We start from the raw sequence: 72089 nt of genomic DNA on the forward strand, positions 1-72089 counted from the left end.
CTGTGAGGGGGGATGATCACCAAGCTTTCCACAATATGACGCCGTCTTTATACTGAGTTCAGCAAATTTCTGGGCAAAAGGCCTGAGTGGTATCGAAAGGGCCTCCTCCTTCCCGTCACTCAACAGCATGAGGCGAAGCTTCTCAATCCCACGTCCGTTGTGTCCACACAGGCAGCAATCACCTCATCCACCACTGGTGGGGATGGGGCTCTCATGGCCAAATCAGACGGCTGAGGGCATCAGTGTGAGAAATTTGCGTTCATGGACGGTGCTGGAAGGAATATTCATACGTCGCGAGCAGGAGGGCTCAAAGTTGGATCCGAGCCGATGCGATCTGTGGGATTCCCTTATCTTCCATGAAGGGGCGAGCAGTGGCTTGTGGTCAGTTTTAATGACAAAATATCATCCATAAACGTACTGATGGAATTTCTTTATTCCAAAAATTACTGCTAAATTTTCTTTCACCGTCTGAGCATAATTATAGAATTTACAGTGCGGAAGGATGCCATTCGGCCCATCGAGTTGGCACTGGCCCATGGAAAGAGCACCCCACCTAAGCCACGCCTCCATCCTATCCCATAACCCAGTAACCCCATCTAACCTTTTGGACAATAAGGGGCAATTTAGCATGTCCAATCCACCTAACATGCACATCTTTGGACTGTGGGATGTCGCTCCACATCCACCAGAGTCCTCGAAGTGAACGCAATAGGTCGTCCCATGCAGCTGTCCCGTGCATGGGCCAATACCGGTCCTGTACCATAGGGGAAACATCGCAAGTTAATATTAGAGGCCTAGTCGGATCATAATGTGTAAAAAGCTGCGTGGTCCTGGTCCTTGCACCACAACCAACAGGAGTCGAACCGATTGCTGCTCCTGCTTCATCGGAGTTACAGTGGTCCCCGCTATTTTGAAAAGCTCCCCAGTGTAGGTCGCCATTCTTGCCTTGGTATCGCAAAGCGGCAGTGACAGGATCCCTGTACAAAACTGTTGAAACGTACGGAAGTCCACTATGGATACGGCTGCTCCAGTGTCCATCTCCATCGTCATCGGATGTCCATTGATCTGTATCATGGTTTGGATCGGGGCAATCTTTGGAGCCTGACACAGTTCAATTTTCCTCATCCAGGATGTCCACTTGCAAGGCCATGGTGCGCATGAACTGGGCAACTGGCATTGACAGCGGTCTCTGCATTGAACCTGGCAGTCCTGCCCATCACAGGTTCTCCACCCACTTAGTTGCCAATGCAGCCTCCTCTCTTCTTCATCCTCGGGGGAGGCATCTCACTGGTTATTGATAGCGCCCAGAACTGCCTCTAAGGCTGCCCCTTTGGAGGAAGTCTTGCCAGACTGGCACCGTCCCGTGATGTAGGAGTTCGAAAGAGGAGGGCGGGCTAAACTATGGTTGCCATAATCCAAGGACTTCTGCAGCTCCTGCATTCCTCTCTCCGTGTGCCCTTGAGATAATAACTCAATAGGCCATTTCAAATCGAGGGTGGGTTGTGCCAATAACTTGACTTGCGTGGCTGTACTGTTAATACGACACATTAGCCGATCCCACAACATCTCTGAGAGGGATGGCCCAAGCTCACAGTGTTCAGTGAGATGCCTTAAGTGGGTCAAGAAGTTCGTAATCGATTCAGCAGGGGACACCGGTACTGCTGTATTAAAACAATACCATTGCATAATTACAGGGGGCTTGGGGGTCAAGGTGCTCCAAAACCATAGTGCCCAGCTCATCAAAGGATTTGGAGTCTGGTGTGACTGGATAAGTCACACTCTTTATGATCCCAAACGTCTGGGCCCCACAGGCGGACAGGAGGAGGACTTTCTGCCGGTCTTCGGCCAAAATCCCGTTTGCCTGGAAAAAATACCTCATGAAATGAAAATCACTTATTGTCATGAGTAGGCTTCAATGAAGTTACTGGGAAAAGCCCCTAGTCGCCACATTCCGGCACCTGTTCGAGGAGGCTGGTATGGGAATCGAACCATGCTGCTGGCCTGCCTTGGTCTGCTTTAAAAGCCAGCGATTTAGCCCAGTGAGCTAAACCAGCCCCTGCATTCTGAGCTCTGCATTCTGGTTCCAATCTTCCATGCCTACGTTGAAGGCTTCCAATTTCCCAAATAATGGCATCGTAAAGCTGTACGGCATTACGTCCCAAATACCAACTTCCGGCAGTCAGGCAGTTCTATGAGTGAGTCCGAAGTTTCTTTTAATCCTCATCGCCAGTTCAGTAACTTGAAGAAGCAGACGAAAATTAAAACCATAAAACCATAAGACAAAGTAGCAGAATTAGGCCATTCGGCCCATCAAATCTGCTCCGCCTTTCAATCATGGCTGATATGTTCATCATCCCCATTCTCCTGCCTTCTCCCCATAACCCTGATCCATTGATTAATTGAACATTAATTTATTTTAACTGTATACAAGATCTGCGTTAAGCAGTATCTAGATCCAAGTACAATCCTTGCTGGGAGGACTAGTCTGTCTAGGCCCTGCTTTCAGCCAGCTTTTATATCAATTCATAACAAGCCCCAGGCGGGTGGCTTCTGCCTCCGATCCAAGAGGTTCATACTCCACGGGTCCCACAGGGAAATCAATGATGGTCTCCCCATTGTCCTTGTAGAGGTTATGACAGACGACAGTAACTTTCCAGCGCCTGCAGTTACAGCTGGAGGAGTCCAACCACCTTCAGGTGCAGGAAATGGTGCCAACACTGCATGTACCCAAGCCAACACTGAACGGATAGTGTCTGCAGTGGAAGCCTTGGGGCAGAAAGTCAGAGCTTTGGGTCAAGATGTCCAAGGCTTGGGGCAATCTATTTTAAAAAAAATTATTTTTATTCAGATTTTTATCGAAGCAAAAGTTTTTACATAACCATTAACAACAATTAACAAAACAAGGTGAACGTTAACCTTATATAAAGAAAAAAACAAGAATATGCAGTGAATGAACATTTCCCCCCCCCCCCCCCCCACCCCCCCCTTCCCGGATTGCTGCTGCTGACATTTTAATGCACTCCTAGAAAGTTGAGGAACGGCTGCCACCCCCGAGAGAACCCCATCATGGAGCCTCTCAAGGCAAACTTTACTTTCTCAAGTCTGAGGAACCCAGCCATGGCACCAACCCAGATCTCCGCACTCGGGAGGTTCGAGTCTCTCCACATTAAAAGGATCTGCCTCTGGGCTACCAGGGAGGCAAAGGCCAAAACCTCGGCCTCTTTCACTTCCTGAACATCCGGATCGTCCGACACACCAAAGATCGCTATCTCTGGACTCGGCACCACCCGCATGATCTTGGACACAAAGAACTTGCTCATTCTCGCTGACGTCATGTGTGCCCGATGGACCACCTTAAACTGAATTATGCTAAGCCTGGCACATGATGAGGAGGAATTAACCCTGCTTAGGGCATCCGCCCACAGGCCCGCATCCAGCTCCCCGCCTAGCTCCTACTCCCGCTTGCCCTTAAGTTCCACCACTGGGGCTTCCTCTGCCTCCTGTAGTTCTTGGTAGATGTCCGACACCTTCCCCTCCCCTACCCAGGTGCCAGAGACCACCCTATCCTGTATCCTATGTGGGGGTAGCAATGGAAATGTCGCCACCTGTTTTTTTAGAAAGGCTCGTACCTGAAAGTCTTTGAAGGCATTTCCAGGGGGCAGATTACATTTCTCCTCCAGCCCCTCCAAACTGAGAAAAGTCCCATCTATGAACAGGTCCCCCATCCTTTTAATACCTGCCCTATGCCAGCTTTGAAACCCTCCGTCAATCTTGCCTGGGACAAATCTGTGATTGTTGCGTATCGAGGTCCACACTGAGGCTCCTTCCGCCCCCCTGTGTCTTCTCCACTGACACCAGATCCTTAGTGCCGCCGCCACCACCGGACTTGAGGAGTAGCGCGCCGGCGAGAACGGCAGAGGTGCCGTTACGAGTGCCCCTAAGCTGGTCCCTTTGCATGAGGCCGCCTCTAACCACTCCCACGGCGACCCCTCCCCCAATACCCATTTCCTAATCATGGCTATATTAGCCGCCCAGTAGTAGCTGCAAAAATGCAGCAGCGCCAGCAGCCCCCCCCCCCCCCCCCCCCCCCCCCCCCCCCCCCACAACCCCCGACTGCGCTCTAGATACAGTCTCTTCACTCGCGGGATCTTATTTGCCCATACAAATCCCGAAATGATCTTGTTCACTGCTTAAAGAAGGACTTAGGGATGAAGAGGGGAAGGCACTGGAAGACAAACAAAAATCTGGGGAGGACCATCATCTTAACGGTCTGCACCCTCCCCTCTAGAGAAAGCGGGAGCATGTCCCACCTTTTAAAGTCCTCTTCCATCTGCTCTTCCAGCCGGGCTAGTTAAGCTTGTGGAGGGCATCCCAGTTTCGAGCCACCTGTATGCCTAGGTACCGAAAACTCTTCTCTACCATCTTAAGCGGAAGCTCTCCCAGTCTCTTCTCCTGCCCTTCAACTGCGATCTCGAACTTCTCGCTTTTCCTCCCGTTTAATTTGTACCCTGAAACGTTACCGAAGTCCCTCAGAATCTGCATGATCTCCCCCATCCCCTCTAGTGGGTCCGAAATATACAGGAGCTGATCATCCACTTAGAGCAAGACCGGATGCTCCTCCCCCCCACCCCCAGAACCAACCCCTACCAGTTCTTTGAAGCCCTCAGCGCTATGGCCAACGGCTCTATTGCAAGGGTAAATAGTAACGGGGAGAGGATGTGCAGACTCCGCACAGACAGTGACCCAAGCCGGAATCGAACCTGGGACCCTGGAGCTGTGAAGCAATTGTGCTATCCACAATGCTACCGTGCTGCCCCAAAATTACCCTGAAGCATCTGGGCACTGAGAGATTTGGATTTTCAAAGCTGGCAGCAAGTATACAAAATGAAATGGAAATCCCTTATTGTCACAAGTAGGCTTCAAATGAAGTTACTGTGAAAAGCCCCTAGTCGCCACATTCCGGCGCCTGTTCGGGAAGGCTGGTACGGGAATTGAACTGTGCTGCTGGCCTGCCTTGGTCTGCCTTTCAAAGCCAGCGATTTAGCCCAGTGCTAAACAGCCCCTGGACACCCTCCTCATCCTCCTCATCAGTTGAGGCCTGGCATTCTTCCTCCTACTCTCAAATGTTGCCACTTCTTTGCACGATGTTGTGCAGGATGGAGCAGACCAGCACATTGCTCAACACCCTCCTGGGACTATATTGGAGCTCCCCACCTGAGTGGAAACACTTCTTCAGTCAGCTGATGCACTGCTCAATGGCCCTCCTGACTGCTGAATGGGCATCATCATAACGGATCTCTGCATTGGTCTGGGGCTTCCGGACAGGTGTCGTTATCCATGACATCAGTGGGTAACCCTTGTTGCCCAAGAGCCAACCACATACTCGAGGGAGTGCCTTGAAGGTGCTGGGAACCTCAGAGTGTGCCTGGATGCAAGCACCAATTGGCTGCCTGGGCATCGGGCACAGATGTGCATGATGTGCAGCTGGTGATCACATACCAACTGCACATTCAGGGAGTGGAACCCTTTCCCTTTGATGAAAGGCATTCTCTAATGAGAGTAGGGGGACATGCGTGCGATTGATCGCGCCCTGCACCTGGGACATGCCAGTACTAGCGGCAAATCCTGCTGCCCAGGCATCCTGCGGACCTAGTCCAGACTGAAGGTTATATAGTCTGCTGCCCAGGCACATGGGTCATCCATCACAGCATGGATGCACCTGTGTACGGATGTCTGCTCGAGACTGGAAAAGATTCAGAGGCATAAATGTTCAGGGCAAATGTCACCTTTTTTTTTCTTTTTATAAATTTAGAATAACCAATTCATTTTTTCAAAATAAGGGGAATTTAGCGTGGCCAATCTACCTACTCTGCACATCTTTGGGTTGTGGGGGCGAAACCCACGCAAACGCGGGGAGAATGTGGAACTCCACACGGACAGTGACCCAGAGCCAGGATCGAGCCTGGGACCTCGGCGCCGTGAGGCAGCAATGCTAACCACTGCGCCACCATCTGCCCGGGCAAATGTCACCTTGACGGCCACTGTGAGCAGGTGTCCTCCCCCAAACCCCTGTGGTGCCAGGTATGCCACCATCTGGCATAGGTGGTGCACGGTCTCGCTGGTTGGCTGAAGTCTTCAGCGGCACAGACAATCCGGAAGCTCCTTGAAGGGCAGGCGCTGACTGTATATAGGTTCTCTCATGCGGCACCTCCTCCTCGGCCTGTTGAACAGCTGGCACTTAAGCCTCACCAGTTGGCCCCTGTTCTTCTGGGGCAGGCTCCTTTTGTTCAGGGTCCTCGCTGAGCTGGCCCTGCTCCTCCAGCCTCCATGCATCCGCAACAGCAGCTGCGGCCCGGTAGATAGCCAGCATAGATGGCTGTAATCTGAAATTCATTCTCCACATGGGGGAAAAGAGACAACATATTTGCAAGATGAGTATACTCATGCCCAACCAGGTTTAATGGTGACCCTGAGTTGGACTTCAGCACCACCCTCAACACATCCCTCCCAGCCCCACCTACACCCCTCAGCCCGTCCCTCAAAATGATGTTGCTGCCGCAGCCTGTGTTAGCGTTAGGCTCTGTGGCCTCTGTCCTGTTTCCCACAATGGGGTCTACTGTAGGTTCCTCATTGGGTGGGCTGTGCATTATCCCGCCAGCAGGGTGGCACCTGCTTGTGCAATTGAGAAGGTAACCTTGTGCCACCAATTGCCTCAATGCTATAGTGTGTGCAGGTCCTGCTGATGGGAGTGAGCGAGGGAAATGTGCCTCTGGTGGGAGCTTAGCTGGAGTGTGATGTGGGTCCTGGATGTGACACATATGTTGTGACAACCTGACTGGTGACTGGCTGGATGGGAGCAGGGACGCAGTGGAAAGGCAGGACTTGGAGACAGCTGGTGGGCTTGAGGGGTGGAATAGCTGAGAGCGTCACTGGTGAGGCCTCTGCCCTGAGAGGGGCAGTGTGCCAGGAAGGATGCGAAAGCCAAGGTATTTGTGCCCTTTATTTGGGGTGAGCTCTGCTATTCTCCAGCTTCCCCTGCAGTGGGACTGCGCTTCTGGTGAGTGCACTGAGGAGTGGCAGCACCTGGCGTGCCACTGATTGAACTTGGCCAGGCCCTCGCATTGATAATACCACTGGGATCTGATGATTTCCAGAGGGGCGGCCTGGGTGGGTTGCCAGATAACCTGTGGCTCTCTAAACATTTTCAGGACACAGTGAGCAGTCAGCAGAGTGAACAGCCAGGGGCCTGTAAGTAGCACATAAGGGGTGCATTTAAAACACAGACTGTGGCAATGGTGGTCTGAGTCAGGCCACCCCAATCTCAAGGGGGACACCCCGCGTCCACTGATTTGTCACCAAGTTGCTTCCCGCTACTCCCCCCAGCTACCCTCCTGTGGTGATATGCCTGTGCACAATTCTGTATGTAGTAAGCAATGTGGCCTCCAACCAGCTGGTGGCGATAGAGATCTATCACGTGACCCACCACACCTGGTAGTTGGTAGAAAGCCGTACAAGATAGTCGCACTTAGAGTAGCTCCAGGAGAATTCACTGAATTCATTTAGTAGCCATCGCCTGAATTATAGTTCACTAGTTATCTTTTCCACATGCTTGTTAATAAATCATTTTTATAGTTAAACAATATGTTCTCTGTACATCATTACAACAGTTATATCACAGAACACAACCCCCCACCCCCCAGAAAGGCTGACAATTTTGGAGAGTTTTACAAAGTTTCTTTACCTTTTCGCTCCCCCTCAGCAGCCATGGCACCAGGCCCCATTTGTAAATACTTGTACTAATTTGCACACGTGTGACTTCCACTTATGGGGGGCGGAGCATCACAGAAGGGTGGAGCATGACATTTCCAAGCTGCCAATGAGATTTAAATCCATGCAAATTACATTTTGCATGAGCCTGCCGGTGCGGGGTCCAAACTTCGATTTCGTCGCCAACGAGGGAATGGAGCATGGTGTTGGAATCGGTGCTAGGTGCATACCTCGATTTTTTAATTACGCGTGACTCTCTGCCCAATTGCAATTCCGACGTCTCGCAGCGGAGAATCCTACCCTCAGCCTCTCATCACAGGACAATTATTTAATCCCAGGAACCAATCCAGTGAAACTTTACTGTACTGACTCCATTCCAAGTATTTCATTCCTTAAATATGGAGACCAAAACTGTGCGCAGTCCTCTAGATGTAGTCTCACCGAAGCCCCATAGCAAAGATGTCCTTATTCCTGTACTCCAATCCCCTTGCAATTAAGGCCAATAATTTGCCTATCCAATTTGGGGCTGGTTTAGCACAGTGGGCTAAACAGCTGGCTTGTAATGCAGAGCAAGGCAAACAGCGCAGGTTCAATTCCTGTACCGGCCTCCCCGATTAGGCGCCGGAATGTGGCCACTAGGGGCTTTTCACAGTAACTTCATTGAAGCCTACTTGTGGCAATAAGTGATTATTATTAATTACTTCCTGAAGCTGCATGCCAACTATTCTGTGCTCCTTGCATAAGTAACACACAAGTTTCTCTGAAAATGAAAATGTAGAAGTTTCACACATTTTCAAAAGTACTCTGCTCTTCTGTTCTTAGGATCAAAGGGAGTAACCTCTCTCCTCCCCACACTATACTCAATCTGCCACCTTGTTACACAGTCACTTAAACTGTCTAATTCTTTTGTCCTTTTTTTGCCCTCCTCGCAGCTTATATTCCCACTTAACGTTGTATCATCAGTGAACTTAGACACGCTACTCTCAGTTTCTTTGTCTAAAACATTAATATAGTGTGCAAATAATAATCATTTATTGTCACAAGTAGGCTTCAATGAGGTTACTGTGAAAAGCCCCTATTCGCCACATTCCAGTACCTGTTTGGGGAGGCTGGAACAGGAATTGAACCCATGCTGCTGGTCTTGTTCTGCATTACAAGTCAGCTGTCTTAGCCCACTGTGCTAAACCAGCATAGTTGAAGTTGAAATAGTTGACGTTTCAGCAGTGATTCTTGCTACATTCCACTGACTTGAACTTGAAAATGCGCTGTTTCTCCCTCCTCTCTGCTTCCTGTCCGTTACCCAATTTCAATCTATGCTCGCATTCCTAAATCCATGAGCCCTTATCTTGCATGTTAGTCTTTTGTGTGTGATCTAATTGAATGGCTTTTGAAAATCCAAGAATGCTGCATCTTCCAATTCCCTTTATCTACCTGTAGAAGGGACTTTAGTTGGCGGATTAGCTGCCTTAATACTCTGTATTAATTTTAACAGGCTGCTTGACTATATTTCATGGAAATAGGCACTTGGCAAAACATGATGGATATTTAGCCTTATTTTTAGTCAAGAAGTTCTGTATGAAACAGTCAGAAGGTCATACAATGTAAACAAGCATATAGTTGCACGCTGTTTTGCTGACAGCAGACAATTATTATTTTTCTTAGGTGAGGAACTCAAGGCCTGCTCGTTTTTTCTGTCTTTTTGCTAATCTAAAGAATGCATTTTTTCCGAGATATTGCTTAGTGTAACATATAAATTGCTTGCCTTACCTCTGTAGAGGGGGACATTTGGAATGACTGCGGTCTATCTAATCCCCCCACGAACTTTGTGCTAAATAAAGGCCCTTTCGCGAAAACTCGAAGTGCTGACTATTATTTTCTTCAACACTACCCTTGTACTTACATCCTATAAAAACTCTAATAAATTTGTCAAGCATTACTTCTCTTTCACAAAACCATTTTGGCTTTGTCCGATCATACATACTATCCTTTTCTAAGTGCATTGTTAATAATAGGTTTCAGCATTTTCCTGATGACTGACGTCAGGCTAACTGGCCTTTAACTCTCTGTTTTCTCTCTCCCTCCTTTCCTGAATAGCAGTGTTACATTCGTTAACTTTCAATTAACCGGGATTGTTCTGAAATCTAGAGAATTTTGGAAAATCCTAACCAATGAATTGACTATCTCTGCAGCTACCTGTTTTAGAACTTAGAATGTAGGTCCTGGGGATTTGTCAACTTTTCTTCCCTTAGGTTTCCCCAATATGTGCTGATATTAATGACCTTAAATTCCTCACTCTCATCAGCCCCTTGGCTACCCTCTATTTCTGCAATGTAATTTGTGCCGTCCACTGTGAAGGTAAACAAAATATTTGGTCAATATCTCTTCTGTGGCCATGTGTCCCATAATGCTACACTTGTAAAAGCCCTTACAGCATGTTTTTTATATTCCAGGCTAGTTACTCCTGTATACTTTTTTTTCTCCCTTTTTATCAACTTTTTGGTGACTCTTTGCTGGTTACTTAAACACTCGCAATTCTCCAGCTTTCTATTATTCCTGGCATCATTATATCCCCTTTCTCCACAGTGGCACAGTGGTTAGCACTGCTGCTTCACCGTGCCAGGGATGCCGGGTTCAAATCCGGCCTTGGGTGACTGTGTGGAGTTTGCACATTCTTCCCGTGTCTCCGTGTGTTTCCTCCAGGTGCTCCGGTTTCTTCTCACAGTACAAAGATATGCAGGTCAGGTGGATTAACATGCTAAATTTCCCCTAAGTGTCCAAAGATGTGCAGGTTGGATGGAGTTACGGGGTTGCGAGGATGTGACAGAGGAGTGGGCCTAGGTAGGGTGCTCTTTCAGATGGTCGGTGCAGACTCGATGGGCCAAATGGCCCCCTTCTGTACTGTGGGGATTCTATGGTTCTAATGCTACCCTTAATTGCTTGTAAGGCACAGGGAGACCTGTCTTCCTGATTCTTTGATTTTAATGGAGTGTATTTTTGTTGAACATTTTACATTGTTTCTTCAACTGTTTCCCACTGTTTACTTACCATCACACCTTTTATTCTATTCACTCAATAAACCTTTGCCAACGTATCCTCACGCCTATGTAATTAGCTTTAAATTCAAGATTATTTTTTGGTGCTAGAGTACATCACTGATAATCTTAATATTGAATGATGTGGAGATGCCGGCGTTGGACTGGGGTGAGCACAGTACGAAGTCTTACAACACCAGGTTAAAGTCCAACAGGTTTGTTTCGATGTCACTAGCTTTCGGAGCGCTGCTCCTTCCTCAGGTGAATGAAGAGGTCTTCATTCACCTGAGGAAGGAGCAGCGCTCCGAAAGCTAGTGACATCGAAACAAACCTGTTGGACTTTAACCTGGTGTTGTAAGACTTCGTACTGTTAATATTGAATGCGATTGTATTATTAACACTTTGCCCCAGAGGATCTTTTACTTTGAAGAAAGATTATTCACCAATTCTGTTCCTGACAGAGCTGGCAACTGCTCTGAAAAATCAATCCTGTCATACTTATTGCCACTCCCATGATCACATAAGCCTTTGTAATTTGATTTATATTCTTGTGGTTAATTCATTCAAAAACAAAAGAAATGCACCAAGTATAGGAAACAAGATAATATTTTATTGCCAATTCTGTCACAATACTCTACTCAATAAACACCCAGTAATTAAATATGAGCAAAATTGGGACGTGAATAGTGGAAAAAGACAGATAAGTTAAACGCCTTTTCATAGGTTCTTAAGGAGCTTTGAAGATGCTGTACTTTATATCACCGCTTTAGGGAAGGGTTAGATCATAAGACCATAAGACATAGGAGCAGAAGTAGGCCATTCAGCCTATCGAATATGCTCCGTTATTCTATGAAATCATGACTAATCTGAGCCCAGTGGTTGGCACTCTGATCCTCTGTCGGTACCGGCACTCTGATCCACTGTCGGTACCGGCTTCACAGCGCCAGAGTCCCCGGGTTTGATTCCCGCTTGGGGTCACTGTCTGTGCGGAGTCTGCACGTTCTCCCCGTGTCTGTGTGGGTTTCCTCCAAAAGCTTCGGTTTCCTTCCACAAGCCCCGAAAGACGTGCTTGTCAGGTGAATTGGACATTCTGAATTCTCCTCTGTGAAGAGGCGCTGGAGTGTGGTGACTAGGGGATTTTCACAGTAACTTCATTGCAGTGTTAATGTAAGCCTACTCGTGACAATAATAATGATTATTATTATGTGATGATTCTCAACTTTGTTTTCCCGCCTTATCCCCATAACCCTTGATTCCCTTACTGATTAAAAATCAGTCTGTTCACATCATGCCATAATGTGAACCCAAACATCTAATTAGTCATTCGATTGAAAAGAAACATTGCTCTAAACTCCAGGATCTAAAACTTGCTGTTAGAGTAAATGTATACTCCTTGGAAAGACGCTAAAAAGGATATTCTAAAATATATTTTTCTCCACCTTGATCTATCAGTAGTTTAAATGAGGGGGAAAATCCACAAATAATTAAACATCACTGGACTTGGTCAAACACAAATCTCTTCATTTTCCTCCACACGCCATCCAATGGTATTGAATGAAGCCACGTATTAACTATCTCTATTGCTTCACCTGCTCCTCGTCCCTTACATAAACCATTAGATGAATAGCCAGTTCATGCAATTCATCAACTTGCTCATCATAGTCGCGATTTCATATTCATCTGTTCAGATCCATTCCACAAACAGGTGAAATACCAGTTAATGCAGAACTGTTAATCTGTCAGAAATGTTCACTGGGGAAATTAGACAGATGAAAGCAAGAGTAAGAAACAGTTCAAACTTATTTGGTTTGATGCCACATTTCAGGTTTTAACAGTGCCACACTTCAAACCAGGTCAGATGTTGAAATCACCGAGTTCAATGTTGGCTGGTGGAATATAAGAAGACAACTCGACCATTTGGGTAAAGTCTGGCAAACCAACCCATCCAGAAAGGACCAAAACTCAGGGGATATAGAAGCGCAGCGAGGCTCACCCAGCGCCCCCTCCCCTCGCTGCTCTCACGTGTTGTCAACTCGGGGATTTATAAAGAGACACGATTGCGAGCCGGGAGCATCAGTGTCCCGGTACCGACAGAGGATCAGAGACCCGGTACCGACAGGGGATCAGAGTCCCGGTACCGACAGGGGATCAGAGTCCCGGTACCGACAGGGGATCAGAGACCCGGTACCGACAGGGGATCAGAGACCCGGTACCGACAGGGGATCAGAGACCCGGTACCGACAGGGGATCAGAGACCCGGTACCGACAGAGGATCAGAGTCCCGGTACCGACAGGGGATCAGAGACCCGGTACCGACAGGGGATCAGAGACCCGGTACCGACAGAGGATCAGAGACCCGGTACCGACAGGGGATCAGAGACCCGGTACCGACAGGGGATCAGAGACCCGGTACCGACAGAGGATCAGAGACCCGGTACCGACAGGGGATCAGAGACCCGGTACCGACAGGGGATCAGAGACCCGGTACCGACAGGGGATCAGAGTCCCGGTACCGACAGGGGATTAGAGACCCGGTACCGACAGAGGAGGGTCAAGGTCCCGGTACCGACGGGGGGGGGGGGGGGGAGGGAGTCAGGGTCCCGGTACAGGCAGGGGGGGGGGCAGGGTCCCGGTACAGACAGGGGGGGGGGGGCAGGGTCCCGGTACAGACAGGGGGGGGGGGGGGCAGGGTCCCGGTACAGACAGGGGGGGGGGGGGGCAGGGTCCCGGTACCGACAGAGGCCCGGGGGGCGTGGGGGAGGCAGAGACCTGGTTCCCCGGTTCCCCCCGCCGGGCTGCCTGTCCACACATGGAGCCGGTTACCGGGAGCCAGGCCGCTCTCCTGGGCACCGGGACCGTGTCCGAGCTGAATGTTTCCCTGGTGAACGGCAGCGGGGACGGGGACGGAGAACCGCCTTTCCTGACGGACGCCTGGCTCGTTCCGCTCTTCTTCGCTCTCATCATGTTGCTGGGACTGGTCGGCAACGGGCTCGTTATTTATGTGGTCAGCAAACACCGGCAAATGAGGACGGCAACAAACTTCTACATCGGTAAGAACCGCGAGGGAATGGTCAGAGAGAGGAGAGAGGGAATGGAACAGAAAGTGGAGAGAGGGAATGACTAGAGAGAGGAGAGGAGAGAGGGAATGGTCAGAGAGAGAGGGGAGAGAGGGAATGGTACAAAGGGAGGAGAGGGGAGAGGGAATGACCAGAGAGAGGAGAGAGGGAATGGTTAGAGAGAGATAGGGAATGGTCAGAGAGAGGAGGGGAGAGAGGCAATGGTACAGAGGGAGGAGGGGAGAGAGGGAATGGTCAGAGAGAGGAGAGGAGAGAGGGAATGGTCAGAGAGAGGAGGGGAGAGAGGGAATGTTACAGAGGGAGGAGAGGAGAGAGGGAGGCAGAGAGAGAGGGAATGCTCAGTGAGAGGAGAGAGGGAATGATCAGAGAGAGGAGAGGAGAGAGGGAATGGTCAGAGAGAGGAGAGAGGGAATGATCAGAGAGAGGAGAGAGGGAATGGTCATAGAGAGGAGAGAGAGAATGGAACAGAAAGTGGAGAGAGGGAATGGTTAAAAGAGGAGCAGCGAGGGGGGAATATTCCAGGGAGGAGAGGAGCGGGGGAATGGCCCGAAGAGGAGAGGGAGAATGGTCCAGGGAGAGGAAGAATGGTCAAAGAGAGGAAAAGAGAGAGAGAATAGTCCAGTGAGGGGTGGGGAGGGGAAATGGTCAGAGAGAGAAACTGGAGAGGGGAAAAGGAGCAATTTGTTAATTATAGTTAACTACCCGTTGTATAAATAAACTCTCCTTGCTGTCTCAGTTTTTTCCCCCCAATCGTCTTAAATCTGTGTCCTCTGGCCCCTGGTCACTGTCCTTGTGGAGTTTGCACATTCTCCCCCTCGTGTCTGCGTGGGTTTCACCCCCACAACCCAAAGATGTGCAGGGTAGATGGATTGGCCACGCTAAATTGCCCCTTTATTGGAAAAAAAATAATTGGGTACTCTAAATTTGTATAAAAACATCTGTGTCCTCTGGTTATTAACCCTATTGAAGACAGTTTCTCTTTATTTACATTATCTAAACCCATCATGAATTTAAACACTGCTATCAAAATGTGTATTAAGCTTATATACACTGAGAATAACCTCCAACGTCTCTAGTCTTTCCAAGTAACCAATCCCTCACCTTTAGAACCATCCTAATAAATTTATTCGATACTCTCTCCAAAAACTGCATATTCTTCCAAAAGTATAGTGCCTAGTATTGGAAACAGTATGCCAGTTAGGGGTGAACTAGTGGTTTCTGTAGATTTACAATTTTCATTTTTATTAACCTGTGTTGTACCCTTGCTGATTTCTGTATCTGCACCCTTAGATGCATGTGGGGCGGGATTCTTCGTTGGCTGACGCCAAAATCACGAAATGTGATTGGGCGGAGAATAGGTTCCGATGTTAAAATCGCAGCGGGCGTCGATTTGACGCCAAATCGCAATTCTCCATCACCTCAACAGCAGCGTCAATGCAGTCCAGAATGCACGTATAGTAAACACCGTTTGCATGTCATTAGCCGGCCCGACCCAGTATTCTCCGGGCCTCCGTGATTCTCCTCCTCCGATGGGCCGAGTTCCTGATGGTGCAGTTCACTTGTGCTTTTAAAAATTGTGAAACCAGCATCGTGGCTGCTGAGGGAGAGAGGTGGGGTTACGGAAAATGTCCAACATCGCCATAGTTTGCTGACAGTTGTGCCGCTGGCTGGGGGGCTTCTGCCAGGGCTGTGGGTGGGGAGGGGGTGACCAGGAGGTGGGCCATGGGGTTGGGGTGGATGGGCACGGAACACCATTGCCGCAGCCGGAAAGGCAACCATGCAAATGCGCACGCTGCTAACAACCCACTGTGAACTTAGGACCATGGCTTGTATAGGTGTCCCCCCCCCAGACCACCCCCCGAAGTGCCCTCTGAACCCTGCTGACCCATCAGCTGTATGGTCGCGCTCCAGCACAACCAGTGCCCGTCTTGTTGGCTGGGATGAGTGTGTGTGCGGATTGTTACGTGTATATGTGGCTGCAGCTTGTCAGCCTGCCGCGTGTCAATCACGGACCCATTGAACCCCACACCGTTTTTCATTGGAATCGATTGTGTTCCACGTGGCTCCGATGCTAGCCCCTCCACATTTGCTGAATCGATCCAGGTTCGGCACCAGTTTTGCTGTCGTGAAAGTCAACAAATTCTGTGTCGGCGTCAACACTTAGTCTCAGGAGCTGAGAATCCGCCCATGATCTCTCTATCCCAATTAGACTTTTGACAAATAATAATTTGATTTTAATAATCAAAGAAATAGACGAGCCTCTTATTCTTCCTACTAAAATGTAACATGTCACACTTATCTATATTGAACTTCATTTACCAAAACATGCCCGTTCTACAAGTTTATTAATGTCTTCTTGTATTTTGTTGCTGTTTTCCACAGTCTTCACTATGTTTCCCAATTTGGTGTCGGCTGCAAATTAATTTGGTGTCGTCCAGAAATGAATTTAGTGTCTTCCAGAAATTAACCTGGTGTTGTAGCTTTCATTGGTTTGGTGCATTCTGCTGACTTTTTAATATAATCTGCCACTGTGCTACTTGCAGCAATCTATCTTTAATGCTCCAAGCACTGCTGTAAATGGAGTTAGATTTATCAGTGCGATAGATTGCAATAGTAGTGTTGGGCTTATCGTAGTGAATGCTAACAAATACAGTACTGTAATCGAGAGAGCACAGATTATCATAGAGAGTCAGGAAGCTGCCTTCCGTCTCACAGATAAGTCCCACTGTGAATGGTGCAGATACTTGTTCAATTCACACTGGCTCATGTTCCAGATAAATACAAAGGATACATCTTAGTCATCTCTCCATCTCTTATACAAAGGATGTACCTTACAGTCATCTCTCCATCTCTTATGCAAAGGATACATTTTAGTCACCTCTCCATGTCCTATCTTTCTGTCCTCTTATATTCTTTGTGCCTTTCTTCCAGAGTAGTTCAAGTTAAAAATATCATTGCATAAATGCCTGGCCTACTTTTTAGTTATGCTTTGGGATTGGCTAGGTTTCAGCACTCTGAACTTTGCTGACTAGTTAATTGCTGCCCTCTAGTGGGAATACAGAAAACACCGCATTTATAGTCAAAAAGCAAAAAATGAACTGGAGGCACTTGCAATTAGACAGACTAAAGAGTACATTTGTGAAGTACTGACAGTTATGTTGAGGGTGAGTGGGATCAATGAGCAACGGGACAGAGCTGGAAAACACTGTTCCCATGTTTGTAAATACTGACAGGACCACAACTGGTAAATACAGACGTGTTACCCTTACCGCAAAAATTAATGATTAAAGATATGAATAGTCAGAAAGAAAGTGGACGTGTTGGTATACGTAAGAAATATCATAAATGACAGCTATCAAAGTTTTGATAGCAGAGATCTCCGCTGGTGAGCTGTGGAAGTGATTCCTAAATATGTAGTGAAAAGTCATATAGGATGTAAAAGCTTTTGATCCTAATGATATTTTCCTTCTTGTTGAAAGCTAACTTGGCTGCTACAGACATCATATTCCTGGTCTGCTGTGTTCCATTCACTGCGACTCTGTACCCTCTGCCTGGCTGGATCTTTGGAGACTTCATGTGCAAGTTTGTCAACTACTTACAACAGGTGAGCAAGAGCATGTATGCTGGATTGGAACTGAAAGCGGACAGGAATGAATGTAACTATATTATTGATGTTTAGCACTGCACCATTAAAGGTATCCACAAATAAGGATGAGCCATTCTGAGCCTTTATTCCGAGGTTCGTTTTTGTGAATCAAGGGGTTTTCAATTCCTTTAATCGTGCCAGGTTAATATATTCATGCCAACTTTGTATACTCTTTTAACTCACTAACTCAATTCAAATAAGCAACAACAAAAATAACTAGCATTTATAAAAGTGAATGAAATGTTGATGCTTTGGACCTAGATATATTTGCTTTACTTTTTTCGTTGGGATGTAGGCATATTTGTTGCCCATCCCTAATTACGCTTGAGAATCTGTGCTTGGGCGCATTTACTAAATGTGTTGCAGACAGAACAATAGACTGACTACACTGCACAATGCATTTACACTGACTGATTGGAATTAACTGCAGTGTTTACACTTCCTGGGATCATAGTGTGTAATTAATTGCATTGAGAAATGAAAGCAGAGCAGAAGAGGCAGTGTGCCTCGAGGATATCACCCCCACTCTTTCAGTTAAGGATGGACGGATATGCAAACGATGGGAAAAGTATGTTTGTGTTAATGAGTAATGAATAAACAGTACATGGTTTTACCCTTGAGGGAATTGCTGAAAGGGTGGCTACTTTCTGTTGATCATTTAAGGGGTGTGATTAGAGGATTGAGGGATGTCAATGGGTGATATCATAATGGATTACAAATAGTTCAGTAATCATGGCAACATACTGCTGAAATGTACAAATGCAGAAACATGTTTTTTTATTTGGTCGAGCAAGTTATTTCAGTTCAGAATTCCCGCTGAGTCCCATTCAGCTCAGTAAACTCCTTCTAGCACCATAGAAAGTGCCTATTGGAAAGCATCCAATTTAGATTGCTACATGTTGTTTAATCTATAGTGAATTATTTGTTAAATGCGGTTTCCATTTGGTGAATGTCACTCAGGTTGATAAGTATCAAAGAGACAGGTAAAGGGGTGGGATGAGTTAACCAGTCAACATTGTGTAGCGGGAGGGGAGCTGGTCTTTACTTAAGAGGTGTAACCTCAACTGCAATTCCCAAGACTGACCTCACCAAAGGGTTACCATTGTACTCATTAAAGGAAGCACAATTTATGAATTACATCCTACTCATGGGTGTTAATTGTGAAGAGAGACTTCTACCCCAAATGGGTATATATTTGTGAAGCAGAAAACAAAGATGGGAGAATTCAATTTGTAAGAAGCTGTAAGAATCGGCAAATCCTTCATTTAACAACTGAGTGTTTTTGGTTAGCTTTTTTTGCGTCACTGGGTCAGAGTGTTTTTGATGAGCTTTTCTCTAAAGCAGTTTTATCACAAACTTAATTGCCATCTCTTGGACTGCTCTTCATTGGAATACTGACATGGATTGAAATCAATTTTATTTTCTATCTATACCTTTACCAGCTGGTCTTTGAAGGACTTAGTTTTACATTAAATCCCAGCACCTGGTTGTCAATTGCAGCCACCAGCAACCTGATTAAATTCTTTGCTCATTCCATTCATTGCCTCATTATGTACTAAAGATATTTATGTATTTGTTTTCTACAGGTTACCGTCCAGGCAACCTGTATTACTTTGACTGCGATGAGTGCTGACCGATGTTACGCAACAGTTTATCCGCTTAAGTCGTTGCGTCACCGTACTCCCAAGGTTGCCATGGTCGTCAGCATGTGCATATGGATAGGTATATTCTTACATAACACTGAGGATGTGAACGCATCGATGTTTATATTTGAGTTTACATGTATAACGTATGACTCCTTTGTGCAGCATGTATCTGCTGAACGCAGCCTTGAATATTCAATCACCCGGCCTCTCCCTGTGCAAGAGAACTCCAAAGACGAACAACTCTCTGAGAGTGGAAACTCCTCCTCAACTCCAACTTAAGTGAGAGACATCTTTGGCGGGATGCTCCGTTGGCTGACGCCAGAATCTGGAAACGCGATTGGGCGGAGAATCGTTATTGATGCCAAAAGCGTGGCAGGCGCCAGTTTCACGCCAAATCGCAATTCTCCGGTGCCCCAACAGCGGCGTCAATATGCTTCAGAACGCACATACAGTAAACGCGATTGGGATATCATTAGCAGACTTGACCCTGTATTCTCTGGGGCCGCCGCAATTCTCGGCCTCCACTGGGACGAATTCCTGACGGCGAGGTTCACTTGTGCTTTTAAAAATCGTGAAACTGGTGCCGTGACTGATGAGGGAGAGAGAGAAGGTAGGAAACAACCGTGGGCTGGTCCTGACACTGGCCAAGCTGGCTGGGATGGGGGGGCCCCTGCCAGGGCTGGGGGTGCGGTGACGAGGGAACAGGCCCCGGCGCTGGGGTAACCATCCACGGGACTGGGGCCGTGCCCAGCCATGGACCGACATTGCCGTGGCCTGCAAGGCAGTCATCTTGATGCACACCCCACTGACAACCCACACTGGCAGGTCCCTGGTTCTGAATGGCACCAGCCATATGGGTGCTCCCACTCCACTACCCCCACAACCCCCCCACCCACAACCGGCCGCCACCTGCCGGCGGGACATCATGCGGCCCACCCAGGCAACACCCACAGTAGCCCCTCCAGGGGTGCTGGACAGGGGCCGCGGAGTGTACTGCTGGCAAGGGCAGCGTCAGCCGATGGTACCCCTGGCAACAGCACCAGGGCCAGAGGACCCACGGTTTTGGGTTCCAATGGGGCCAGGGGTGTGGAGAGAAGAGGGGAGGGTGACATGGGGGGCAGGGTTTGCAGTGCCAACTGGGGCCACCATGTAGCCCGTTGGACTTGGTTGGGCATGGGGGTATGCACCATCTTAACATGTCAGCCTTTCACCCCCTTCAGACAATGGATATTGGAATACAGCCAGCAATGGTGGCCTGTCTCCTAACTGCCGCTGCCCTGGGGGATGACCTGTGGCTGTTCGAGCTGGAAATACTCAAGGAGGATGAAGCTGTAGCAGCAGAGCGTGCAGCTGCGGAGCTTGCCCCAGAGGAACAGGAAGCAGCCGCCCAGGGTGGAGAGCCCGCCGGCCAACAGGCCGAGGAGGAGGAGGTGCAAAGGAGGCGCTGCATGAGGCCTCGTGTGTACCGGCAGTGCCCGTCATTCGAAGACCTGCCGGACCGAGCATGCCGTCAAAGACGCTGGCTGACCAAGGGGCAGTGCGACATATCCACCAGATCACGGTGCACCTGGCAGCACGGGGGTATGGGGGAGAACACCCATTCCTGGTGGCCGCCAAGGTGAGGGGTAGCCCTGCACTTCTACGCAACGGGCGTCTTCCAGGAGCCGGGTGGGTAACTGTCCAGGATCGCAGACAGCTTGGTGCACAGGTCCACGCCATCACAGAGGCCCTATATGCCCACTCAACACAATACATCCATTTTAATGTGGACCGAGCCCACCAGGGTGCCCGGGCAGCGGGGTTCACTGTCATCTCTGAGATGCCTCAATCCAGGGGGTGATCGACGGGATGCATGTCCCCCTACAAGCACCGGCAGATGACAAGCTGCTCTACATAAATTGGAGGAACATGCAGCTGATAAGTCACCGTCAGATGCGTATCATGCATGACTGCGCCTGATATCCAGGAAGTGTGCACGACACCTTTATCCTGGCACACTCGACAGTTTCTGACCTCTTCGAGGTGCACCCCGAGCTGGGGGTTTGCTCCTTGGTGACAGGGGCTATCTGTTGCGATCGTGGTTGATGACACCTATCCGGAGGCCTCAGACGGAAGTGGAGACACCACGCAGTGGCCAGGGGCGTGATCGAGCAGTGCGTCGGTCTCCTGAAGATGTCGTTCAGGTGCCTGGACTGCTTTGGAGAGGCCCTCCAGTATGGCACTGGGAGGGCCGCCTACATCGTGGTGGTCTGCTGCGTCCTCCAAAACATTGGGCAGCAGAGGGGCGATGTGCTGGAGGAGGAGGTTGTGCATCAGTCCTTGTCCGATGAGGAGGATGCAGGAGAGGGCGAGAATGGGCAGGACATGGGGCCCAGGCAGGCACGGTAGGTCACACGACGTGTGCGCAAGGGTCAACGCGCACTGGATGTTCTGATCATCTTCAGGTTCACCGACTAGGGGGGGACTGGCCAGGGACATTGCATTCCCCCCCTCCCCTCCAGGCCAAATCCCCTGCCCACTCCCTGATACATACCTGCCACACTGCCGGAATGCAGGCCCTGGGTTGACAGTAACAGTGGGTGCTCCATGGGATGAAGTTCTGCGATGAGCTCTGGTGCTCCGCATCATTTGACAACCTCTGAATCCTGCCCACAGTAGCATTTCCCACTGTCCACCTGGGTGATCCCGGGGAGGCCCGTTGATGTGTCGACCAGAGTCCGCATGCTCGTCTGGGACTGCACTACATCATGCTGTGACTGTGCCACCACTTTCTGGTTTTCTGTCACATCAGCCAGTGACTGCGTCACTTCCCTCTGTGCTTGTGCCACGTTGGCCAGTGTCTGGGCAATGCTGCCAACGCTCTCAGCCGCGGCCAGTTTTGACTGGGCCATGCTCATTAGTGTCACTGCTCTGTCCAGGTGGCTCAAGCACATGGCTGCTTGTGATAGGGCAGCCCTGTCCTGAGTCTCAGCCGCCACTTGCACACAATGTCCTAGGCCTTGGACGTGCTGATCAATAACCAAAACCCTCGCCCCAAGGCCTCCACTGCGGATGCCACCAGTGCGGTGCTTGCATGGGTGGCACGCATGGCCGACACCACATCCTGCAGGCGGTTGGACTCCTACACCCGCGCCTGCAGGTGCTGGATACTTGTCGACAACCCCTCATGTAGTCCCTGGCTCTGCGACTGCATCTCTACCGTCGATGGGACTGTCCGTTCCAGAAGCCCAAAACCCGTCCAGTCCCTGGGGACGGCCCGCCCCAACTGTCTGCCCCCTTGGGTGTTCCTACCTCCACCTGCTGTACCGAAGCATGTGTGTGGTGAGTACCAGAGAGTGTCCCAGGAGTCTCTTCACTAAAGTGCCCAACCGAGGTGAGTGTCTCTGGGATGGTGGAGAGTGTTGGAGACAGCTGCGACGGGAAGTCAGTGTCAACATCGGACTTGAGCTCCAAGGTGTCCTGGGTTTCGGGTATATGGGTACCCTCTCTGTCGGTGTCATCGTCGCTGCTCAGCACACAGAGGGTGGGGGTGGGGTTCTCGCTCTGGCTGTGCCGGGGGGAGAGGACATCAGAAGGACCCGCCCCATCACCATCAGGTCCTCCAAGACACCAGACAAGATGCATGATTAGACCGTGGGCCGGTGGGGGTGGGGGTGGGGGGGTGGGGGGGTGGGGGGGGGGTGGGGAGGGGGGTGGTGAGACTGGTGTGGGGGTGAGGGTGGTGGGGTGGGGTGAGAGTGGTGTGGGGTGAGGGTGGTGGGGTGGTGTGAGAGTGGTGTGGGGATGAGGGTGGTGTGGGGGTGAGGGGGTGTGGGGTGACGGTATGGAGGCGAGGGTGGTGTGGGGGTGAGGATGGAGTTGGAATGGTGTGAGGGTGGTGTGGGGTGAGGGTGTGTGGGTGAGGGTGTGGGTGTGAGGGTGGTGTGGGGTGAGGGTGGAGTGGGGTTGAGGATGGAGTTGGAATGGTGTGAGGGTGGTGTGCGGTGAGGGTGTGTGGGTGTGGGTGTGAGGGTGGTGTGGGGTGAGGGTGGTGTGGGGTGTTGTGAGGATGCTGTGGCGATGAAGGTGGTGTGGGTGTGGTGTTGGGGTGGTGTGAGGGTGAGGATGGTGTTGGGGTGGTGTGAGGGTGGTGTTGGGGTGGTGTGAGGGTGGTGGAGGGTGGTGTGGGGGTGGTGTGAGGGTGGTGTGAGGGTGGTGTGAGGGTGAGGATGGTATTGGGGTGATGTGAGGGTGGTGTGGGGGTGAGGGTGTGTGGGTGAGGGTGTGGGTGGGAGGGTGGTGTGGGGTGAGGGTGGTGTAGGGGTGAGGATGGAGTTGGAATGGTGCGAGGGTGGTGTGGGGTGAGGGTGTGTGGCTGAGGGTGTGGGTGTGAGGGTGGTGTGGGGTGAGGGTGGTGTGGGGTGTTGTGAGGATGGTGTGGAGATGAAGGTGGTGTGGGTGTGGTGTTGGGGTGGTGTGAGGGTGAGGATGGTGTTGGGGTGGTGTGGGGGTGAGGAAGGTGTTGGGGTGATGAGAGGGTGGTGTGGGGGTGGTGTGGGGGTGAGGGTGGTGTGGGGGTGGTGTGAGGGTGGTGTTGGGGTGGTGTGAGGGTGGTGTGAGGGTGGTGTGGGGGTGGTGTGAGGGTGGTGTGAGGGTGAGGATGGTATTGGGGTGATGTGAGGGTGGTGTGAGGGTGGTATGGTGGTGATGTGAGGGTGGTGTGAGGGTGGTGTGAGGGTGGTGTGAGGGTGGTGTGGGGGTGATGTGGGGGTGAGGATGGTGTTGGGGTGATGTGAGGGTGGTGTGGGGGTGGTGTGAGGGTGCTGTGGGGGTGGTGTGAGGGTGGTGTGGGGGTGGTGTGAGGGTGGTGTGGAGTGGTGTGGGGTGAGGATGGTGTTGGGGTGGTGTGGGGGTGAGGAAGGTGTTGGGGTGATGTGAGGGTGGTGTGGGGGTGGTGTGGGGGTGAGGATGGTGTGGGGGTGGTGTGAGGGTGGTGTGGGGGTGGTGTGAGGGTGGTGTGTGGGTGGTGTGGGGGTGGTGTGAGGGTGGTGTGGGGGTGGGGTGGGGTAGTGTGGGGTGAAGATGGTGTTGGGGTGGTGTGAGGGCGGTGTGGGGGTGGTGTGAGGGTGGTGTGGGGTGGTGTGGGGGTGGTGTGGGGGTGGTGTGAGGGTGGTGTGAGGGTGGTGTGAGGGTGGTGTGGGGGGTGTGGGGGTGGTGTGGGGGTGAGGATGGTGTGGGGGTGGTATTAGGGTGGTGTGGAGGTGGTGTGGGGGTGGTGTGAGGGTGGTGTGGGGGTGGTGTGAGGGTGGTGGGGTGGTGTGGGGGTGGTGTGAGGGTGGTGTGGGGGTGAGGATGGTGTGTGGGTGGTGTGAGGGTGGTGTGGGGGTTGTGTGAGGGTGGTGGGGTGGTGTGAGGGTGGTGTGGGTGTTGTGTGGGGGTGGTGTGGGGGTGGTGTGAGGGTGGTGTGGGGGTGGTGTGGGGGTGGTGTGAGGGTGGTGTGGGGGTGGTGTGAGGATGGTGTGGAGGTGGTGTGAGGGTGGTGTGGAGGTGGTGTGAGGGTTGTGTGGGGGTGGTGTGGGGGTGGTGTGAGGGTGGTGTGGGGGTGGTGTGAGGATGGTGTGGAGGTGGTGTGGGGGTGGTGTGGGGGTAATGTGGGTGTGAGGATGGTGTTGGGGTGATGTGAGGGTGGTGTGGGGGTGGTGTGAGGGTGGTGTTGGGGTGGTGTGAGGGTGGTGTGGGGGTGGTGTGAGGGTGTTGTGGGGGTGGTGTGAGGGTGGTGTGGGGGTGGTGTGAGGCTGGTGTTGGGGCGGTGTGGGTGAGGAAGGTGTTGGGGTGGTGTGAGGGTGGTGTTGGGGTGAGGGTGGTGTTGGGGTGGTGTGAGGGTGAGGGTAGTGTTGGAGTGGTGTGAGGGTGGTGTGAGGGTGAGGGTGGTGTTGGAGTGGTGTGAGGGTGATGTGAGGGTGAGGGTGGTGTTGGGGTGGTGTGAGGGTGAGGGTGGTGTTGGGGTGGTGTGAGGGTGAGGGTGGTGTGGGGGTGGTGTGAGGATGGTGTGAGGGTGAGGGTGGTGTTGGGGTGGTGTGAGGGTGAAGGTGGTGTTGGAGTGGTGTGAGGGTGGTGTGAGGGTGAGGGTGGTGTTGGGGTGGTGTGAGGGTGAGGGTGGTGTTGGGGTGGTGTGAGGGTGAGGGTGGTGTGGGGGTGGTGTGAGGATGGTGTGGAGATGGTGTGGGGGTGGTGTGGGGGTGGTGTGGGGGTGAGGATGGTGTTGGGGTGATGTGAGGGTGGTGTGGGGTTGGTGTGAGGGTGGTGTTGGGGTGGTGTGAGGGTGGTGTGGGGGTGGTGTGGAGGTGGTGTGAGGGTGGTGTGGAGGTGGTGTGAGGGTTGTGTGGGGGTGGTGTGGGGGTGGTGTGAGGGTGGTGTGGGGGTGGTGTGAGGATGGTGTGGAGGTGGTGTGGGGGTGGTGTGGGGGTGGTGTGGCTGTGAGGATGGTGTTGGGGTGATGTGAGGGTGGTGTGGGGGTGGTGTGAGGGTGGTGTTGGGGTGGTGTGAGGGTGGTGTGGGGGTGGTGTGAGGGTGTTGTGGGGGTGGTGTGAGGGTGGTGTGGGGGTGGTGTGAGGGTGGTGTTGGGGCGGTGTGGGTGAGGAAGGTGTTGGGGTGGTGTGAGGGTGGTGTTGGGGTGAGGGTGGTGTTGGGGTGGTGTGAGGGTGAGGGTGGTGTTGGAGTGGTGTGAGGGTGGTGTGAGGGTGAGGGTGGTGTTGGAGTGGTGTGAGGGTGATGTGAGGGTGAGGGTGGTGTTGGGGTGGTGTGAGGGTGGTGTTGGGGTGGTGTGAGGGTGAGGGTGGTGTGGGGGTGGTGTGAGGGTGGTGTGGAGATGGTGTGGGGGTGGTGTGGGGGTGAGGATGGTGTTGGAGTGGTGTGAGGGTGAGGGTGGTGTTGGAGTGGTGTGAGGGTGGTGTGAGGGTGAGGGTGGTGTTGGAGTGGTGTGAGGGTGAGGGTGGTGTTGGGGTGGTGTGAGGGTGAGGGTGGTGTTGGGGTGGTGTGAGGGTGAGGGTGGTGTTGGAGTGGTGTGAGGGTGAGGGTGGTGTTGGGGTGGTGTGAGGGTGAGGGTGGTGTTGGAGTGGTGTGAGGGTGGTGTGAGGGTGAGGGTGGTGTTGGAGTGGTGTGAGGGTGAGGGTGGTGTTGGGGTGGTGTGAGGGTGAGGGTGGTGTGGGGGTGGTGTGAGGGTGAGGGTGGTGTGGGGGTGGTGTGAGGATGGTGTGGAGATGGTGTGGGGGTGGTGTGGGGGTGAGGGTGGTGTTGGGGTGGTGTGAGGGTGAGGGTGGTGTTGGAGTGGTGTGAGGGTGGTGTGAGGGTGAGGGTGGTGTTGGAGTGGTGTGAGGGTGAGGGTGGTGTTGGGGTGGTGTGAGGGTGAGGGTGGTGTTGGGGTGGTGTGAGGGTGAGGGTGGTGTGGGGGTGGTGTGAGGATGGTGTGGAGATGGTGTGGGGGTGGTGTGGGGGTGAGGATGGTGTTGGGGTGATGTGAGGGTGGTGTGGGGTTGGTGTGAGGGTGGTGTTGGGGTGGTGTGAGGGTGGTGTGGGGGTGGTGTGAGCGTGGTGTGAGGGTGAGGGTGGTGTTGGGGTTGTGTGGGGTGAGGATGGTGTTGGGGTGGTGCGAGGGTGGTGTGAGGGTGGTGTGGGGGTGAGGATGGTGTTGGGGTGGTGTGAGGGTGGTGTGAGGGTGGTGTGGGGTGAGGATGGTGTTGGGGTGGTGTGAGGGTGGTGTGAGGGTGGTGTGGGATGAGGATGGTGTAGGGGTGGTGTGAGGGTGGTGTGAGGGTGAGAGTGGTGTTGGGGTTGTGTGGGGTGAGGATGGTGTTGGGGTGGTGTGAGGGTGGTGTGAGGGTGGTGTGAGGGTGGTGTGGGGTGAGGATGGTGTTGGGGTGGTGGGAGGGTGGTGTGAGGGTGGTGTGAGGGCGAGGCTGGTGTTCGGGGGGGGGGGCGTGCGTTGACACACAAGTCACGGGGAACCGCAACTCAGCGGGATCTCACTTCCTCGCCTGAGGCCAATCTCCAACCCGGTGACCATGCCCAGGGCCCGCTGCTCTGCTGTGGCGAGGAGCCGCAGGTCCGGCGGTCCCCCTCAAGTCTTCTCCCAATCCCTGCGGTTATCAGCGGCCTTCTCCTGGGGCGGGGAAACAGAAAACGGACAGTTAGACAGTCCGATGCATGAAGCCCAGGGTCTGTGTAGCTGGTGGATTCAGTGGCCAGGGCACCCGGCCATGGCGGCCGGTATGGGTGCCGGAATGTGGTTCAGGATCGGGTACGGACGCCCTCCGGATGGTGGTGGGGATGGGGGTTGGGGGGGGGGGGTGGTTGGGGGGGGGAACGGTTGTGTGGAATGGGAGTTAGTGCCAGAAGCACAGTGCTGCCTACTGACCCTCGCCGCCCTGAGGGGTTTGTGCGTTTTGTATGGCATTGTAGCCCTGTCTGGATGGTGTTGCTCATGGCGCTTACCACCTCTGCCACCTGCGACCAGCCACGGTAAACAGCGGCATCTGGCAGCCTCCTTTTATGGCCGGTGTACAGGATGACCTGCCTCTCCTCCACGGAGCCCAGGAGGGTCTCAAGCTAGGCATCCGTGAATCCGTTGGCCGCTCTCCTTGCTGCCATCGTGTTGGCTCGGATGGTGTGTGTGGGAAGTGAAGTATGTGTATGCAGTTGCAGCTTGTCAGCCTCCTGAGTGCCAATTGCCAATCTGGCGAATCCGGCAAAGTTTCACATTGGAATCGATTATGTTCCACGTTGCGCCGGTACGAGCACCTTAACATTCACTGAATCGGTCCAGGTGCGGCGCCAATTTTGCTGTTGTGGACGTCCACGAATCCTGCCCAGGCGTCAACACTTAGGGCTGGATTCTTTGATTCTGCAGCTCTGTCCGCAGGATCCGTCTGGTCTTATGACCAGAAAGTCGGTGCCGTCCCCGCACCTATCCTCCACCCGGTGTGGGCTAGCACTCGCGTAGCGCCTGGCTTTACCTATGGATACGGCCAGAGAATTGGTGGGTACATGCCCGCCCATGCGCACGGTGGTGGCTTGCAGCAGTCGCGTCGTGCAGCATGGCACCAGCCGCACGCGGACCTGGTCTGCCAAAAACTGCCTCCTGTAACCAGCCTCGCCACCCCTGGACCACCCTCCACCAGTCCCCCCAGCCCCGCCGAAGCCCCCCCTGCCAGCGGAATAGCTCCCCCCCGACTGTGGCGGTGCTGGACACAGTCTGCAGCCGCCACGCGAGGTTCCCGAACGGTGTGAGCATACGCGAGCGACGCTGTTGGGGCACTCGGCCCATTGGGGGCGGAGAATCGGGGGAGGGCCTCGGGTGACATCCTGAGGCCGTCCATACGGTGTACATAAGAACATAAGAACATAAGAACTAGGCGCAGGAGTAGGCCATCTGGCCCCTTGAGCCTGCTCCGCCATTCAATGAGATCATGGCTGATCTTTTGTGGACTCAGCTCCACTTTCCGGCCCGAACACCATAACCCTTAATCCCTTTATTCTTCAAAAAACTATCTATCTTTATCTTAAAAACATTTAATGATTGAGCCTCTACTGCTTCACTGGGCAAGGAATTCCATAGATTCACAACCCTTTGGGTGAAGAAGTTCCTCCTAAACTCAGTCCTAAATCTACTTCCCCTTATTTTGAGGCTATGCCCCCTAGTACTGCTTTCACCCGCCAGTGGAAACAACCTGCCCGCATCTATCCTATCTATTCCCTTCATAATTTTATATGTTTCCATAAGATCCCCCTCATCCTTCTAAATTCTAACGAGTACAGTCCCAGTCTACTCAACCTCTCCTCGTAATCCAACCCCTTCAACTCTGGGATTAACCTAGTGAATCTCCCCAGCACACCCTCCAGTGCCAGTACGTCCTTTCTCAAGTAAGGAGACCAAAACTGAACACAATACTCCAGGTGTGGCCTCACTAACACCTTATATAATTGCAGCATAACCTCCCTTTTTTGCGACTCATGCACTAGCACACCCAAGACTCTCTGCACAGCAGCATGTTTTAATATTTTATCATTTAAATAAGAATCCCTTTTGCTGTTATTCCTACCAAAATGGATAACCTCACATTTGTCAACATTGTATTCCATCTGCCAGACCCTAGCCCATTCACTTAGCCTATCCAAATCCCTCATCAGACTTCCAGTATCCTCTGCACTTTTTGCTTTACCACTCATCTTAGTGTCGTCTGCAAACTTGGACACATTGTCCTTGGTCCCCAACTCCAAATCATCTATGTAAATTGTGAACAATTGTGGGCCCAACACTGATCCCTGAGGGACACCACTAGCTACTGATTGCCAACCAGAGAAACACCCATGAATCCCCACTCTTTGCTTTCTATTAATTAACCAATCATCTATCCATGCTACTACTTTCCCCTTAATGCCATGCACCTTTATCTTATGCAGCAACCTTTTGTGTGGCACCTTGTCAAAGGCTTTCTGGAAATCCAGATATACCAGATCCATTGTTTCCCCGTTACCTACCGCACTGGTAATGTCCTCAAAAAATTCCACTAAATTAGTTAGGCACGGCCTGCCCTTTAAGAACCCATGCTGTGTCTGCCCAATGGGACAATTTCCATCCAGATGCCTCGCTATTTCTTCCTTGATGATAGATTCCAGCATCTTCCCTACTACCGAAGTTAAGCTCACTGGCCTATAATTACCCGCTTTCTGCCTACCTCCTTTTTAAAAAAAAATAATTTTTATTAAAGGTTTTCATAAAATATCAATAACAAAATGTGAAAGAAAAAAGAACCCAACAGGGTTAAGTACAAAACACAATCTAAAAAAGCAACCCCCCCAAACCCCTCCCCCCCCGTGCCTAAATAATAATTTAACATTAACACCCCGACTTAAGACAACAGGTGTATACACCCCCTCAGACCCTTCCAGTGTAAATAACATAAACAAAAATAAAGTAACCCCCCCACCCCCCCCACCCCCCGAGCTGCTGCTGCCATTGACCAATGTCTATCGTTCTGCCAGGAAGTCTAAGAACGGTTGCCATCACCTAAAGAACCCTTGTGCCGACCCTCTCAAGGCGAATTTCACCCTCTCCAATTTAATGAAACCTGCCATATCTCTGATCCAGGATTCCACGCTTGGGGGCCTCGTATCTTTCCACTGAAGGAGAATCCTTCGCCAGGCTACCAGGGACGCAAAGGCCAGAATTCCAGCCTCTTTCGCCTCCTGCACTCCTGGCTCCTCTGCCACCCCAAATATTGCGAGCCCCCAGCCCGGTTTGACCCTGGATCCTGCCATCCTCGACACCGTCCTCACTACGCCCTTCCAAAATTCCTCCAGCGCTGGGCATGCCCAGAACATATGGGTGTGATTTGCTGGGCTCCCTGAGCACCTAACACACCTGTCCTCACCCCCAAAGAACCTGCTCATCCTTGTGCCTACCTCCTTTTTTAAACAGTGGTGTCGCGTTTGCTAATTTTCAATCCGCCGGGACCACCCCAGAGTCTGTTGCCCCCTAAAGATTTCCCAGTCCTCTAGTCTTCCACTGATCTTTGCTACTTTGTTTGCTTTTTCCTTCAATTTGATACTCTCCCTTATTTCCTTAGATATCCACGGTCGATTTTCCCTCTTTCTACCGTCCTTCCTTTTTCTTGGTATAAACCTTTGTTGAGCACTGTGAAAAATCGTTTGGAAGGTTCTCCACTGTTCCTCAACTGTTTCACCATAATGTCTTTACTCCCAGTCTACCTTAGCTAGTTCTTCTCTCATCCCATTGTAATCTCCTTTGCTTAAGCACAAAACACTAGTGTTTGATTTTACCTTCTCATCCTCCGTCTGTATTTTAAATTCCACCATATTGTGATTGCTCCTTCCGAGAGGATCCCTAACTATGAGATCCTGAATCAATCCTGTCTCATTACACAGGACCAGATCTAGGACCGCTTGTTCCCTCGTAGGTTCCATTACATACTGTCTAGGAAACTATCGCGGATACCTTCTATAAACTCCTCCTCAAGGCTGCCTTGACCGACCTGATTAAACCAATTGACATGTAGATTAAAATCCCCCATGATAACTGTTGTACCATTTCTACATGCATCAGTTATTTCTTTGTTTATTGCCTGCCCCACCATAATGTTACTATTTGGTGGCCTATAGACTATTCCTATCAGTGACTTTTTTGCCTTACTATTCCTGATTTCCACCCAAATGGATTCAACCTTATCCTCCATAGCACCGATGTCATCCCTTACTATTGCCCGGATGTCATCCTTAAATAACAGAGCTACACCACCTCTCTTACCATCCACTCTGTCCTTCCGAATAGTTTGATACCCTCGGATATTTAACTCCCAGTCGTGACCATCCTTTAACCATGTTTCAGAAATGGCCACTAAATCATAGTCATTCACGATGATTTGCGCCATCAACTCATTTACCTTATTCCGAATACTACGAGCACTCAGGTAAAATACACTTATGTTGGATTTTTTATCTCTGTTCTTAATCTTCACACCTCGATCAGTAACCTCTCCTAAGTTATATTTCCTCTTAACTTTTCTCCTAATTTTCCTTGTCGTTGAACCCATATCTTCATGTAACAACCTGCCGTGTCGCTTGCCATTTAATGTTTTTACTTCCCGTTTTATTCCTTTTAGTATTCCTGGTCCTATTCAGTGAGCTCCCCTCAGTCACTGTACCTTGTACTGTCGCCCTTTTTGATTTTTGACTATGGCTTCTCTGCCTTACACTTTTCCCCCTTACTGCCTTTTGTTTCTGTCCCTGTTTTACTACCTTCCAACTTCCTGCATCAGTTCCCATCCCCCTGCCACATTAGTTTAAACTCTCCCCAACAGCTCTAGCAAACACCCCCCCTAGGACATCGGTTCCAGTCCTGCCCAGGTGCAGACCGTCCAGTTTGTACTGGTCCCACCTCCCCCAGAACCGGTTCCAATGCCCCAGGAATTTGAAGCCCTCCCTCTTGCACCATCTCTCGAGCCACGCATTCATCCTATCTATCCTGACATTCCTACTCTGACTAGCTCGTGGCACGGGTAGCAATCCTGAAATTACTACCTTTGAGGTCCTACTTTTTAGTTTAACTCCTAACTCCCTGAATTCAGCTTGCAGGGCCTCGTCCCGTTTTTTACCTATATCGTTGGTGCCTATGTGCACCATGACAGCTGGCTGTTCACCCCCCCCCCCCCAGAATGTCCTGCAGCCGCTCCGAGACATCTTGACCCTTGCACCAGGGAGGCAACATACCATCCTGGAGTCTCGATTGCGTCCGCAGAACCGCTTGTCTATTCCCCTTACGATTGAGTCCCCTATCACTATAGCCCTGCCATTCTTATTCCTGCCCAGCTGCGCAGCAGAGCAAGCCATGGTGCCATGAATCTGGCTGCTGCTGTCTTCCCCTGGTGAGCCATCTCCCTCAACGGTATCCAAAGCGGTATATTTGTTTTGCAGGGAGATGACCGCAGGGGACACCTGCACTGCCTTCCTACTCTTGCTCTGTCTTTTTGTCGCCCATTTTCTATCTCCCTCAGTACCTTTCACCTGCGGTGTGACCAACTCGCTAAACGTGCTATCCACAACGTCCTCAGCATTGCGGATGCTCCAAAGTGAGTCCATCCGCAGCTCCAGAGCCGCCAAGCGATCTAACAGGAGCTGCAACTGGACACACTTCTTGCAAGTGAAGGAGCCAGGGACAGTGGACATGGCCCTGAGCTCCCACATCGCACACGAGGAGCATGACACGGGTCTGAGATCTCTTGCCATCTCTTAAACCTTCGGTTAACTCCAACAACTACAATTTCCCCCCCAAATAATAAATAACAAAGAAAAAATAAATAAATATACCAATGAAAAGAAAAAGAAAACAGAAAAACTACTTACCAGTCACTTACCAGGGATAAAAAGCACGTCCTCCCCACCCAGCTTGGAATTCCCACCTAGATTCAAATTCCCAAACTCACTCTTTGCTGTCTCACTCTGGCTGTGTCTTCTCTGGCTCACTGGGAGAACTCACTGGGAGTGAGTTACAAGTTGCTCTTTTTAAATTGGCCTGAGTTGACTCCCCTCCCCCACCTGCTTTTAGATCAACGTAGATTAAAGTGACTGACACTTAACTGCCAACCAGTTATGTGAGTGGGTGGGGCAGCCCTTGTTAACCTACACTGCACAATACTAGATTAATTTAAGTTAATTTAGTGCGGCGTACTCCCTGAGTACGCTGTTTTTGAGGGGGCGGAGCATTGCAAAAGTGGCGCTACCCCTAAATCTGGCGTAAACAGAGATTCTCTGACGATCGTCGAATGCGATTTTCGCGTCGGTGATCAAAGAATCCAGCCCTTAGTCTCAGGAACGGAAAATCCAGCCCCTTATTTTCAAACTGTGCCCCTGGTTCTCGATTCCACCATGAGGAGAGCATCCTTTCAGAACACATCCTGTCAAAGCCTCTCAGAATCTGACATGTTTCAATAAGATCACCCCTCATTCTTCTAACCTCCGATGAGTATAGGCCCAACCTGCTCAATCTTTCCTTATCAGCCAACCCCTTCATCCCAGGAATTAACCTAGTGATCCTTCTTTGAACTGCTTCCAATGCAAATATATCCCTCAGGTCAGGAGACCAAAACTGTACACAGCAGTCAAGTTAGTCTCACCAATGTGCTGTACAGTTGTAGCAAGATTTCCCAACTTTTATATTCCATTCCTTTTGATAAAGGCCGACAATCAATTTGCCTTCTTAATCATTTGCTGTCCCTGCATGCTAACCTTTTGTGATTAATGTACAAGGACACCAGGACACTCCGTACTGCAGCACTGTGCAGTCTTTCTCCTTTAAAATAATATACCGCTTTTCTATTCTTCCTGACAAAGTGGACATCAATTTTTCTCACATTGTTCTCTATCTGCCAAATTTTTGCCCTTCACTTAACCTATCTATACCCCTTTACAAATTCTCTGTATCCTCCTGACAACTTGCTTTCCTACCTTTCTTTGTGTCGTCAGCAGGTTTGGCTACAGTGCCGTCGGTCCCTTCATCCAAGTCATTAATATAGATTGCAAATAATTGAGGCCGCAGCACTGACCCCTGAGGCACTTTACTTGTTACAATTTGTGAACCTGGGGCGAAATTCTCCCAAAACGGCGCGATGTCCGCCGACTGGTGCCCAAAACGGCGCCAATCAGACGGGCATCGCGCCGCCCCAAAGGTGTGGAATGCTCCACATCTTTGGGGGCCGAGCCCCAACATTGAGGGGCTAGGCCGGCGCCGGAGGAATTTCCGTCCCGCCAGCTGGCGGAAACGGCCTTTGTTGCCCTGCCAGCAGGCGCGGAAATGACATCCCCGGGCGGCGCATGCGCGGGAGCGTCAGCGGCCGCTGACAGTTTCCCACGCATGCGCAGTGGAGGGAGTCTCTTCCGCCTCCGCCATGGTGGAGACCGTGGCGGAGGCGGAAGGGAAAGAGTGCCCCCACGGCACAGGCCCGCCCGCGGATCGGTGGGCCCCGGTCGCGGGCCAGGCCACCGTGGAGGCACCCCCCGGGGCCAGATTGCCCCGCGCCCCTCCCAGGACCCCGGAGCCCGCCCACGCCGACTTGTCCCGCCGTTCAAAAGGTGGTTTAATCCACGTCGGCGGGACAGGCAATTTATCGGTGGGACTTCGGCCCATCCGGGCCGGAGAATCGAGCGGGGGGGCCCGCCAATCGGCGCGGCGCGATTCCCGCCCCCGCCGAATCTCCAGTGCCGGAGACTTCGGCAACCGGCGGGGGCGGGATTCACGGCAGCCCCCGGCGATTCTCCGACCCGGCGGGGGGTCGGAGAATGACGCCCCTGAAAATGACCCGTGCAGTCTCCCAAATTGCCAGTGAAGAACAAAGAACAAAGAACAAATAACAAAGAAAAGTACAGCACAGGAATAGACCCTTTGGCCCTCCAAGTCTGTGCTGATCATGATGCCCTAACTTCAAAAAAAAAACTTCTGCCAAGTGAGGTCGTTGAGGCAGGTATGTCAGCAACCTTTAACAGACACATGAACAGACGGGGTATAGAAGGATGCAGGCCGTTGGACTAGATAGGATACGTGATCGGCGCAGGCTTGGAGGGCCGAAGGGCCTGTTCCTGTGCTGTATTGTTCTTTGTTCTCTTTGTTCTTACTTGGCCCATAAGGAAAGACGTAAGGCTAACTGGCCTCTAGATGTAAGGCTAACTGGCCTATAGTTTCCTGCTTTTTGTCTCCCTCCTTTCATGCATGGAGGTGTTGGATTTGTGCTTCTCCAACCTCCTGTGACCTTTCCAGGATCTGGGGAATTTGGGAAGATTACAACCGATGCTACCACTATTTCTGCAGCCACTTCTTTGAAGACGCTAGGATGTAGACCTCCAGGTACAGGGGATAGCGATGCCTTTAGTCCCAATGATGTTTCTAGTGTTTTTTCTGTAATGATTGTGATTGTTTTAAACTCCTCCCTCCTTTTTGCTCCTTGATTTTCTATTATTCTTGGGATGATTTCCCAGGTGAAAGTGTGCAATTGTACAACCTTCCATTTTATTGAAAATTCCAATTTCTATTTATTTGATATATTCACAGCCAATAAAGACACGCGCATTCATTTTATGTGACTGAATTTTAATGCATGCATCATATCGGTTGAATAAACTGATTTTTTTTAGATTTCAGTATTGGATGATGTTATTTGGCCCATTACGTCTGTTTTGATAGTGAGTCCACATTGCAGCTAACCATTTGCTCAGGCATCCTCTTGTTGAGAAATTTTAAGGATGAGGTGGAGGAACTCAAAACACAACTTATTAAATGGAAATGGCACTAATTTCAGTGAGATATTCAACTGATTGGGTGGCAGTAAATAATCCCATGCCACTGTTTCAAAGAGGAGTGAGGGACTGTTCTGTGTTGTCCTGGCTGGGATTTATCCCTCAATCGAAATCACAAAAGCGGACTATCTGGCCATGGTCACATTGCTGTCTGTGGCTGTTTGCTGTGGTGCATAGTGGCTGCTCTGTTTCCCACAGTACAACACTGGCCACACATCATTGGCTGTAAAGCACTTTGAGATGTTTGGTTGTGAAAAGCGTTTATAAATGCAAATCTTGCCATTTTTCTTTTCCACTCTCATGAGAACAATTTTGTTGATGCAACTTTTTTCACATTCTATTACCCACACACTTATTCACCGTGCTTTTACTGCATAACATAAAGGATGCCAAAGGTTACAGTAGTATAAAGCTTAAAAACCTTGAATGTTCTAACAAATTACTAAATGGCATCCGAGCTTCTTGATAAAATGGCAGTCCTGTATTGCTATGTACGCTGCATGGCCTTCACCTTGTATGTCCATGAATGATCTCAGTAACATCAGTGCCTTTTGATTCTAGGTTCCTTTATTCTGTCTTTCCCAATTATTATGTACCAGAAGATTGAAAACGGTTACTGGTATGGACCCAGAACATATTGTGCCGAGGCCTTTCCATCAGAGTCTCATCAGAAAGGCTTCATACTGTACCACTTTCTTGCTGTCTACCTCCTGCCTTTGCTCACCATCTCTTTGTGCTATTCATTGATGATTAAGAGGGTTGGACAACCTGTCGTTGAACCCATTGACAACAACTATCAGGTGAGTGCATTGATTTAATGAATCTCCCAGGCCAAACACCAAAAGGAAAATGTTGTTGATAACCCCTATATAGCCTTTCTCTGCCTATCAACTAAGACCAGACATGTGGTAGTAGAGGTAATTGTATTTATTTTGGCTGGCTTTCCTTTCTAACTATTGACAACTATGAGGGTTTCTTTCTAACCACTCACACGTCCCCATTTGTTTCAATCCCTATACTTTGAAAATCCTTTAACCTTTGTTATTGATCTTGCAAGCCATAATCATTTACTCCAGTAAACTGACATAACAACGTTGTGCAGCCAGTGGTAATTGTAACAAGATCACGTCACTCACAAAATCAATGTTTGCTAGAAGGTTTCCTAGGTTCAGCCAGCCCTGGAGCAGAATTAGGGTCATGGGGTAATGGGTCCAGGGATGGGGGGGGGTTTACCTCCAAGGTTAGGTTGGAGAAGCAGTGATTGTTCTCCTCGGAGCTAAGTTGATTGAGAGGAGATTTGATAGAGGTGTACAAGATTGTGCCAGGTTTAAATAAGTTAGACAAGGAAACATTGCTCCCAATAGCTGATGGTACATGGACTAAGGGGTCAAGAATGAGGGTTTAGGGCAAGAAATACAGAGTGGATGTGAAGCAAGTGGGAGCAGGTAGCCGTGGAGGATAATTCCCAGAGGCTGGCCCGGAAACCTGGCTACAGTGCTGGAAAAGGTTTAATGACCTCATATGTCTGGTAAATGCCTCTTCAGATGAAACTTCCCACCCACCACACCACCAAACTCTTACACTACTCAATGCACCACTGCTCCATCATTCAGACATCAGCAACCGGGACTCATGTCTGGCATTCAGATGCTCTCTTCGCCCTCACATATATACCAATTTGGCAAGTCTCATATCCACTTCTTGCAGCTTCAAAATACTTCCAGCTATTCAGCTATAGCAGGAATATCACCCAAGAACATTTCAAGATAATCAGTGACATTCATCCCTCTCTCTTGTAGGACAACATCACATATAACATCAAGGAGCAGAAGGAAACTAGTGGGTGACAGGCACCCAGCATTGACTGAGCCCTTTTGAGTACATGGTGCTCTGCATGACAGGACTGGCAACCGTAAGCGTTGCTGAAAACATGTGTTACGACAACTTTACCCTCATCCTGCTGCCTGGCATGAAGTGCAAACTGCAGGGAGTGTGACCATAGACCACTTGCTTTGCTTTATATCCCATTCCCTCAGCCAAACCAGCCGCTTCTACATTTTGGTGGTGGCATAGTGGTATTATCGCTGGACTAGTACTCCAGAGACCCTGGATAATGACCTGGGGACCTGGGTTTGAATCCTTCCATGGCAGGTGATGGCATTTAAACTCCATAAAATATCTGGAATCTGAAGTCTAATGATGACCATGAAACCATTGTTGATTGTCGTAAAACCGCAACTGGTTCACTAATGTCCTTTAGGGAAGGAAATCTGCCATCCTTACCTGGTCTGGCTGACATGTGACTCCAGACCCATAGCAATGTGATTGACTCTTAAATACCCTTTGAAATGGCCTAGCAAGCCACTCAGTTGTATTCAACCGCTACGAAAACACAAAAAAGGAATGCAACCAGACGGATCACCCGGCACCGAACTCGGCACCGGAATCATCAACAACAAACTCAGCCCGGCCGACACTGCAAAGTCCTCCTTACTAAAATCTGGGGGCTAGTGCCAAAGTTTTGAGAGCTGTCTCACAGACTAGTTAAGTAACAGCCTGACATAGTCGTACTCACAGAATCATATCTTACAATGTCCCAGACACCATTATCGCCATTCCTGGGTATGTCCTGTCTCACCGGCAGGACAGACCCAGCAGAGGTGGCGGCAGCACAGTGGTATACAGTCGTGAGGGAGTTGCTCAGGGAGTCCCCAACATCGACTCTGGACCACATGAAGTCTCGTGGCTTTAGGTTAAACATGGGTACGGAAACCTCCTGCTGATTACCATGTACCGGCCACCATCAGCTGATGAATCAGTACTCCTCCATGTTGAACACCATTTGGAGGAAGCACAGAGTGTGGCAAGGGCACAGAATATACTCTGAATGGGGGACTTCAATGTCCATCACCAAGAGTAGCTTGGTAGTACCACCACAGACCGACCTGTCTGGGCCCTAAAGGACACAGCTGTTAGACTGGGACTGCAGCAGGTGGTGAGGGAACCAACAAGAGGGAAAAACATACTTGACCTCATCCTCACCAACCTGCCTCTGCAGATGCATCTGCCCATGATAGTATCAGTAGAAGTGGCCACCGCAGATTCCTTGTGGAGACAAAGTCCCGTCTTCACATTGAGGATACCCTCCATCGTGTTGTGTGGGACTAACACTGTGCTAAATGGGGATTTTGAACAGATCTAGCAACTAAAGACTGGCCATCCATGAGGTGTTATGGGCCATTAGCAGCAGCAGAATTAACCACAATCTGCAACCTCATGGCCTGGCATATCCCCCACTTTACCATTACCACCAAGACAGGGGACCAACCCTGGTTCAATGAAAAGTGCAGGAGAGCATGCCAGGAGCAACTTCAGGCATACCGAAAAATGTTAGGTGTCAACATGGCGAAGCTACAACACAGGACTACTTATGTGCCAAACAGTATAAAAGCAGCAAGAAATAAACAGATCTAAACAATTGCACAACAAATGCATCAGATCTAAGGTCTGTAGTCCTGCCACATTCAGCCGTGAAAGGTGGTAGACAATTAAATATCTCACTGGAGGAGGAGGCTCCACAAATATACCCTTCCTCAATGATGGAGGAGCCCAGCACATCAGTGTAAAAGACAAGGCTGAGGCATTCGCAACAATCTTCAGCCAGAAGTGCCGAGTGGATGATTCATCTCGGTCTCCTCCGGAGGTCCCCAGCATCACACATGTCAGTCTTCAGCCAATACGATTCACTCCATGTGACATCAAGAAGTGGCTGAAGGCACTGGATTCTGCAAAGGCGATGGGCCCTGACAATATCCCGGCAGTGGTACTGAGGACCTGTGCTCCAGAACTTGCCCTAACTAAGCAGTTCCAGTACAGCTACAACACTGGCATCTACCCGGCAATGTGGAAAAATTACCCAGGTGTGTCCTGTACAGGCCAAATTCAACCGATCCAATTACTGCCTTATAAGTCTACTTTCCATCATCAGCAAAGTGATAGAAGGAGTCATCAACAGTGCTGTCCAGCGGCACAGACTCAGCAATAACCTGCTCAGGGATGCTCAGTTTGGGTTCTGCCAGGGTCACTCAGCCCCTGACCTCATTACATCTTTGGTTCAAACATGGCCAAAAAAGCTGAATGCCAGAGAATGAGGTGAGAGTGACTGCTCTTGACCGAGTATTGCATCAAGGAGCCCTAGCTAAACTGGAGTCAATGGGAATCAGAGGGAAAACTGATTGGAGTCATACCTGGCACAAAGGAAGATGGTTGTGCTGGTTGGAGGTCAGTCATCTCAGCTCCAGAGCATCACTGCAGGAGTTCCTCAGGGTCCTAGGCCCAACCATCTTCAGCTGCTTCATCAATGACCTCCCTTCCATTATAAGGTCAGAAGTGGTGGCGTTTGGGGATGTCTGCCCAATGTTCAGCACCATTCGCGACTCTTCAGATAATGAAGCAGTCCATGTCCAAATGCAGCAAGACCTGGACACTATCTAGGCTTGGGCTGACAGGTGGCAAGTTACATTTGCACCACACAAATGCCAGGCAATGACCATCTCCTGCAAGAGAGAATCTAATCCCGCCCCTTGACATTCAATGGCATTACCATTGCCGAATCTCCCACAATCAACATCCTTAGTGTTACCATTGATCAGAAACTGAACTGGACTAGCCACATTAATACTGTGGCTAACAGGGCAGGTCAAAAGCTAGGAATCCTGCGGCGAGTAAGTCACCTACTGACCCCACCGAAGTCTGTCCACAATCTACAAGGCACAAGTGAGGAGTGTGATGGAATACTCACCACTTGCCTGGATGAGTGCAGCTCCAACAACACTCAAGAAGCTCAACACCATTCAGGACAAAGCAGCCCGCTTGATTGCTCCCCCTTCCACAAACATTCACTCCCTCCACCACCGAAGCACAGGATCAGAAGTGTGTACCATCTACAAGATGCACTGCAGGAGCTCATCAAGGCTCCTTACACAGCACCTTCCAAACCCACGACCACTAGAAGGAAAAGGGCAGCAGATACCTGGGAACACCACCACCTGGAAGTTCTCTTCCATGACACTCACCATCCTGATTTGGAAATATATCATGTTCCTTCATTGTCACTGGATCAAAATCCTGGATACCACTCCCTAACAGCACTGTGGTGTACCTACACCACATGAACTGCAGCGGTTCAAGAAGGCAGCTGAACACCAACTTCTCAAGGGCAGTTAGGATGGGCAAGAAATGCTGGCCTAGGTAGTGACCCCGCCCAATTAATAAAGTAAAGTCGCAGCTTCCAGCTTAGATATTGGCACTTGCAGACTTTAGAGTGTAGCGTAGAGACAAGATCAGCATGTAGCACTGGACATAAGTGGGCAGGGGGAGAGGATAGAGTGTGTAACAGCTCAACAGATGCAAGTTCTGCTGTTACAGAATCAGGAAACGACTTGGGTGGAGTGTGGTAGTCTGTGTAGAGGTATTACGTTACCTGGTAATGCTGGAACACCATTGGTAGATATTGTATGTTTCCTATTGGTCAAGCTGTATGGTAGCTCCACCCTGCAAGGCAGGGTATAAGAGCCCGTGCCGCCCCAGCAGCCTTCTTTCCGTACCTGAGCTGCTGGGGGGAAACATCTAGCTTATTAAAGCCTTCAGTTGGACGACAACCTCGCTTTAGTGGTCATTGATCGTGCATCAATTTTATAAGCTAGATTTAAAAGGATGGAGCTCCAAATCAAGCCGGAGTGTCTGCAACTCAGCCCCACGCGGCGAACTCAGAGGCAACTTTCAAGCACTGGCTGGCGTGGTTTAAAGGCTATCTCGGAACGGCCGAAAACACACCCACGGGAGAACAGAAATTGCAAGTCCTGCACTCGAGGGTGAGCCCAAAAGTTTACACCCTCATCGAGGACGTGGACGACTTCGATGCAGCAATGGAGCTGCTAAAAGGACATTATATTCGCCCTGTAAACCAGGTCTATGCCCGACATCTGCTAGCAACGAGGCGACAAATACCTGGGGAATCGCTGGAAGAATTCTACTGTGCGCTCCTGGTGTTGGGGAGAAACTGCAGCTGCCCGCAAGTTTCGGTGAGCGACCACTCAGAACTTTTGATCCAGGACGCTTTCGTGTCAGGTATGCTGTCCTCCCAAATCCGCCAGCGATTGCGGGAAAAAGACACCCTAGGCCTCAAAGAGGCACGGGCCCTTGCAGGCTCCCTGGATGTGGCCTCCCGAAATGCCCGTGCTTACGTTCCCGACCATGCGGCAGCCCCCTGGGCAGCGTGGAACCCCTCCGCAGTCGACCCCGAGACACCCCATCCCCCCACAAGCTTGTGCTGAAAGGCGGCCTGGCTGCTACTTTTGCGGGCAGGCCAAGCACCCCCGGCAGCGCTGCCCAGCCTGAGCATCCACTTGCAAGGGATGCGGTAAAAAGGGCCACTTTGTGGTGGTATGCCAGGCCTGTGCGGTCGCCGTGCAGCCAGCAGGCGCCACCACCTTTCTCCTCCAGGGCCACGTGTGGCCCCCGGGCGCCACCATCTTGTCCCGCGGATACCACGTGCGATGGATGGGCGCCGCCATTTTGTGCACCCCCAGCCATGTGCGACCAATGGGAGCCGCCATCTTGGATGGGCTCCCAGGACCCCAGCTCGGCTGACCGCACACTGCCCGAAGAGGACACTCAACTGCTGCGATTAGCCTCGGTGACCCTGGACCAGTCCCGGCCTCGAACAACAACAGTACTAATCAACGGGCACGAGACGTCCTGCTTAATCGACTCTGGGAGCACGGAGAGCTTTATACACCCCGACACGGTAAGGCGCTGTTCTCTCCTCATCCACCCCGTTAATCAAAAAATCTCCCTGGCCTCCAGTTCCCACTCAGTAGAGATAAAGGGGTTTTGTGTAGCAAACCTCATGGTCCAGGGAAGGGAGTTTAAAAATTACCGGCTCTACGTCCTTCCCCACCTCTGTGCGGCCGCACTCCTAGGGTTAGACTTCCAGTGCAATCTCCAAAGTCTAACTTTCAAATTCGGCAGCCCTATACCCCCTCTCACTGTCTGCAGCCTCGTGACCCTCAAGGTTGATCCGCCTTCCCTGTTTGCGAACCTCACCCCGGATTACAAACCCGTCGCCATCAGGAGCAGACGGTACAGTGCCCAGGATCGGATCTTTATTAGGTCAGAGGTCCAAAGGCTACTGAGGGAAGGAGTCATTGAAGCTGGCAACAGTCCCTGGAGAGCTCAAGTAGTGGTGGTAAAGACCGGGGAGAAGCATAGGATGGTCATCGACTACAGACCATCAACAGGTTTACGCAGCTGGACGCATACCCTCTCCGCCGCATATCCGACCTGGTAAACAGGATCGCGCATTACAAGTTCTTCTCCACGTGGATGTTAAGTCCGCCTACCACCAGCTACCCATCCGCACTAGTGACCGCAAGTACACTGCCTTCGAGGCAGATGGGCGGCTCTACCACTTCTTAAGGATACCCTTCGGTGTCACTGACGGGGTCTCGGTCTTCCAGCGCGAGATGGACCGAATGGTTGACCAGTACGGTTTACGGGCAACGTTCCCGTATCTCGATAATGTCACCATCTGCGGCCATGACCAGCAGGACCATGACACCAACCTCCGAAAATTCCTCCAGACCGCAAAGATCCTTAACCTTATGTATAACAAGGATAAATGCGTGTTTAGCACCGACCGCCTAGCCATCCTCGGCTACGTAGTGCAAAATGGAGTTATAGGCCCCGGCCCTGAATGCGTGTGCCCCCTTATGGAGTACCCCCTCCATCACTGCTCCAAGGCCCTGAAGCGCTGCCTCGGGTTTTCCTCTTACTATGCCCAGTGTGTCCCAACTGTGCGGACAAGATCCGACCCCTGATCTAATCCACAATTTTTCCCCTGTCGATAGAGGCCCGCCAGGCTTTCAGCCTCATCCAAGCAGACATTGCAAAGGCCACGATGCAAGCCATCGACGAGTCCCTCCCCTTCCAGGTCGCGAGCGACGCGTCTGACGTAGCTCTGGCGGCCACCCTCAACCAAGCGGGCAAACCCGTGGCCTTCTTCTCACGTACCCTCCATGCTTCCGAAATCCGCCACTCCTCAGTCGAAAAGGAGGCCCAGGCCATAGTAGAAGCTATGCAACATTGGAGGCATTACCTGGCCGGCAGGAGATTCACTCTCCTCACTGACCAACGGTCGGTTGCTTTCATGTTCGATAATGCACAGCGGGGCAAGATAAATAACGATAAGATCTTGCGGTGGAAGATCGAACTCTCCACCTATAACTATGAGATCTTGTATCGTCCCGGGAAGCTAAACGAGCCTCCTGATGCCCTGTCCCGCGGCACATGTGCCAACGCACAAGTGGACCGCCTCCGAGCCCTCCACGAGGACCTCTGCCACCCGGGGGTCACTCGCTTCTTCCACTTTATCAAGACACGCAACCTGCCCTACTCCATCGAGGAGGTCAGGACCGCCACCAGGAATTGACAAATCTGCGCGGAGTGCAAACCACTCTTCTACAGGCCAGAGAAAGCGCACCTGATAAAGGCTTCCCGTCCCTTTGAACGCCTCAGTATGGACTTCAAAGGCCCCCTCCCCTCCACCGACCGCAACACGTACTTCCTGAACGTGATTGACGAGTACTCCCGGTTCCCTTTCGTCATCCCCTGCCCTGACATGACCGCAACCACCGTCATCAAGGCCCTCCATAGCATCTTATGCTGTTCGGGTTCCCCGCTTACATACATAGTGATAGGGGGTCCTCCTTTATGAGCGACGAACTGCGTCAATTCCTGCTCAGCAAGGGCATCGCCTCGAGCAGGACGACCAGTTACAACCCCCGGGGTAACGGACTGGTAGAGAGGGAGAATGGAACGGTCTGGAAGACCGACCTAATGGCCCTATGGTTAAGGAATCTCCCAGTCCTCCCGGATGCCCTCCACTCCATCCGGTCACTGCTTTGTACCACAACCAACCAAACACCTCACGAATGTCTCCTTGTCTTCCCCAGGAAGTCCTCCTCTGGGACCTCGCTCCCGACCTGGCTGGCAGCTCCCGGACACATGCTGCTCCGAAAACACATGCGGGCGCACAAGTCGGACCCGTTGGCCGAGAGGGTCCATCTTCTCCATGCTAACCCCCAGCACGCCTACGTGGCGTACCCCGTCGGCTGGCTTGATACAGTCTTCCTACGAGGCCTGCCGCCCGCCGGATCCCCACACACGCCACAGCCACCAGTCCCACCCTCCCTCCCACTGGTGCACCTTACAGCGCCCCCTTCCCAGGAGGATCGGTCCTTCCGCCGGCCCCGTCTAGGCCCCCCCCACCCACCGACGCACCCCGCAGACGCTCCCTTCCCAGGTCAACCGTTTTCCCCACCAGTGCCGTCTAGGGGTGTCGAAGCTGCCACAGAGATCGAGGCCACAGACGCCCGAGCCTCCACCGGCGTCACCACCAGAGCTTCGACGAAAACAGAGGACGACCAGGGCCCCCGATCGACTGATTGCTTCATTTTAAAGTGTATATAGTTAATTGTGAATCTGTAAGTAGTACGACAATAAGACAAAAACACTGTGTGGAGGTATTACGGTACCTCCATAACTATAATTTCTACCACGCTACCATTTGTAATATCAAGCAACCACCCCCGCCGGACTCCTTTTCAACAGGGGGTGAATGTGGTAGTCTGTGTAGAGTTATTACGGTACCTGGTAATGCTGGAACACCATTGGTAGATATTGTATGTTTCCTATTGGTCAAGCTGTATGGTAGCTCCGCTCTGCAAGGCGGGGTGTAAGAGCCCGTGCCGCCCCAGCAGCCTTCTTTCTGTACCTGAGCTGCTGGGGAAAACATCTAGCTTATTAAAGCCTTCAGTTGGACTACAACCTCGCTTTAGTGGTCATTGATCGTGCATCATGGGGCGACGTACAGAAGCAAGTTACACATGGAAATGTTTGGTGTATTCACTGGCCTACCAGGGAGACTGCATTGACTGATGTCATTGTCAAGGAGCATGGTGGCTTCTATTTCAGAATATTGGCCACTGTAATGGTCTGTAGAAGAGTTGGAAATGTGAAACAACGGTGATGAGAGGCTCAGATTACAGGGAAACTGATGTCTCAGTAGCTGGTCACGGACAGCTGATCTGGAGCAATGGATTCCCAGATGCCACCTCCCTGACCTCCTCTCCCACTTCCTCCGAACACCCAGTGCCAAAACCCTCATGAGAGTCAGGCTGTGGAGGTTGCAGCCAAATTTGGGGTCATTTTCTGCTGGGTATGGGCGGGCCTTTTCCGAGCAGCCCAGGCAGTGGAACTGTTATTTGTGGCTGTCAATGGTTTGCTCAGTGATGTTCCTGGTAGCCGCAGGGTATCATTGTAGGTGCACATTGTAGTTGGAGGAGAGCAGGCAGCCCCTGCCTCCAAGGAGATAACCTCTGGTTTGTCATGAAAGGCATGGCTGTTAGATACAGGATGAATACCTACTGTCAGGATAATGGGCATTCACCAGCAGGATGTTTTGGGGATTGCTGGACACGAATTGCACCTTCATGGAGTTGTAGTTGCAGTATCGCCTCTCGTTAATAGGTGGCGCCTGTGAACCATGTGCGTAGTTGCCACTATCCTGACAAAGCTATGGGCTAGCTCCTCCTGCGTGTCTCTGGTAAGAGGTTAGTCTATGTGGCATTTTCTCCTTCTTTACAGGGCCTCTGTCACCTCAGTGATGGATGGTGAACTGTGAAATGTTGCAAATGTTAATGCCTCCAGCTTGGAAGTATACGCTGTAATAGAAATTTAGCACCACTGTGATCACCACTGGTGATGTGTAACTGTGTCAGATATTGCTTCTGGCTGAGGCTGAAGTGATTGTTAAATATGTAGGCCTTGGATTGAGAGCCTTCCTCCACATCCCTCTTTGCTACCTGTACTCCATCTCCTTGTCACACTACAGCCCAAGTGGAACTGAAACCCTGTTACTGAATGCAGACTTTCTCCTGACACGTCCTCCAGCTCCTCCGATTTCCTCCATCCAAACGTTTTTCCAAACTTTAACAATAACAATAATAATATTTATTATTAAGACTGAAGCCTGCATTGCAGAGAAGCTAACAATGGAAAAATCGCATGACGGTTAAATAATCAGGTTAAAAACATGTAGCAATAATGTAGCTGCCAGATAAATAAATAATTCAGCATGTACCAGAGAAGTGGTGGGTGGGATATGTTGATCTGCTGAAGCGCTGTTAGATGCTGTTCAGTTTTATGCTCTGCCCACTTTTGATGCTTCCAACGCATGCATGGCACACTCCCATTACACCTAACCGTCGGTGTGTGCTGCGCCAGAAGTGATGCATTTACCATTTTGAGGTTTCGTTTTTTTTTGTAATGATGGCACCAGTGGTGCTATAGAGCTGAATTGTGCAGCCGATGAGTTTTAATTTGATCCATAAAATGGGGAATATTTTGAACAAAAGTGATTCGGCCTTGACTTGCCTTTTTTAATAGGTGAACTATTTTACACATTGGTAATTTTCAAAATAGACTAACAATCAAGTTGCTACAGAAGCATTGAAAGAAATATATACGTTCCTGAGAGAGCAGGAAGCGGAGGATGTGTGAACAGTTGCCTGGCAAAGGGGGATATAAATAATCTGTGCAAGTATTGAACCAGGCCAAGTGAGTTGTGAATGCTCCTTTCTCAGTCCTTCCTCCTTTTGTTGTTAATTGGTCTCATAAGACCATTCATTTCACACGTCAGCAATTCAAATTTGGCACAATTGTCTTTTGAGAATCTAACACTAAAATATATCTGTTTTCAACCAGGTTCACCTTTTATCTGAAAGAACAATATCAATGAGAAGCAAGATTTCTAAAATGGTGGTGGTAATTGTGCTTCTGTTTACGATCTGTTGGGGACCCATCCAGCTCTTCATCCTCTTCCAGGGGTTTTATCCAAAATTCCAGGCCAACTATGAGACCTACAAGATCAAGACTTGGGCCAATTGCATGTCATATGCCAACTCCTGTATCAATCCCATAGTTTATGGGTTTATGGGAGCCAGCTTCAAGAAGTCTTTTAAGAAGGCCTTTCCATTCATGTTCAGAAGGAAGGTGAGGGATACCAACATGACCTGTGGCAGTGGCAATGCAGAAATGAAGTTTGTCACTGCAGAATCATAATGGTTATAGATGGTCATGAATAAACATGATTAAAGATACAAAAGCACAGACAGTTGACTTGTTTGGCCCACAGAATTCCTGGAGGGCAACTGTACTTTCAATAAGATACTTTAAAGAAAAATCTATGGCAACCTCAGTAGAGCTTGCCACTACTATGTAGCATTTACAAGTTTGACTGTGTTTTGTGGATCATTATAAAAACTATTTCACCTCAGGAAGATTCATAAACACAACAGCATCCATCGTAACTGGTTTTCCAAGAAATATTGTCCTTGGATTTGGAATTCTGTAAACTGCAGGTGGGAAGCAGCCAATACTACGCAAACTCTTTTATGACGTGGGCTGTTCAAATGCTCCTTGAAGAATTCAACTGAAAGGCATCAAGTAAAACATTTTCAAGTTTGGACTAAGACCAGGCTTTACTTTTAGAGTCAATATTTCGATCAAAAGTATTACTTACATATGGGAACACATGGAAAGTGATCTGAATCATTTGAATTGTATATGAGGAGAAAAGTAGTAAATTGCTCAGCTCATTGAAACGAGATTTGTATTTGGTGTCAAAGAGAAGTGATTCACTTCACTGGAATTCCAGATGGGGAATAGTTTAATTGGGAATTTAACTCGTGGTCTGAGACCCGCTCTGATTTTATATAATGGAAGTCAATGCTTTACCCACTTGAAGTTTACCTCACTGTGAAAATAAATGGGATCTTGATTAGCATTAGATCTGATTGGTGTGCATGGGAATTGATTTAATACACTGGCAATTTTTTGTTGTCTCATAAATTAGGTCACATAAATACATGAGTATATTCTGTGCATTTGTGTCTTTGGGAGCTCATCCAAACATCTCATTATAGTTGGACCAATTCATCTGGAAAATGCAAATTAATTTGTGATTTGAGTTTGAGTGATATTGAAGAAAACCAAATTGGATCAATGGCATTTTAAATTACTAAAGAATGTTATGATCTCTGTGGGGACTGATAACTTTTTAAAAAGAAGTTTGAACTTCCAGTTAATAGGTGAAAGGCTGACATGACAAGATTTCACATTCAGACTTTTACTGTAGCAAAAGACTAAAAGATTTATTGACTAAACATACCTTTGTGGGCAACTTATCAAACCATGAAACAAAACATTCCCCCTTTTATTTTAGTACAACTGAAAACACACTTCACAGATATACTTTACATTGCTTTTTAAGTAGATGTTCAAATTTCCTGGAACCAGTCAAATGAGAATCTTAGCTCCCAGCAGTTTAATACTGTTCACTTCCTTCCTCATCCTGGGAGTTTTAAATCTCAAAACTGCCTTTCTTCATAGTGATGTTGCTGCCCCAGCGATTCTTCCTGCTGCACAAGCTAAGTGCATCTTCGAGTCTTGTTTTTACTCCTCATATATTTTCAATCTGAGCATGAGCCCCACTCGCATTCATGCAACGTGAAACACAGCTGCCTACAGCTGCTGTGCTCCTGGAATATTGACGACTAACCTTGTCTGTGATTTCTCAGGAATATCTTTCACCCTTCCCCCACAAAGACCATTGCCATGTCAACATGAATCACATGGGCCTTGTATCCAGTTAGAAATGCTGATGAACTATCATTGGGGTCCCAACTCTCTATCTTGGAAATAAATGGATAGTTTAAAGCACAGCTGTTTAAAACGCAGCATTCTTAATACTTTTATGGAACTATCGGGACTCAGTCTATCCATTGTTAGCATGTGGACAATGTTGCCATTGTCTCCAAATTTAAACATCTTGCGCCCTCTACCCAGTAAAAAATCTGGGCCCCTTTAATCTTTAACAATAAACCACCCAGGCTTGATGTCAGGCAGAGTCCAGAACAGGTTATATGACCTCTTTCATTTGACCTTAAATTAAAGACAGTCCCAAAACAAAGCAATCTTATAAATCTCATAATTGTAACAGATACCATATTCAAAGAGTATTGGACAGATAGATGATGTCCCGAATATACCAATTCATTGATGATATTTAGTTAAGCAGATGACACAAATGTTACTTGCCACTTACCAACCCAAGTTTGAATGCAGCAGATGGACCTGGATTACTTCAGTATCTGAGGTGTCTTGAATAGTGCTGAACATTGTGCAGTCATCAGCAAACATCCCCACTCTGACCTTATGATGGGGGGAGGTCATTGATGAAACAGTTGAAGATGGTTGGGTCTGGGCACTACCCTGAGTAACTCCTACAGTGATGCCCTGGAGCTGAGATGATGGACCCCCAACAATTACAACCATCTTCATTGTGTTTGGTAAAAATCCAATCAGTGGACAGTCACCCCCCCCTCCCCCCCCCCGCCCCCCCCCCCCACATTCCAATTGACTCTAGGGCTCGTTGATACCCCCATACTCGCTAAAATGCTGCCTTGACGTCAAGGGCAGTCATACGTGCCTCACCTCTGGCATTCATGTCTTTTGCCCGAGTTTGAACCAAAGTTATAGTGATGTCGGGGGTTGAGTGGCCTTGCAAGAACCCAAACTGAGCGTCAGTGAGCAGGTAATTAGTGAGACAGTGCTGCCTGGTAGCACTGTCGGGACTTCTTTCCTCACTAATTCCTGGGATGGGCAGATTGTCTTATGGGGACAGATTGGACAGGCTAGGCTTGTATTCACTGGAGTTTAGAAGAATAAGAAGTGACTTGATTGAACCATATAAAATCCTGAAGGAAGTGGAGAAAATGATTCCTCTTGTGGGATAATGTAGAACTAGGGGTCACTGTTTAAAAACAAGGGGTCATTCATTTAAAACAAAGAAGAAGAGAATTTCTTTCAGAGGGTTGTGAGTCTTTGGAACTCTCTTCCTTAAAAGACAGTGGAATCAGAGACTGAAAATCTTTATGGCAGAGCTAGATAGATTATTGATAAGCAAGAGGGCTAAAGGTTATAGGGGGTGGGCACGAATATGAGGTTGAGGTTACCATCAGATCAGCCATGATCTCACGGAATGGTGGAACAGGTTCAAGGTTCATATGTGTACTTTGTTGATGATTGAGAGTAGATTGGGGCAGTAATTGACTGGGTTCGATTTCATAGAATTTACAGTGCAGAAGGAGGCCATTCGGCCCAAGTCTACACCAGCCCTTGGAAAGGGCATCCGACTTAAGCCCATGCCTCCACCCTATCCCCGTAACCCAGTAACCCCACTTAACCTTTTTGGACACTAAGGGCAATTTAACATGGCCAATCCACCTAACCTGCACATCTTTGGACTGTGGAAGCAAACCGGAGCACCCGGAGGAAACCCACGCAGACACGGGGAGGATGTGCAGACTCTACACAGACAGTGACCCAAGCTGGGAATCGAACCTGGGATCCTGGAGCTGTGAAGCAGCAGAACACTGTGCTACCCTGCTGCCCCTGCTTTTTGTGGGCAGGCCATTCCTGGGCAAATTTTCACGTTACTAGATAGATGCCCGTGTAGCTGTATTGGAACAACTTGGCTAGGGTCGTGGCTAGTTCTGAAGTACAGGTCTTCAGTCCTATTTCTGGAATGTTGTTAGGGCCCATAGCCTCTGCACTATTCAGTACCTGCAACCATTTCCTGATATGACGTGGAGTGAATTCAACTGGTTGAAGGCTGACATCATGATGCTGGGGACCTCAGGAGGAGGCCGGGATGGATCATCTACTCAGCACTTTAGGCTGAAGGTGGACGGAAATGATTCAGTTTTGGGTTTTGCGCTGATTTGCAGAATCCCCCCCATCATTGAGGTTTGGGATATTTGTGGAGCCTCCTCCTTTCGTTAGTTATTTAAATGTCTATCACCATTCGCGATTAGATGCGCAGGACTGCAGAGCTTAGATCTGCTCCATTGGTTGTGGGATCGCTTAGCTTTGTCTACTGCATGCAGCTTTCGCTGTTTAGCATGCAAGTAATCCTGTTTTGTAGCTTCACCAGGTTGTCATCTCATTTTTAGGTATGTCTGGTGTTGCTTCTGGCACGTCCTCCTGCACTCTTCATTGAACCAGGGTTGATCCCTGGCATGGTATTCGTAGAGTGGGGAATATGCCGCATCATGAGATTGCATACAGATTGTTACAGATTCTACTGCAGAACAAACTTAACTTGACGACTGACTCAGGACTTTTGAATATTTCTTCTGTTCCTCATTCTGGTGGAAAACAAAACGGTAATAAGAACAATAAATTACTTTTATTCAGTGCCTTCACCATTGGAAATTGTCCCAAGGCACTAATTGGAAGTGGAGGAGGGCAACAATTGACACCAACTTGCATTAATATGGTCAGTTAACAAAGTAAAAATGTCCCAAGGTGTTTCACGTGACCATTATTGAACACTACGCCACACATAGAGATATGTGGACAGGTGATCAAAAGTTTGGTCAAAGCAATAGGGCTAAAATGCACCCGTATTTAAAGCTTAAATAGCGGAAGGGTGAAGATTTGGATGGTGATGGACAGCGATGATGGGACGTCAGTCCAGGAACCATCCTGGAGATCTCAATCTGAAGGTGATATTGGAGGGGTGATTAAAAGCTTGGTCACAGTTAGACTCTAAACTGAGTCTTAAAGAAAGAGAGAGAGAGAGTTTTCGGGAGAGAATCGTTGAGGTTAGGTGAGACTCAAGAGATCACAGACCAGAGACTGGAGAAGGGGGACTGCAGTGTTTCCATTTTTAGGCACACAGGGTGTATTCTTTCCATGAATTTTAGGCCACCCTGAATATATAAATTAGGGGTCAACACCAATTATAGAACCCCTTTCTGACATTAGTGATTGATGAACAATACAAGTTTCAATTCTTCAGTGGCTCCTTTGGTTGGCAATGAAAGAAAAGTTTTTATAATCTTGTTTTATTTAACAAACATCTTCCTGCAGATCTAAAGGGAATAGGAATGCACAGCTGACCCCCTAGCACAACCCTTAATCTCTCCCGATGGGTGAGCTGCATATTAAGATGAAATGTACAAACATACGAATTAGCAGCAGGAGTAGGGTACTCTGCCCCTTGAGCCTGCCTCGCCATTCAATAACATCGTGGCTGATCTATTTTTAATGCCAACTTCACATTCCTGCCTTTCCCAATAACCTTTCCCCTTGCTTATCAAGGATCGATCTACTTCTGCCTGAAAGATATTAAAAGACTCTGCCTCGACCACCTTCTTGAGGAAGAGAATTCCAAAGTCTCACAAACCTCTGAGAGTAAATAATGGGCGAAATTCTCCGTTATCGGCGGAAAGTCCGCCGATCGGCGCAAAAAACGACGCAAATCCGACTTGCGTCACGTCGGAAAAATGGGTCGAAAGTCTCTGGCCCGAAATGGGCTAGCAGCGACGTAACGGGATCCGCGCTTGCGCAGTGGTTCACGCCGTGCAGCGTCATACGCGCCGCACGGCGTGACGGCTCATAGGGCCGCGATGCTCCCCCCCACCCGACCGGAACACCCGACCGCAACACCCGACTGGATGGCTGGCCGCCGCTCAGCCCTGAGGTTCAAGTCACGGGATGTGGAGGTGCTCCTGGACGCGGTGGAGCAGAGGAGGGACGCCCTGTATCCCGGGCACGGCTGCAGAGTTGCCCCACGCCACAGCCGGCGCCTGTGGAGGGAAGTGGCAGAGGCCATCACCGCTGCGGCCCTGACACCACGGACAGGCACCCAGTGCCACAAGAAGGTGAACGACCTTGTCAGAGCAGGCAGGGTGAGCCTCCCCATATCCCCCCCTCCCCCATATCCCTCCCTCCCCATATCCCACCCTCCCCCATATCCCCCCTCCCCATATCCCCCCTCCCCCATATCCCCCATATCCCCCCTCCCCATATCCCCCCTCCCCCATATCCCCCATATCCCCCTCCCCCATATCCCCCCACCCCCATATCCCCCTCCCCCATATCCCCCCTCCCCATATCCCCCCTCCCCTATACCCCCATAATCCCCCCTCCCCCATATCCCCCATATCCCCCTCCCCATATCCCCCATATCCCCCCTCCCCCATATCCCCCTCCCCATATCCCCCCTCCCCCATATCCCCCCTCCCCCATATCCCCCCTCCCCCATATCCCCCCTCCCCTTTTCCCCCATATCCCCCTCCCCATATCCCCCTCCCCCATATCCCCCTCCCCATATCCCCCCTCCCCCATATCCCCCTTCCCCCATATCTCCCCCTCCCCCATATCCCCTCCCCCATATCCCCCCTCCCCCATATCCCCCTCCCCCATATCCCCCATAATCCCCCCTCCCCATATCCCCCCTCCCCCATATCCCACATATCCCCCTCCCCCATATCCCCCTCCCCATATCCCCCCTCCCCCATATCCCCCCTCCCCCATATCCCCCCTCCCCCATATCCCCCCTCCCCTTTTCCCCCATATCCCCCTCCCCCATATCTCCCCTCCCCCATATCCCCCCTCCCCATATCCCCCCTCCCCATATCCCCCCTCCCCCATATCCCTCCCTCCCCCATATCCCACCCTCCCCCATACCCCCATATCCCCCCTCCCCATATCCCCCTCCCCATATCCCCCATATCCCCCCTCCCCATATCCCCCCTCCCCCATACCCCCCATCCCCCATATCCCCCCTCCCCCATATCCCCCCACCCCCATATCCCCCTCCCCATATCCCCCTCCCCATATCCCCCCTCCCCTATACCCCCATAATCCCCCCTCCCCCATATCCTCCATATCCCCCCTCCCCATATCCCCCTCCCCCATATCCCCCCTCCCCCATATCCCCCTCCCCCATATCCCCCCTCCCCCATATCCCCCCTCCCCTTTTCCCCCATATCCCCCTCCCCCATATCTCCCCTCCCCCATATCCCCCTCCCCATATCCCCCCTCCCCATATCCCCCCTCCCCATATCCCCCCTCCCCTATATCCCCCATATCCCCCTCCCCCATATCCCCCCTCCCCCATATCCCCCTTCCCCCATATCTCCCCCTCCCCCATATCCCCTCCCCCATATCCCCCCTCCCCCATATCCCCCTCCCCCATATCCCCCATAATCCCCCCTCCCCATATCCCCCATATCCCTCCTCCCCCATATCCCCCCTCCCCCATATCCCCCCTCCCCATATCCCCCCTCCCCCATATCCCCCCTACCCCATATCCCCCCTCCCCATATCCCCCTCCCCCATATCCCCCCATCCCCATATCCCCCCTCCCCCATATCCCCCATATCCCCCCTCCCCCATATCCCCCCCTCCCCATATCCCCCATATCCCCCTCCCCCATATCCCCCTCCCCCATATCCCCCTCCCCATATCCCCCATGTCCCCCCCATATCCCCCATATCCCCCCACCCATATATCCCCATATCCCCCCTCCCCCATATCCCCCATATCCCCCCTCCCCCATATCCCCCTCACCCATATACCCCCTCCCCCATATCCCCAAGTGAATCCAGCCCTAACCTTAACCTTTGCAATGCACGCGCAACCGATGGCGTGCATTCATATACCTGCCTAACAGTGTTGCCTTTTACCCCTGCCACCCCCCCCCCCACAGGATAAGCGCGCACACAACAATAGGGAGCATGTGAGGACTGGAGGAGGCCCCGCTGATGAGAGGCCACTGACCGAACACGAGGAAAGGGCCCTGGAACTGGCTGGCGGACCTGACGACCGGGAGGTTGCTGATGCAGAGGTCGGGGGCGTAGTAGCAAGTGAGCCACCGACAGCCCGTCCCCATATCCCCCCTCGCCTATATCCCCCTCCCCCATATCACTTGATCACTGCCTGATGTCTAACCATGCATGCTTCATTGTGTATCGCAGGACCAAACATCCAGGCACCCATCCCCGCAGATGCACACCGCCCGCAGGATGCCCCTCGGAGGCCACGGGAGACGGAGAGACACGAACCCTCCAGCATGCGACGCCTGCAGGATGCCCCTCGCACACCACGGGAGACGGAGAGACCCGGACCCTCCAGCATGCGACGCCCGCAGGATGCCCCTCGCACACCACGGGAGACGGAGAGACCCGCACCCTCCAGCATGCGACGCGTGCAGGATGCCCCTCGCACACCACGGGAGACGGAGAGACCCGCACCCTCCAGCATGCGACGCCCGCAGGATGCCCCTCGCACACTACGGGAGATGGAGAGACCCTCACCCTCCAGCATGCGACGCCCGCAGGATGCCCCTCGCACACCACGGGAGACGGAGAGACCCGCACCCTCCAGCATGCGACGCCCGCAGGATGCCCCTCGCACACCACGGGAGACGGAGAGACCCGCACCCTCCAGCATGCGACGCCCGCAGGATGCCCCTCGCACACTACGGGAGACGGAGAGACCCTCACCATCCAGCATGCGACGCCCGCAGGATGCCCCTCGGAGGCCATGGGAGACGGAGAGACCCGGACCCTGCAGCATGCGACGCCCGCAGGATGCCCCTCGCACACCACGGGAGACGGAGAGACCCGCACCCTCCAGCATGCGACGGCCGCAGGATGCCCCTCGCACACCACGGGAGACGGAGAGACCCGCACCCTCCAGCATGCGACGCCCGCAGGATGCCCCTCGGAGGCCATGGGAGACGGAGAGACCCGGACCCTCCAGCATGAGACGCCCGCAGGATGCCCCTCGGAGGCCACGGGAGACAGAGAGACCTGGAGCAGCAGGTAGACGACACCCCCGTCACGTGCGGGAGCGACCACCCAGCGACGAGGGGGGCAGCCACAGGCCCCCGTCACATCCGAGCCAGGACACCACTACCCAGGACACCACTACCCAGGACACCACTACCCAGGACACCACTACCCAGGATACCACTACCCGGGACACCACTACCCGGGACACCACTACCCGGGACAGCACTGCCGAGGACACCCCTACCCGGGACAGCACTACCCAGGAAGACGAAATACCGGACAGTGACTCAGAGTGGATGCGTGGAGACGAACCCCCACCCCAAAGTGCCATGGACTCAGAGTGGGACGAAGAGCACGACACAACGCCACTGCTGTCACCAACACCCTCCACCATCGCAGAAACACTCACCTCGGTTGGGCACTTTAGTGATGAGGCGTCTGGTACACTCACTGGTGCGCACAATACAGCCGTCCCGGTACAGCAGGTGGAGGTAGGAGCAGCAGGGGGGCCGGGCGGTCGGAGGGCAGCCCAACCCAAGCGAACATCTGCCGCCCAGATTGATCCCGGGTTCCTGGAGTTACCACACCCACACATAGATCCGATGCAACCACCGACCCAGAGACGAGCGAAGAGGGTGACGGGCGGCTTGCGGCGGCTGCAGTCGCAGGTGGAGGAGTCCACCCGCATCCAGGAGCTGGAGTGGTGCCGGTCATGCGTGCCACTCAAGCTGACACCGCACGGGTGGCGTCCGCGGTGGAGGCAATGGGTGCGACGGTGTCAGACATGGGGAACGTGTAGGCGGCGTCTGTGGCCCAGGAAATGGCTGCCCTCTCACAGGAGGCCATGAGCCAGTGCCAGCGCCAGATGGCAGAGGCGCTCAATGCCGTAGCCCAGTCTCTGCAGGCCATGGCCCAGTCTCAGCAGGCCATGGCCCAGTCTCAGCAGGCCATGGCCCAGTCTCAGCAGGCCATGGCCCAGTCTCTGCAGGCCATCGCTGAGGGCATCGGCGCCAGTGGCCATGTGCGAGCCGGCGTCGCACTGTCACAGACAGGGTTTGCCAACCCCCTGGGCTCCATGGCTGAAACCTGCAGACCCCTGTCGATACCAGCACGGGCCTCCAGGACTGGCAGCGCCAGATGTTGGGGGGGCGTCGGATGGCCAGTCCGTTCGCATCCCCCACCCATGTAGAGGCCTGGGGGCCATCGGACACCCCGAGGGAGGAGGTGGTGTGGTCCGTCCCGGCTCCCCCTGTAGGGGAGGTCCCGGTACACCGCGACACCTCGGATTCCCCCCTTCCGTCCCAGGTGCATCGGGTGGGCAATGGGCAGGACAGGCTGGCAGCTCACCATCCCAGTCGCCCGGGCCGCAGCCTGGCCCATCTAGGCCAGGACGCCCCAGGAAACGGCTGCCAAAGGGATCCAGTGTCAGAGGGCAGGAATCACAGGAGTCCACCTCCAGTTCTGCTGTACCGTCTGGGGAACCACGTAGACGTAGTCATAGGGCCCGTAAGGCCAAACAATTAAACACTGAGTAAGTTGGCACGGGTGCAGGGCACAGGTGAGTTTTAGGGGCTAGGGCACATGCATGAACTCCGTTCGTTATTAAAGTCAATGTTACACCTACAGAAGCTGCCTTTGTGCTCTGTCCAAAGCGTGCGGGGGGTGTCATGTACGTTGAGCGCAAGTGTGTGTGTGAGGGGTGGTCTTACCTCAGCCCCAGGTGAGTTTGCCCCCTTCCCCCTGGGCCGCCATCAACACTCCCCGGGCAGAGGACGGGACCGTGTGCTTCAGTGTCACAGCCGCATGCAGGGATGGTCCGGGTGGATGGTGGTACTGTGGCCATGGGTCAGACATAGTCCAACGATGTAGAGCCAGGAGCTCACCGCAGGGCGGGTTGTCATCATCCTCCATGGCCTGCAATAGACACGCGTCCACCCGCAACTGTGTGAGCCCGGCCCGTTGTGCCGCAGGTGGATCGGCAATGGGGGGGGTGGTGTGCATGCGGGTGGGGTGGGTGGGGTTGGGGAGGGGTGTGAGGGTGCTGGGTGGGTGGATGGGTGCGGGGTGTGGGTGGTCGGCTGTTGCCATGGTGTGCGGTCTGTGGCCATACTACCCGATTCCCATGCCCATCTAGTCAGTGAAGCGGGCGGCTATCAGTCTGTCCCGTGCCCGCTGGGCCAGCTGGTAACGGTGGACAGCCACCCGCCTGTGTCTACCCCGTCTGCCCTGACCATTACCCCCATCCCCCTCATCTGGGGAGGACTGCGCCTCTTCCTGCTGCTCCTCCACTCCACCCTCCTCTGCCTGCGGCACATCGCCCCTCTGCTGGGCTATGTTGTGCAGGACGCAGCACACCACAATGATGCGGCCGACCCTATCTGACCGATACTGGGGGGCGCCCCCAGAGAGGTCCAGGCACCTGAAACGCATCTTCAGCACGCCAAAGCACCTCTCTATCACTCCCCTTGTCGCTACATGGGCATCATTGTAGCGGTTCTCCGCCTCATTGCGTGGCCTCCGTATAGGCGTCATCAGCCACGATCGCAATGGGTAGCCCCTGTCGCCCAGCAACCAACCCCTCAGCCGGGGATGGCGTCCCTCGTACATGCCGGGGATGGATGACCGCGACAACACGTATGAGTCGTGTACACTGCCTGGGTAACGGGCGCAGACGTGCAGGATCATCATGCGGTGGTCGCAGACCACCTGTATGTTCATCGAATAGGTCCCCTTCCTATTAGTGAACACGGCCCTGTTATCTGCAGGTGGCCACACGGCGACGTGCATCCCATCGATCGTGCCCTGGACCATGGGGAACCCGGCCACGGCAGAGAAGCCCACGGCCCGGGCATCTTGGCTGGCCCGGTCCACGGGGAAGCGGATGTAGCGGTGCGCCATGGCATATAGGGCATCTGTCACTGCCCGGATGCACCGATGCACCGATGTCTGCGATATGCCGGACAGGTCCCCACTCGGTGCCTGGAATGACCCCGTTGCATAAAAGTTCAGGGCCACCGTAACCTTGACGGACACGGGGAGAGGGTGTCCCCTGCCAGTGCCACGCGGTGACAGGTGTGCCAGCAGGTGGCAGATGTGTGCCACGGTTTCCCGCCTCATCCGGAGTCTCCTCCTGCATTCCCGGTCCGTGAGGTCCTGGTATGACTGCCGGGGCCAGTACACACGGGGCGCCCTCGGGTGCCTCCGTTGCCGTGGGGCCGCGACGTCCTCCTCCCCCTCCTCGTCCTGTCGGTCAGGTGTCCCTCCAGCCTGGGCGGCTGCCGCCTGTCCCTCTGCGGCAGCCTGCGCCGCCTCTCTGGCACGCTCCACCTCCTCATCCAGGGCAACATAGACATGAGCGGCTGCCGCCACGGCGGCCAACATCGCTGGATGATCGGAAAACATGACGGCCTGGTGGGGGGGAGGGGAACGACGACATGTCATCATTGCCCATATCCCCTCCTCCCTCCAGCCAGGTGGTATGGACCGCATGGGTCCAACTGTTGGAGGCTGGCACCTGGCCAGGTGGACCAACTCACTTGCCCTCGCATCCCCCTCCCCGGCACGGACCCCCCCCCCCCATCCCCCTCCCTGGCACGGACCCCCCCCCAACCTCCACCCCGGCACGGACTCCCCCCAACCTCCACCCCGGCACGGACCCCCCCCATCCCCCTCCCCGGCACGGACCCCCCCCAACATCCACCCCGGCACGGACCCCCCCCCCCCAACCTCCACCCCGGCACGGACCCCCCCCCAACCTCCACCCCGGCACGGACCCCCCCCAACCTCCACCCGGCACGGACCCCCCATCCCCCTCCCCGGCACGGCCCTCCCCCCAACCTCCACCCCGGCACGGACCCCCCCATCCCCCTCCCCGGCTCGGACCCCACCCCAACCTCCACCCCGGCACGGACCCCCCCCCAACCTCCACCCCGGCACGGACCCCCCATCCCCCTCCCCGGCACGGACCCCCCCCCCAACTTCCACCCCGGCTGGACCCCCGCCCAACCTCCACCCCGGCACGGACCCCCCCCAACCTCCACCCCGGTACGGACCCCCCCCTCAACCTCCACCCCGGCACGGACCCCCCCCAACCTCCACCCCGGCACGGACCCCCCTCCCTGGCACGGGCACCCCCCCAACCTCCACCCCGACACGGACCCCCCATCCCCCTCGCCGGCACGGACCCCCCCCCCCCCCAACCTCCACCCCGGAACGGACCCCCCATCCCCCTCCCCGGCACGGACCCCCCCATCCCCCTCCCGGCACGGACCCCCCCATCTCCCTCCCCGGCACGGACCCCCTCCCGGCACTCCCCCGGAGCCCAGCCTACTCTAACCCCCACCCCCCCCCCCGCCACACACACACACACACACACAACCCGAGACATACCTCTCCTCACGCATTCAGACTGCGGCCATTGGGGGGTCCGTGCAGGGGTGGAGGTTGGGGGGGGGGTCCGTGCCGGGGTGGAGTTTGTGGGGGGGGGGTCCGTACCGGGGTGGAGGTTGGGGGGGTCCGTGCCGGGGTGGAGGTTGGGCGGGGGTCCAGCCGGGGTGGAGGTTGGGGGGGGGTCCGTGCCGGGAGGGGGATGGGGGTCCGTGCCGGGGTGGAGGTTGGGGGGGGGGTCCGTGCCGGGGTGGAGGTTGGGGTGGGGTCCGAGCCGGGGAGGGGGATGGGGGGGGGGTCCGTGCCGGGGTGGAGGTTGGGGGGGGGTGTCCGTGCCGGGGAGTGGGATGGGGGGTCCGTGCCGGGGTGGAGGTTGGGGGGGGGTCCGTGCCGGGGTGGAGGTTGGGGGGGGGTCCGTGCCGGGGTGGAGGTTGGGGGGGGTCCGTGCCGGGGTGGAGGTTGGGGGGGTCCCCATCCCCCTCCCCGGCACGGACCCCCCCCATCCCCCTCCCCGGCACGGACCCCCTCCCGGCACTCCCCCGGAGCCCAGCCTACTCTAACCACCACCCCCCCCGCCGCACACACACACACACACAACCCGAGACATACCTCTCCTCACGCATTCAGACTGCGACTGCAACATAGACATGAGCGGCTGCCGCCACGGCGGCCAACATCGCTGGATGATCGGAAAACATGACGGCCTGGTGGGGGGGAGGGGAACGACGACATGTCATCATTGCCCATTTCCCCTCCTCCCCCCAGCCAGGTGGTATGGACCGCACGGGTCCAACTGTTCGAGGCTGGCACCTGGCCAGGTGGACCAACTCACTTGCCCTCGCATCCCTCTCCCCGGCACGGACCCCCCATTCCCCAGCCCGGCACGGACCCCCCCCAACCTCCACGCCGGCACAGACCCGCCCCCCCAACCTCCACCCCGGCACGGACCCCCCCCCAACCTCCACCCCGGCACGGACCCCCCCCCCATCCCCTCCCCGGCACGGACCCCCCCCCAACCTCCACCCCGGCACGGACCCCCCCCCAACCTCCACCCCGGCACGGACGCCCCCATCCCCCTCCCCGGCACGGACCCCCCCCAACATCCACCCCGGCACGGACCCCCCCCCCAACCTCCACCCCGGCACGGACCCCCCCCCCAACCTCCACCCCGGCACGGACCCCCCCCAACCTCCACCCCGGCACGGACCCCCCCCCAACCTCCACCCCGGCACGGACCCCCCATCCCCCTCCCCGGCACGGACCCCCCCCCCAACCTCCACCCCGGCACGGACCCCCCCATCCCCCTCCCAGCTCGGACCCCACCCCAACCTCCACCCCGGCACGGACCCTCCCCCAACCTCCACCCCGGCACGGATCCCCCATCCCCCTCCCCGGCACGGACCCCACCCCAACCTCCACCCCGGCGAGACCCCCGCCCAACCACCCTGGCACGGACCCCCCCCAACCTCCACCCCGGTACGGACCCCCCCCTCAACCTCCACCCCGGCACGGACCCCCCCCAACCTCCACCCTGGCACGGACCCCCCTCCCCGGCACGGACCCCCCCCCCAACCTCCACCCTGGCACGGACCCCCCATCCCCCTCCCCGGCATGGACCCCCCCCCCCAACCTCCACCCCGGCACGGACCCCCCATCCCCCTCCCCGGCACGGACCCCCCCATCCCTCTCCCCGGCACGGACCCCCCCCCCATCCCCCTCCCCGGCACGGACCCCCTCCCGGCACTCCCCCGGAGCCCAGCCTACTCTAACCACCAACCCCCCCCCCGCCGCACACACACACACACAACCCGAGACATACCTCTCCTCACGCATTCAGACTGCGGCCACGCCATCGCCTGCCCAGAGCCAACCCCCCTGGCCGTCACTCAACTCCACGCTGGTCGGCGTGAACCTGGAGGACAGGGTCACGCCGATGAAAAGGAGGTTTAATTTACGCCGACGTGAACGGTCATCACGTCGACGGGACTTCGGCCCATCCGGAAGGGAGAATATCGGCAGGCCGAAAATCGGCTGCCTTGCGCAGACCCGTGCCATTCTCCGACGGCAGCGGCAACATTAACGCCCCGCCGACTTTTCTCCCTTCGGAGACTTCGGCAACCGGCGGGGGCGGGATTCACGGTGGCCAACGGCCATTCTCCGACCCTCTGGGGGGTCGGAGAATGACGCACAATGTTCCTCATCTCTGTCCTAAATGTATGACCTTTGTGGGAAGCTCAGTTACTCAAATGAGGGCTGAGGACAGGTTTCTACTCTTCCGTGAGCTTCTGCTTTGAGAACAGCTGTTTCCACAGCTGCAAATCTGGGAGCAAAAAAGGGCCCAGATATATTTTTACCCCATAATCTTTACCTTGCAGTCCTGAACGCTTAGCAGCCTGGGGATTCTAACTCCAGGCTAGTTTTCAGCCAGTGAATTGCTGTGTGACACTCGTTTGCTGTTTCAGAAATGAAACCCAAGTTATTTTCGCCCTCAGATCTTATTTAAATACAACCAACTGGGATGGCAGAACATAACGTTGCCCAGATGTTGTCCTCCGAGGCCAAGTAAGTCAGGAGATTGACAACTTGGGTTGTCCTAGGGAAGGGGAAGGCTGAATATTTCCTAATGGAGTTGAAAGTACACTGCCACTACTTGTGGTCATTTTATATTTAAAAAAAATCATACTTCTTCTCATTGTGTTGTTCTGTTGGGAATTTTTAAAAATTGTCTCGTGGGATGTGGACATCACAGGCGAGACCAACATTTGATGCCCATCCTTATTGCCCTGAGAAGGTGGTGGTGAGCTGACTTGTGGAACTGCTGCAGACCACTGTGCTGCTATGGAGGGTGTTCCAGGTTTTTAACCCAGCGACAGTGAAGGAATGGTGATATATTTCCAAGTTACGATGGTGTGTGGCTCGGAGGGGAACTTCCAGGTGGTGATGTTCCCATGCACCTACTGCCCATGTCCTCCTTCTACTGCCCATGTCCTCCTTCATGCTAGCGTGCGTGGGTTCGGAAAGTGCTGCCTAGGAAATCTTGGTGAGTTGCTACAAGGTGATACACACTGCTGCCACTGTGCAACACTGACGGAGGGAGTGAATGTGAAGATGGTGAATGGGATGCTGGTCAGGCAGGTTGCTTTGTCCTGGATGGTGTCAAGCTATTTGAGAGTTGTAGTAGCTACACTCATCCAGGCAAGTGGTGAGTAATGCATCACACTCCTGATTTGTGCCTTGTGGACAGGCTTTGGGAGCCATGAGCTGAGATACTCGCCACAGAATTCCAAGCCTCTTGTGCCAACAGAGCTTAAGTGGCTAGTCCAGTTGATTTTCAATGGTAAACTCCAGGAATGTGATGATGGGACATTCAGTGATGGCAATACTGTCGAATGTCAAGGGAGATGATTAGATCCACTGTTTTTGGAAATGGTCATTGCCAGATGTGACATTCTTGTCAGGGACCCTTAAACTTTAAAGAAGAAATCCGAACAACCAACAATTAACCTACAGAACTGCACCACAATATTTCATATAGATTGTTGGACCATATTGGATTTGACCTGCGTTGAGCGGACATGACATACCTAGATAATTTTCCACGTTGCCGGGTAGCTGCCAGTGTTGTGTATACAATCATAGAATTTTCAATGCATAGCTTGTCTATGGGCGTGGCTCGTCCATGGGCACAAGTCTTTAGTACTACAGTTGGAGTCCGTGGGCTGGATTCTCCGCTGTCGGGATTCTCCGTTGCGCTGGCAGCCCGGGGATTTCCCAACGGCGTGGGGCTGCCCACAATGGGGAACCCTATTGGCCGGCTGGCGAGATGGAGAATCCCGGGGGCGTGCCACACCAGAGGACGGAGTATCCCGCCCCATAGCTTTTGCTGTATCCGCTGTGCACAATTATTTCTTGGTATTATGTGGAGTGAATCGAATACGCAGAAGATTGGCATCTGTGGTACCCGGATGTCTGTTCATCTGCTCAGCACTCCGGGTTAAAGCTGGCTGCGATTGCTTCAGCCTTGTCTTTTTGCACTGACGTGCTGGACTCTCCCACTATTGCGGATGTCGATGTTTGTAGAGCCTCCTCCTCTTGTTCGTTGTTTAATTTTCCAAGACTATTCATGACTAGATGTGACAGCAATGCGGAGCTTCAACTTGATCTGTTGGTTGTGGGCTTGCTTATCTCCATCTCTGCTGCTGCTGTTTAACATGCAAGCATTTTTGTAACCTTTATAAGTCTGAATGTTCACGTCCAACGCTGCTTTTTACAAGACTTTTGCTTCTTATTTCTGTCACTAGTCTCTGTATCAGTGCTGCCCACTCTGACCATGTGATCCAAATCAAAAAATCAATATTGACTGCACAATTCTTCACGGATTTTATTTTTACATTCCTTCCCAAGGTCTAAACATTAAAACCTATAACAGAAAGTTAACATTCTGCCAGATACAACCACTCCCATTTTTGTATGCAGCAGCAAGCATCGCAAGAATGTAACAATAAATAAAACCATCAAAGCTCATCTGGAACAGTATTTTGTAAAGATTGATATATATTATGTGGAACCAGGTGAATTACTGAGCACAAATATCAGGATAAGGATCCAATATAAACACTGAATCACTGGAGCCCCACATGAATTGCTTGGAACTGGATGACTTAGAGTGAATCATGGGGCTAGAAACAGGGACTTCCCTTACAAAACATAATTTGTTGCTGGAAAAATCCAGCAAACAGAGTCTGACTGAATCATAAGTCATTTTATGGAAAAGTTTACTGTTGGAAGGGATTTGGTTCTCAAAGAGAAAACGAGGTAACTAGTATTCCAGAGCTTTGCAAAACAGGGCCTGGATCTGAGTTTCTGATATGAAATCAACTGTTGATGCATTAAACATTGGGCAGTGGGTAACACATTCAATCTGTAATCACAGTCACAAGTCAATAATGGGGTTTAGATGGTTAACTTTGAAAGATACGGACTTCCGGTGACGATCGCAAACGGAGCGGCCGCAGCAAAGACGCTCCCGCACGGCCACAATATCACGGCTTTTTTGGGGGGGTTTTCCCGGGGAATTTTCCCCCCAAAAGAATTCCTTATGCCCCGCAAATTCGGCCCTGCCCAGGCGCCAAAGCTCCGATCCACGGAGCTGGAGAGGGAGAGGGAAAAAAAGGAGAGACTGGTCCCGGTGAGCTGCACGCGGAGGAGGAGTGGCGATCGCTTATAAACGGCCTGAAAGTCGGAGCACGGAGAGGATCACAAGGACAAAATAAGAATTGTTCCTCTCCTGCAAATTTAAAAAAAAAAGGAAAACTTTTTTAAAGGGGAAAAAGAAACTTTCAAAAAAATAAATAAATCCCATTTTATAAAAAAAAAAATTGTTTTTAAAAGGAAGGCACAGACAGAAATATGCCTCCAAATAATTTATTGAGGGGACGGCGAGATGTAAGAAGGAACAGCAGCGAAGGCGAAGGAAAAAAGCAGGAGCTGCGGCTGCGCAGGCAGACAACCCCACGGGGCGAGGCGGAGGTTCAGGCGAATCAGGAAGTGGAAAAGCTGGCGAGCCGAGCAGCGGAGCAGGAACAGGACGCGCCCCCCCCCCCCCCCCACCCCCAGCTCAGGGGGAGGAATGGAAAAGCGTGCTGAAAACGGAAATAAACGCCATAAAGAGGAGATAAAAACGGAGATAAACGCCATGAGGGAGGCACTCAGGATGGAGCTCCACACAATGATGAAGGAGAGGCTGGCGGAGACAACAGAAAAAATGCAGCGAACCATCAACGGCCTGGAAAGGAAGGTGGAGGTGCAGGAGAAAACTATTCAGGAGTTGGAGAGGGCCGCCTCAGACCAGAGCGACAGGATGGTAACTCAGAAAACCGGGGTGAAAAGGCTGGTAACGACCCAGGAGAGCCTAACAGGGAAAGTGGAGGACCAGGAAAATAGGTCCAGGCGGCAGAATGTTAAAATAGTGGGTCTGCCAGAGGGAATGGAGGGCAGAGACCCAACAGGCTACGTCACCCAAATGCTGAGCAAGCTAGTGGGAAGGGAGAAGTTTCCAAACCCCCCAGAAATCGACAGGGCGCACAGGTCGCTCCGACCCAGGCCCAAAGCCGGGGAGCAGCCCAGAGCGATTATCGTGAAGCTGCACAGGTTCCAAGACAGGGGAAAAATCCTAAAGTGGGCCCAGCAGACGAAAGCAAGCACGTGGGAAGGGAAGACCATGAGGGTGTACCAGGACATTGGGGTGGACCTGGCCAAAAGAAGGGCTGAATTCAACAGGGCCAAATCAGCACTCTACAAAAGTAATGTGAAATTTGGGATCTTATTCCCGGCCAAACTCTGGGTAACATTTGAGGGGAAGGAGCTGTTTTTTAACACCCCAGCGGCAGCGGAGGAGTTTGTTAGAGCAAACAAACGGGGGAGGGACAGCCACAACGGCCATCATGAAAGCGACGGGGATGGAAAAGAAAGGAAGAATCGGAACAAAGAGCAGCGGGCAGACGGCAAACAGAGACAATAAGATCACGAACTGTACACACGTGTTTGGTGCACGGTGCGGGACTGTGCTGACTCGTTCCCGGGCTCGTTCCACCTCTCAATGCAATGGGGGGGAGCGAAGCAAGGTGAATGAGGGTGAGAAAGGTGGACAGGAGGGCGAGACAAGGGTTAGCAAAAGGAAGGTAAAACAGGACCAAAACAGGGCAAGTGCTGGGAGGGGGGGCCACCGTGCTAGCGAGGAGGGCTAACACGGGAGGGCAGGAGGAAAGGAGGGTCGCGGCGCGCTTCTCAGGGGAGAGGGAGCGCCTGGCACAAAGAGAAGGGGGGGAGAGGGCAGAAGGGGGGAAGAACACAGTGAGGGACAGAGGAACAAGGACTATGGGGGCGGGGGGAGAGGAGTCGGGGGGAGAGCGCAGAACAAAAGAGAAGCAAAGAGAAGGGTGAGGTAGATGAGCAGCATGAACACAGGCCTCGGCAGGCATGGAGCAGGGCGAGGAACCAAGACGGTGCCACAAACAGCCACTCGGGAGGGCTTCAGGACGAAGGGAGACCCTGGAGTGCAGGGGCGCAGCCATGTGGCGTACACACAGCTGGCGGCCATGGTGGGTGCCCCTGGACAAAAGGAAACCCCGGAGCCCTGGGGCCCGACCTCATGGTGAGAGCGGTGACCGCGGCCATTTTGTACGGCCCCCTAACGAAGGGAAACCCTGGAGAGCAGGGGCGCGTCCACCAGGTAAGTATGGGTGACCCCACAGGACGGGGGGGGGGGGGGGGGGGGGGGTCAAAACCCCCCACCAGGATTGTTACCTGGAACGTAAGGGGACTCAACGGCCCGGTCAAAAGATCCAGTCTTCACCCACCTAAGAAGCCTGAAAGCAGGCATAATCTACCTACAAGAGACGCACCTGAGGGAGAAGGACCTCCTGCTGGTAAGAAAGGGCTGGGCGGGACAGACATACCACTCCTGCTACGGGACGAGGACTAGGGGAGTAGCAATATTAATTAGTAAGAGGACGAGGTTTACGGAAACCAAGACAGTTATGGACCCAGGGGGATGGTACGTCATGGTCAGGGGTGTCCTGGAAGGGGCACCGGTCGTACTGGTAAATGTGTACGCTCCCAACTGGGATGGCACAGAATTCATAAAGAAGACCATGGCAGGAATCCCCGACCTTGACACACACCGACTGATTATGGGGGGCGACTTTAACTGTGTACAGGACCCACTGACCGACCGATCAAACCCCAGAGCAGGGAAAAAGACGGGCATAGCTAGGGAACTAGGAGCATTTATGGAGCAGATGGGGGCGGTGGACCCATGGAGGTTCCTGCACCCGGGAGAGAAGGAATTTTCATACTTCTCACAAGTACACAAGGTATACACCCATATCGACTTCTTTGCAGTGGGGAAATCGGTGCTTCCAGGGATCACGGGAACGGAGTACTCCGCGGTCGTTATCTCTGACCACGCTCCACACTATATGGACGTGAGGTTGGAGACAGACCGGACCAGCGCCCCACATGGAGGCTGGACACGGACCTCCTGGCCGACAAAGCCTATCAGAAAACATTGCGGGCCATAGGCGACTACGTGAGAAACAACCAAAACAGGGAGGTCTCACCCTCCACATTCTGGGAGGCACTGAAGGCCATGATTACAGGAGAGATCATAGCCTACAAGGCAAGCAGAGATAGGGAAGAGAGGGTGGCCAGGCAACAACTGGTGGACTCCAACCTGGAAGTCGACAGAAAATACTCCGAGGCCCCGACCATAGGGCTGCTGGCGGACAGGAAAAAGCTGCAAATGGACTTTAACCTGCTATCCACTAGGAAAGCAGTGTACCAACTCCGTCAGACACGGGGGACCTTCTACGAACACGGAGACAAGGCTGGCCGCCTATTGGCTCACCAGCTGAGAAAGCAGGCAGCCACAAGGGAAATAGTGCAGGTAAAGGATAGCAGAGGCAGACTGGTAACAGAACCAAAGGAGGTCAATCGGGCATTTGAGACCTTCTACTGGGGACTGTACACCTCCGAGCCCCCCAACGGGGACGCGGGGATGAAACTGTTCCTAGACGGACTGGAGCTACCAGTTGTGGGGGAAGACAGATGGGCGGAGCTGGAAGCACCAATAGACCTGGGAGAAATCATGGAGAGCATCAGCTCCATGCAGGCGGGGAAGGCACCGGGACCTGATGGGTTCCCGGCGGACTTCTACAAAAATTTGCACCAGTCCTGGCCCCACACCTAAGGGACATGTTCGAGGGCTCACTGGCAAGGGGCACCCTGCCCCCAACGCTAGCGCAGGCCACAATCTCACTGATACCCCAAAAAGATAAAGACCTGACGGAATGTGGATCATACAGACCCATTTCACTGCTGAACGTGGATGCAAAAATACTCGCGAAGGCCCTGGCCAAAAGGCTGGAGGGCTGTGTACCAGAGGTGGTCGCAGAGGACCAAACCGGCTTTGTCAAGGGTAGGCAGCTCACAGCGAACATCAGGCGGCTGCTGAATGTAATAATGACCCATCCCCAGGAGAGAACACCAGAGGTGATCGTCTCCCTGGATACAGAAAAGGCCTTCGACAGAGTTGAATGGAAATACCTCCTCGAGGTACTGGAACGGTTTGGGCTAGGAGCGCGGTTCACCACCTGGGTGAGGCTCTTGTACAACGCTCCGAACTAACACCACCAGCTTTAAATACTTCCAGCTGCAGAGAGGAACAAGACAGGGCTGCCCCCTGTCCCCACTCTTGTTCGCGCTAGCCATCGAACCCCTGGCGATAGCCCTGCGGGACGCGAAAAGCTGGAAGGAAATCCGGAGAAGAGGCAAAGAGCCTCACTCTATGCAGATGACCTGTTCCTCTATGTCTCGAAGCCACGGAGGGACTGAAGGCAATACTGCAAATGCTGAGAGAGTTTGGAACCTTCTCGGGCTACAAACTTAACCTGGGCAAAAGCGAGGCATTCCCAGTGAACCCAAACGGGGGAGGGAGAGAGCTGGAAGGGCTCCCGTTCAAAACAGCCCAGAACAGATTCCGCTACCTGGGGATCCAGATAGCCAGAGACTGGACACAGATCCACAAGTGGAACCTGACCAGCCTGGTGGAGGAAGTAAGAAGAGACCTTCGAAGGTGGGGCTCACTCCCACTCTCTCTGGCGGGGAGAGTGCAGATGAATGTACTGCCAAGGTTCCTCTTCCTGTTTAGATCCATTCTGATCTTCATCCCCAAGTCCTTTTTCCAAAACGTCGACAGTCTAATCATGGCGTTTGTGTGGGGGGATAAGAACCCGAGAATTCCCAAACAGACACTGCAAAGAAGGAAAATCAAAGGGGATTTGGCCTTACCAAACCTACAATACTACCACTGGGCAGCAATGGCAGAAAGAGTGAGGGGATGGGTACAAGAACCTGATACAGATTTGGTACAAATGGAGGAGGCATCCTATAAAGGAACGACCCTCCGGGCCCTGGCCACAGCAGCACTCCCATCCCCCTCAACAAGATACACAACAAGCCCAGTGGTAGCAGCCACGCTGAGAACATGGACCCAGCTCAGACAACACTTCGGGATAACTAAAATGTCCCCCATGGCCCCCATCTGCGGCAATCACAGATTCCCCCCAGCCATGCTAGATACCACCTTCAAAAGATGGAGGTGGGACAGGGGCACATTGATGGTCGGGGACTTCTACGTAGGGCACAGACTGGCGACACTAGACGAACTGACGAGGAAGTGGAGGCTAGCAAAAGGACAGGAAATGAGACACCTCCAAATAAAGCACTTCCTCCGCAAAGAGACAGTGGGGTACCCTGGGGCCCCAGAAACCACACTACTACAGGACCTGATAGGCACAAGCAACGAGAAGGGGGGGGGGCTATGTGGGAAAATATACGGACAGCTACTGGACAGAGCCCGGACTCCACTGGACGAGACCAGACAAAAATGGGAGGACGAACTGGGGACAGAGGTAGGGTGGGGACTCTGAAGCGAAGCACTGAGCAGGGCGAACTCCACCTCCTCCTGCGCAAGGCTAAGCCTAATGCAGCTCAAAGTGGTGCACAGAGCGCACCTGACCAGAACCCGAATGAGCAGGTTCTTCCCGGAGGTGGGGAACAAATGTGAGCGGTGCCAGAGGGGCCCGGCCAACCACACCCACATGTTTTGGGCTTGCCCCAAGCTTGCTGGGTTCTGGACAGCCTTCTTCGAGGCAATGCCCAAGGTTGTGGGGGTGAGGGTGAAGCCATGCCCAATAGTGGCAATCTTCGCGGTATCGAAGCAGCCAGAGTTACACATGGGGAAGGGGGCCAACACCCTCGCTTTCGCTTCCCTAATCGCACGCTGGAGAATCCTGCTCGGCTGGCGATCGGCAGCACCGCCCACAGCTGCAGACTGGCTCGCTGACCTTTCTGAATTTCTCCAC

General features: G+C 52.6%; 1 protein-coding gene across 1 annotated transcript; it reads left to right on the plus strand.

The window, feature by feature from the left end:
• The first annotated feature begins 13550 nt into the window (after window positions 1-13550).
• On the plus strand, window positions 13551-48917 carry kiss1ra (KISS1 receptor a). Its single transcript, XM_072510713.1, has 5 exons — window positions 13551-13849; window positions 17356-17480; window positions 19109-19244; window positions 36569-36807; window positions 47834-48917. Exons 1-5 carry the CDS (start codon window positions 13609-13611, stop codon window positions 48188-48190), a joined length of 1098 nt encoding a protein of 365 aa, XP_072366814.1. The 5' UTR covers window positions 13551-13608; the 3' UTR covers window positions 48191-48917.
• The last annotated feature ends 23172 nt before the right edge of the window (window positions 48918-72089 follow it).

This window comes from Scyliorhinus torazame, chromosome 7, assembly GCF_047496885.1.
Source record: "Scyliorhinus torazame isolate Kashiwa2021f chromosome 7, sScyTor2.1, whole genome shotgun sequence".
In the NCBI taxonomy this organism is placed as follows: Eukaryota; Metazoa; Chordata; class Chondrichthyes; order Carcharhiniformes; family Scyliorhinidae; genus Scyliorhinus; species Scyliorhinus torazame.

What these genes read in the sequence shown, in the direction of transcription:
- kiss1ra (XM_072510713.1), top strand. Translation starts at nt 13,609, where the DNA reads ATGGAGCCGGTTACCGGGAGCCAGGCCGCTCTCCTGGGCACCGGGACC. An exon ending in TTGTCAACTACTTACAACAG is followed by an intron (nt 17,481 to 19,108) that starts GTGAGCAAGAGC and finishes TGTTTTCTACAG; the next exon opens with GTTACCGTCCAGGCAACCTG. An exon ending in CAGCATGTGCATATGGATAG is followed by an intron (nt 19,245 to 36,568) that starts GTATATTCTTAC and finishes TTTTGATTCTAG; the next exon opens with GTTCCTTTATTCTGTCTTTC.